Source organism: Trichosurus vulpecula, chromosome 5 (genome assembly GCF_011100635.1).
Source record: "Trichosurus vulpecula isolate mTriVul1 chromosome 5, mTriVul1.pri, whole genome shotgun sequence".
NCBI lineage: Eukaryota > Metazoa > Chordata > Mammalia > Diprotodontia > Phalangeridae > Trichosurus > Trichosurus vulpecula.
This window is the reverse complement of record NC_050577.1, coordinates 1,888,519-1,959,895: the sequence shown is the minus strand read 5'-3', so window position 1 is coordinate 1,959,895 and position 71,377 is coordinate 1,888,519. Positions and strand designations below refer to the sequence as shown.

The 71,377-nt window shown below is 46.6% G+C and overlaps 1 protein-coding gene across 1 annotated transcript; it reads right to left on the bottom strand.

Moving 5' to 3' along the window:
* Nucleotides 1-26,142: 26,142 nt before the first annotated feature.
* On the bottom strand, nt 26,143-35,256 carry TAC1 (tachykinin precursor 1). Its single transcript, XM_036761806.1, has 6 exons — nt 35,134-35,256; nt 33,208-33,304; nt 32,698-32,742; nt 32,167-32,190; nt 29,976-30,029; nt 26,143-26,340 (listed from the first exon to the last, which is right to left on the bottom strand). The coding sequence occupies exons 1-6, from the start codon at nt 35,254-35,256 to the stop codon at nt 26,291-26,293; spliced, it is 393 nt and encodes a 130-aa protein (XP_036617701.1). The 3' UTR covers nt 26,143-26,290.
* Between the last annotated feature and the right edge of the window lie 36,121 nt (nt 35,257-71,377).

Below are 71,377 nucleotides of genomic sequence, written 5' to 3'. Positions count from 1 at the left end.
TGGGAGCTTCATCAGGGCTGCGTCTGGGGTCTCTGCCCATCTTGGGGACCTCTCCACCTCTACCTGGCCCTACTTTCTTGGACTAGAGACTGATTCCATGAACAATTCTAAATGACCCCACACTGAGGGGTACCAAGTGAACACTGAGCTTTTGGCCTATTGTGGGGATGAGTTCAAGACCAGCTCTGGATGTCCCTGAGCTGCAGGTCCAGCTTGGAGTTCCGGGCATGGAGTCTAGGCTCCTAGCCATGTTTTAGAAGGCAGAAGGTCCATTAGTTCAGGAAAATGGATTTTGGCTTTTCAGGTTCACCCTAAATCTGATGGCCTGGTCCAGTGGTGCAGATTATATTATAAATAGTGGTTGCTAACCATCAGTGATGAATTCTTGTCTGAGTGTATCCCAGCATCTCATCTGTAAAGAGACACTTAGGGATGATAATCCATTTAGTTGTTAGCAGGAAAGGCATGAGGCGCTCGAGGACAAGCTGTGACATCACAGGAGCCCCAAGCTGGTCCTCAAAGTTCCATGTGTCTTAGATGGGGCCTTGTCCTCTCTGCTGTCACAGGGGTCCCAGAAGAAACAGATCCACAAGTAAAGGAGGAAAGGGACAGGAGTGAAGTGCCTGGGGAAGGGCTTCCGCTCCTTTTCATTCCTTCCAGGCATGGAGAAAGCACTCATTGGCTCTGACAAGTGGGTTTTCCTTTCCTTCTGGACCCTAACTCTGTTCAGGAAGCTATGGGGGGGGCAAAGGCGAGTGGGAGCCCTTGTCCTCCAGCAGCAGGACCAAAGATGGGGCAGCCACACTCCCTAGTGGCCCCGCTGGAATCCAGCTCTCCCCAGACTCTTCTGGGCCCCCCTGCATAGACCAGAAAACAACTCTTCCAACAGATGTGGAATCCCTGGGGAGGAAACTCACTCTCCCAAAGCAGGCTGGCACCTCTTTTGCAACTTGTCCTCTTGGGACTGCAAATGCCTTGCCCAGGGTCATGAGAGCCAGTAGGTGTCAGAGGTCTGAGGCCAGCTTTCTGCCGAGGGCAGCTTTGGTGGAGTCAGGAAGTCCTAAGCTTAACTTGGGTCTCTGAGACTTACCAGCTGTGTGGTCCTGGATAATAATTGCACCTGCCTCCCAGGGGTGTTATGAGGATCCGATGAGATATGTGTAAAGTGCCTAGTGAGGTGCCTGGCACATAGAAGGTGTGATATAGATTATTGTTATCCACCCGCTGTACTACACAGCCTTTTCTGTAAAGAAGCAAGTGGCAGTCAGGGGCCTATTCTCCGGATGCCCCGCCTCTAACAGCATTTAATGACTGTTTATAGATTTGCTCTGGACCCTTCTCTGCAGAGGAGTGCGCTCCACACTGCCACTCAGATGTGGGCCCCCTGCCTTTGTCAGCAGCTCTTGGGGGGTGGGTGGTGAAGCTGCCGTGGGGGCTCTGGGATCCCAGTCCTTGGAGGCTACATTTATCTCCAGCCCAAAGCAAGCTTGATCCAGGATGGCCTCTCCTATCATCCTTGGTTCAAGTCCCAGAACCAAGGGGACAAATCAAGACTTCCTGCCACTGCCACGCTTCTGACATTTAAATGCAGCTTTCAGGCCCCTGGAAGTCTTCTGTCCTCCAGGATGAGCAAGGCCCTCCTTGGGGTAGGATCCTCATGGAGTGGGAAGCCAAGGCCCTTCCCGGCTTGGTCTCCCTGTTTCTAGGTACTCTTCAGCTGATCCATGCCCTCCCCATGTTGTAGCACCTAGAACAGAGCCTGGTGCTCCAGGGGGGGCTCTGACAGACCCAGGCCTCCAGGCTGCCCTTGTCCTTACCTCTGGGTCTCCCTGAATGCGGCCCTGTTGCCAGCTCCATCACACTGTTGACTAATGCTGAGTTTGGTTCAATGGACCACCCACATTTTTTCTTTTTAGACAAACAGCGTCCCCTCCTGTGTACAGTGATATTTTGAACCCAAACATAACACCTGACATTTTTCCTCATTAAATTTGATTTAGTACATTTGGCCGACTGTTCCATCATTCAATCAAGTAATACGTACTTATTAATATGTGCCAGATACTAGGCTGGGTTGGGACTAGGGAATCAAATGCCCGTGTGAACCAAACTCTTCTCATGAGGAGGAGCATACCTTCTCCTGAGGGGAGAAGAGATAATTATCTGTTCAGATAAAATCCTGGATATGTAAATATATGTGTGTGTGTGTGTGTGTGTGTACATACAGTGATGGGTGGGGACAGGGGACCAACTACTGTGGAAATCAGCAAAGGGCTCTTGAAAGAGGCTGCATTTGAGCTAAATCCAACAGGAAGCCACTAAGGTAAAGAGGGAGGATGTTCTGGGCCTGGGGGCACAGCCTGGACAAAGGAGTGGAGGAGAGAGATGACAGGTTATCTTGGGCAACATCAAAGGGCCACTTTGTCTGGAGTGCAGAGTGAGGGAAGGGGAGGGGAGGGGAGGAGAGGGTTTGGGGTTTTCTTAGCAAAGACACCGGAGGCGTTTGCCATTTCCTTCTCCAACTCATTTTACAGTTGAGAAAACTGAAGCCAAAAGGGTGAAGTGACTTGGCCAGGGTCACACAGCTAGTAAGTTGTCTGAGGTCGAATTTGAACTCAGGTCTTCCTAACTCCAGGCCCAGCGCTCTGTGCACTTTGGCGCCCCCTATCACCCACGGCGTTGATGACACTCAGCAACCCATTGGAGATGAGGGAGATTTGCAGACAGCAGGAAGAGTTGTAAACACAGGGGACTGGAAGGACAGGTTCGCCCTGGACAGAAACAGGGAGGTCAGGGACACGGCGAGCTTGGTGGGCAGGAGGGCTGCGGCCGAAATGTCGAATCTGAGATGACTGCAGGACCTGAAGACCGTGGGGTCAAGGGAAGGGTTCTGGAGGATAGGAAGAGGTCCGGGTGTGTCCGCAGCCGCCCAATGAGCCAGTCCTCGGGGGAGTCTGTGAACTTGGAGAGGGGAAAGTAGGCAGAAGAGGCCGGAGCCAAGGGACCGAGGCCATGTCTGCAGCCTTCTCCCCTGGCTAGAGCCAAGGGGAAAGAGACTGGCCGGAGGCTGAGGCTGCTGGAGGCAGGGATGAGGAGGGAGGGGATGGAGGGTGGGGCTTCTAGTCTTCTCTTGAGAATCAGGGGCTGCGGTCAGAAAGAGCAACCCCCGCCATTACTACCTGGGGTTATTTATCTGCACCTGGAGGAAGCTCCTCGGCCCTTACTTACACCCAGAGGAGGCTTTCGGCTCCCTTAGCTTTTACTTACACCTGGGGGAGGCTCCCCCCTCCCTTTCCCTTTGCTTACACCTGGGGGAGGATCTAAGCTCTCTTATCCAGCCCATCTTTCCTAGCGAGGAGGCTGGACCAGGTGACAGTGGGTGGGGCCAGAGGAGTGCCCAGGTTCCCTTCTAACCTGGGAAGGTGATTTGCAGTATCCCCCTGTATTGGCAATCAAGATGGGCTCTTAGCTCTTATTCAACCAAGTGCCCTTGAAGAGTTTGGCCTTTGTTTCTTTGATTAAATTAGGAGTCCTTGGTGACCTCCTTGCCTCAAGGGAAAGCCTAGTTTACATGGGTTTGAGTGACATGTTTGTGACATCAGAGGCTTTTAGGCCATGTGGATTTAAGTTGCATCTTCGTGACGATTTTAGGTCATGTGGGTGAGTCATATGTATGACTCTCACCATTGACCCTGAACAAGATATATAAACCCAGAGGTTGGCTTTCTCTCTTGGAGCTCTGAGCCACAGCTGTGGCGACTCTGGGCCAGCTGTTGTTATGAGCTCTGCAGCTTTGGAGAAAACTCAGATGTTGATGCTTCTCTGGTAACTGTATATTGTGGTTTTGTCAGATGGAAATCTGTCTGTTGATTCATGTTTATTTGCTGTGTTTGTATTTACTCTGAAGCTCAGGGTGCTGGCTCTTCCCCCTGAGCTGAGTGAACGGTATTTGTATGTTGGATGAAAGTAAGCTTGTTAACTCCTTAACGTTGCTTTCCTTAGTAAAGCAGATCAAAAGGACCTGAGCTTGCAGTGTTCTGTGAGCTGATTGTTGTTGGTTTTATACCCCCACAGCAGCTGCTAGCCGGATTGTTGAAATACCCCACCCCCCACACATACACACACCTTGAAGGGATACAGGCCTCGGAGAGCGAGGTCTTGATTAAAGCATGTCAGACCAGGTGGTGAAGAGGGTAAGGCAATGAGGACGGAGTGCCCACCGGCAGCTGCCAGGTGAAGTAGTCAGGCTGACATGCGCAGCCCTGTGGGTGGGATGGAAAGTTCAGGGCATTTTCTGGGGGGTGAGGTCAAAGAAGAACAATGTTAATCACCCCCTTCCTGTCCAGGGGCTCCTCACTCTCTGGAAGGTCTGAATCACAGGACTGAAAAAAGCTCGGGAGTGCAAGCCTCATAGCCCGTTCGATCCAGAGGAGAACTGAGGGGTGCGTGGCTGTGGTGGAATGCAGCGAGAGGAAGAGGTTTGCAGGGATAGGGGAAGGGAAGAAGCACTCTGCTGTGTGCCAGGCACTGTGCCAAGTGCTTTTTACAGGTATTATCTCATTTGATCCTTGAAACTACCCCGAGAGGTGGGTGAGATTAGTATCCCCATTTTACAGACAAGAAAACCCATGCAGACAGAGGTGACATGGCTTGCTCAGGATCGCCCAGCTACCTGCCGAGCCACCAACTGCCCCCAGGGGAGCAAACAGACTACTGATATTGTCAGAGCAGCAGAGGACAAGGCAGATTGAGGGAAGCTGGGGCGCTGTTGAGGTCAAGAGTTCCTGAAGGGACGGGATCTGGTGATGTCCCAGTTCAAAGAGTGCGGACTCAGCACCCACTGTTAAATGATATCAGTGTGAGCCTGGGCACCTCAGAAATCACCAGGCTTCCGTTTATGGTTCCGTTGATTGTTCCAGGGGTGGGGAACCTGTGGCTTCGAGGCCCTATGTGGCCCTCTGGGTCCTCAAGTGCAGCCCTTTGACCGAACCCAAACTTCACAGAACAAATCTCCTTCATAAGAATCTGCGCTGGAGGACCTAGAGGGCCGCAGGTTCCCCACCCCTGGTAAGGAAGTGATGGGGAAATGTTGATGATAGTGGTTGTAAAATTCCAAAGCTCCCCCAGCATACATTTTGGAGAGCTGGTTGTTAAACACTTACCAGCAGCCCCCCTCCCCCCAGGGGGCAGCCCTGGCAGCTCCCCTATCTGGGGCATGTTCCTCTAGCTGTGTTCATTTTCAGGAGTGTTGCTCTGGTTATGCTTTGGTCCTCAGTGTAAGTCATCCCTACCTCTCCTCGGCCATGAGTGTCCCCTTATCAGTCATGTGAGAAATTGGGGGAGTGCCCCCTCCCCGGTGTGTCTAGAAGGGAACTTTCTTTGTAATTTGTTTGCTATTCTGTTTCCTTCATGTATGTGTGTTGAACTTGTGTATCCTACAGTTTGGCTGGTAAAAGAAACGAGTGGAGCTTGTGAATGAACAGATGTTGACTCCATCCTTCCAGCCAAGGGGAGCTGCCGAGGAAGCCCCGAGATCCGCGGGCCCTCCAGGAGGTGCTACGGGACTGATGAAGGGGAGTTCTCTCTGCACCCAGTGGAGTTCTGGCAGAGCCCCAGTCAGCATGTGCTGGAGCCAAACTGGATGTGCACCTTTGGACGGGCTCTGGAGCAAACCCAGCCCCTCCGAAGCTGACTGGCGTTAGAGAGCAGCTTTAGGAGTAGGACTAATACGGGAATGTGCTTCTCCTAATTGAGGACGTATAACCGAGATCAATTTGCTTACCCTTTCAGGGAGGCTAGAAGTGAGGGAGGGAGAGAGAAAAAAGATATGGAACTCAAAATGAAAAAAAAAAAAGAATGTTAAAAATTGTCTTTACATGTAATTGGGGAAAAAAGAAAAAAAAATATGTATATATATAAAAGAAGTTGCTTAAGGCCTATCACTGGGGAGAGTCCCTTTCTCGGGAGGTGGTCCTGCCTTCCTCAGCTGGCCCTGCTGGAAGCCTGTGGTACCAGGGCAGTGCCAAGCTTGGCTGCCAACCACTGCCCCCAGCTCCCATCCAGATGCCCATCTATTGAGAATTTCCGTTGCTGCCTTGGAGGCCTGAGGAGAGAGCGGATCAATAGTGTTAGCTTGGCTAATATGATTGTGTTTGCTTTGAGGATGGAGCTCCGCCCTGGGCACCCTGCCTCCCTTTGCCCCCAGATGGATGACAGGGACTGGGCCTTCAGTCTTATAATGCAGATGTCTAGGGTATGACCACCTGTGCTTTGGGAGGTTGTCCGAGAGTGGGATAGCCTGGAGCAGGAGCCTGGAGGTCCCAGCCAGCTGCGATTCAGTCCTGAGTAGAAAGACCATGGGCATGGGGTAGGGCTGGCATGTGGGCTGGGCCACCAGGAGGGCAGAGACACATTGTGTCCTAGACAGTATCTTGTTTGTCCTCCTCCAAGGCCTTAGCACACCAAGAGGTGGTCTCTGGCTCCCACACGAGGGCCACTCTGCCAGGCCTCTGTGCCAGCCTGGAGGCAGTCTGTGCCAGTGGAAGATGCCCTCCTGGTGACGGTAAGCAGAAGTCAGGAGGAAAGGGGTGGCTGGGGATGGGATGAGTGGGGGCACAGGAGGCAGAACCTCCCCTCCCCACCTCTTTTTTCTTCTTCAACCCCAAAGTTCTACTGCCAGCAGGTAAAAATACACATATCAGCTAGGCAATGCCAGAGTGCACAGAGCACTGGGCCTGGAGTCAGGAAGACTCATCTCCGAGTGTTCAAATCTGGCCACAGACACTTACTAGCTCTGACCCTGGGCAAGTCATTGAACCCTGCTTGCCTCAGTTGTAAATCTGTAAAATGAGCTGGAGAAAGAAATGGCAATTAACACCAGTATCTCTAACAAGAAAACCCCCAGAGGGGTCAGGGAGAGTCAGACACGGCTGAAATGCAGCGAGACACACACACACACACACAGTCTTCCTGTCTCAACCATGTTAGTGGGCAGATGCTGGGCTGTGCTGGTAAATGTTTAACAATAGGCTCTCCGGGGGCATCCCTTTAAGATTAATGTACCATTTCCTCCACCATTTTCTCAAATTTAGACAATCAACCAAACAAGTCCAGATTTCTAGCAGGCTCTGATTTCTGCGGTGTGAATGCTCACATTGACAATCTAATGGTCATGGCTGGAGAGCTGGTTGGAGCTGGCCCCAGCGTCCCGGACAAATGAGGAAAAGCCACAGATAAAGGCCTGGGTCTCCCTCCCCCACACTCATCTCTCCATGACTGTGCTAGGCTAGGTCGGCGTGTTACTGGAAGCAGGACCACCTGGGAGAGAGACTTACTGACCTGGTGTCCATGAGGCCTGAGTTCTAATCTTTCTGGCTGTATGACCCTGGGTAAGTCATTAACCTCTCTGAGTCTTCAGGCAGCTCTCTACGCCTCTAAGGCCTAGCTAAGGTGTGATCTGCCCATCTAGAGACATCCAGCAACTTGTCTGCATTTTTTGGACTGAATTGGCTGTTTGGGGTTTGTGCCAGTTGTTCAAAATCTCAGCGAAAAATTCAGAGGTTGATGGGTGTTTCAACAATTCAGCTAGCAGCTGCTGTTGGGGTGAAAAACCAACACAAGCCCAACAACAAGAACGCTGCAAGCCCGGGTCCTTTTGATCTGCTTTACTAAGGAAAGCAACGTTAAGGGGTTAACAAGCTTACTTTCATCCAACATACAAATACCGTTCACTCAGCTCAGGGGGAAGAGCCAGCACCCTGAGCTTCAGAGTAAATACAAACAGAGCAAATAAATATGAATCAACAGACAGATTTCCATCTGACAAAATCACAGTACACAGTTACCAGAGAAGCACCAACATCTGAGTTTTCTCCAAAGCCGGGGAGCTCATAACAACAGCTGGCCCAGAGTCGCCACAGTTGTGGCTCAGAGCTCCAAAAGAGAAAGCCAACCTCTGGTTTTATGCATCTTGTTCAGGGTCAATGGTGAGAATCATACATATGACTCACCCACGTGACCTAAAATAGTCACAAAGATGTGACTTAAACCCACGTGGTCTAAAAGCCTCTGATGTCACAAACATGTCACTCAAACCCATGTAAACTAGGCTTTCCCTTGAGGCAAGGAGGTCACCAAGGACTCCTAATTTAATCAAAGAAATAAAGGCCAAACTCTTCAAGGGCACTTGGTTGAACAAGAGCTAAGAGCCCATCTTGACTGCCAATACAATGGGGTGGCTAGATGGAGCAGTGAGTAGAGCACCGGCCCTGGAGTCAGGAGGACCTGAGTTCAAATCTAGCCTCAGACCTCCTTGACACACTTACTAGCTGTGTGACTTTAGGCAAGTCACTTAACCTCAGTTGCCCTGCCTTCCCCCTTCCAAAAAAATAAAAATAAAAAAAATTCAGAAGTTGTGTCAGATGGAGCCAAAAGTGGTTCTGAGTGAAGGCAGTGTGCTAGGGGCTGCAGCTCTAGGCCTGCCATGCTATGGGCATTTAGTCCCACTGGTCACTGTGCTCCACAGCTGATGGACCATTCATGTGGATCTGCCAGGTCACCTCACTGAGACAGAAACAGAGAGAAGAAGAGGAGGCAGCACAGGAAGTCCTTTCTCCCTTCACAGCTCCCCATGATGCTCCTCTTGGGCTAGGCTCTCTGACTGGCTCTGAGGGTCTGTGTCTTTCTAGAGTGCACTGCTGTGCTGCTCTCCGCATTGAGGGGTCCCAGTCCAAGAGCGTGCCTTTCCCTCAATTCCTGGTACCAGCTGGTGATCCTTTCTCCTTTCATGGTGAACTCTGGAGTTCCTCCTGGGGGACTGTCTATGTCTATCTGTGCTCACTGGGTTGGAGCCATGGGCTACGAGGCCGGATCATTGTTGAATCTCATTGCTGGCTTGTTTGGTCAGCAAATCATGTGGAGGGGGTGTGAGCAGCCCGGAGAGTGAGCTGGGGGTCCCCAAGGTACAGCAGCCCCAGCAGCAGGGTCCTCCTGAGGGGGAAAGGCCTCTGGTGGACTGTTGGAGCAGCTGGGAGAGATCTGGAGGGATGCCATCTACTTTGTTCTCAGGAAAAGCCCTGCTTGCTCTAAATCCCTGGTTTTCTGTGGAGCCTTCCTTCTTTTGGTCACTGGCCTCCCGGGGAGCAGGCCCAGTAGTGAGGTCTCTTGACTTACTCCATTCATGGTACCCCCTGTGCCCCCAGCCTCCCCATGCCATGTGTCCATTCTTTCCCTCCCTCTTCAGGTAATCCAGTATTTACTGATGGAGTAAGTGTGGTATCTCAGGAGAAGGGAAGGGTCTATTTTTTGGGTCCTCTGCTCACCATCACCTTGACCCCAGGGGCACAGAGGGAGGCAGGAGAGGGGGAACTCAGATCTGTCATCTCACAGCTCTCAGGAAGGACATTCTTTCTTCCAAAATAGAGCGGTGAGACTTGCCCAGGGTCACACAGCTAGTGAGGGTCAGAGGCCAGGACTGACTCCAGGTGCCCCCCCACTCCCCCCCAACTGACCATCCACGATTACTCTCCTGGGAAGAGTTTCTTAAGAAGTCCCGGGTGAATTCGTGGAGCTAGGGTGCTGTCTTGGGGGTGGGCTGGAGATCTTTGGGAGGGACCAGCTGGGAAGGATTTGGCAGCCAATCCTGGGTAACCTGGCCTTCCTCGTGGGTGTATTACAGAGAGCTCTGAGTAGCAGAATTAATGCTCCAAGGCTGGGTGGGGGTGGAGGGTGGGGGCGGGGAAGATCCAAGGGGCTCATTTCCATCACAATGGTCTCTGCCTCATCTGCCAATCCAATTGTCTTCTCCTGGAAGATAAAGGGAGAGAAAATCATCAGCCTGTTGTCCCAGGTAACTTTGTGGATAAGATTTCAAATACCAGCCAGCCCCTCAGAAGCCTCTTGGTCCTTCTCTGGTATCTATTTGTGGCTCTATTTTTTATCTCTGCCAGGCAGCCTCTGTCCATCGTGACCTGCAGACGGGCTGCCTGCCCTCCTTGGGCTCTGAGTCAGACTGTCGGGGAGTGCTATGGCTCCTTGGAGCTCACCCCGGAGGCATTGTCCCCCATCGTGTTCCACACACTGGTGGCCTGTCTGCTCCAGGGTGTGAGGGAGGCAGTGCCCAGGCCTGCTAGAGGGAGGGTCCCTGGAGTGGACTGCCGCCCTCAGGATTCCATCTGTGGACAAGAGGGGGAGGAGTCTTCTCTTCAGCCTAGGTGCAGCCCCCAGCAGCTGTGGCTGCAGGCTGTGGGCCAAAGCTGGACCTGGCGCTGCCCCCCCTCTCCTCTCCCCAATCTGTCCACTAGGCATTGCCAGAGTATAACCTTGAAAGTCAAAATTTCCCTCTGTCCCTCTCTTGTTTAAGAAACTCCCCTGGCTTTTCTTAAATGAATGCATATGTGAAAAAGCCTTTATGAAGTGCTCACTGTGTGCCAGGCACTGGGCTAAGTGTTGAGGTTATACATAGAGAAAGACAGTCTGTGCCAGGATGGGGGTGGGGAATCTGCGGCCTCAAGGCCACACATGGCCCTCTAGGTCCTCAAGCTCTGCCCGTTGACTGAATCCAAACTTCACAGAACAAATCCCTTCAATAAAAGGGTTTGTTGTGTAAAACTTGGAGCTATCAGAGCTGGCCTTCCAAAGCACACCAGGGGAGCTGCCAGTTCTGTTCTGATCCACAAAGGCAAGGGGGTGGTGAGCAGAGTGAACAAATGATAGACTGGCAAGTGGCTCCTGGAAGGGACCTGAGGCCTGGAGTTCTGTCCCAGAGGTGAAGAGGGAGATGTGGGAAGAGCAGCAGGTCAGGAACATGACCTGGGCACCACCGAAGGGAGGGTCAAGACACCCAACATTTCTCAAGGCTACTTTGTGCCAGGGGCTGTGCCAAGTGTCAGGGGTGCAAAGAAAGGCCAAAGGCGTTTCCTGAGGAGTGACAACATGCAAACCATGCTGTACTGACAGGCACTATTCAAGATCAAACAGAAATAATCAAGAGAAGGAAGGCATTCAAATTAGGGCATGGGGTGGAAAAGCTCTCAAAGAAGGTGGATTTTAGCTGGGACTTAAGGGAAGCTGGGAAAGCAGGAGGCAGAGATGAGGAGGAACAGTGTTCCAGGCAGGGGGCACAGCCAGTGGATAAGCCCAGAGTCGGGAGATGGAGGGAGGGTCTTGTCAGAGGAAGAGCAAAGGGCCCCGTGTCCCTGGGTTGAGGTACTTGAGAAGAAGGGTGCTATGGGGGATAAGAAGACTGGAAAGGCAGGAGAGGACCAGGTTAGGACTTTGGAGGCCAAATAGAACCCTGGGGGGCCAGGGCCAGGGCCAGAGCTGGAGCTCAGGAGGCCAGAATGTAAGTGCCTATGTGCAGCCCAGACCAGCCAGGGGGAGTGGGGGAGTAGGGCAGGGCTAGAAGTGGGCAAGGCTCTCTAGTCAGAAGCTCAGGCACCTGGGGCCAGAGCCGGGTTGCTGCAGCCTGCCTCAATGAGCAGAATCCTCCTTGCTCTCCCTGTCTGCTGCCTTGGCACAGGTGGCCCTTGAAATACTCAGTGACTTCCCTGACTCCCCAGCTGGTTGTCCCTCATGTGTTTACTGTGCTCCCATCCTGCATTTACTTATCTATGAGCACTTGGGAGCCTCTCCATAGAACCTAGGCCCCTTGAAGGCAAGGCCTGGCTAGCTTGTATTTGTAGGGTCTGGCGCAGGGCCCCCACTTGGTGAACTTTTAATTGACTGATCCATCGTCTAGTGGCTCGAGGAGGGCGCCATCTGGTGGACGCCTCTCTCGGTGGATAGTGACTATGGCGACAGGTAGGGATGGCCTAGGCAGGCACAATGGGGATGCTCTGGCTGCCCACTCTGCAAGGCCCCAAGTGCTGCCTAGTGTACGTCCAAAGCATCTCGCCCGGAGGAGGAAGCAAAGACCCAGAGTCATGTGTAGTTGGTGGCTGAGGACCCGGAGCTGCATCCTGAGATGCCTCATTTGTGCCCGAGCAGAGAGGAGCCGGCTGCCATTCCTTCCATGGGTGTCCCAATCACACAGCCAGGAGCTCCACGGGGAACTGTGACACTTCTCACTTGCGTCCCCAGACTCAGCCATGAAGACAGAAAAGTGTGGGAAGCTTGCTGGGCATGCCGGCGCTCTGCCAAGGAAGGATGGATTAGGCCATTACCGTGGGGCTGTGCAGAAAGCCAGGCTTCCTGGCTGCGTCAATAAGCGGGTCTGCAGGGCAACATAATGGATATTAATGATTCATTAATCATCCTCAATGGCTCCAAATTTCCCATGGAAGACTGAGTGAAAATCTGAACTGTAATTCCCCTGCTCCTCCCTTCTGCGCCCTGGTTGTGATGCAGCCGTCCGAAGAGGGTCATTAATCACCCAAAGATGGTGGATTTTCCTCTCCAAAAATTGCTAGAAACCTTTCAAGGAAAGTTTTTGTTCCTCAGCTGTTTTTCTTCCTTCTGACATGTTCTACGTCAGTGGAATGTGTGGGAGCAGCCGGCTGGCACGGCACATAGAACACTGGACTCGAGTCAGAAAGACCCGAGTTCAAATTCAGCCTCAGACACTTGCTAAATGTGACCCTGGGGAAGTCACTTAAGCTGCCAGCCTCAGTTTCCCCGTCAGCAAAATCGCAATAAAATAGCACCACCCTCTCAGGGTTATGTGAGGATCCAATGAGATGATATTTGTAAGGTACTTAGCAAACTGGGCATACAGTAGGAGCTTCATAAATGCTCGTTTCCCATGTCTACACTGCCAAGTACTGTGGATGCCAAGCTTGCCTGCTGCTAGTCAGTTTGGATTCTCCTGTCCTCCCAAATCCTTGGAACAATCCACTTTGCTTCCAAGCTGTCTCCCATTCCCTGGGTAAGGGCATAATACTCCAGTTTCCAACAACCCCCCACCCCCAAGTCCTGACCTTTCTCACCACCTTCCTAGTCTCCTGGCTGATCTCTCTGTCTCAGGTTTTCCTTGCTTCCAATCCGGATATAAAAGCTTCTGCCAGATTAGTCATCCTGGAATACCACCATCACCACATGCTCTTCTGCTCTAGAACCATGGCTCCCTATCCCTCGCCAGGTGGAGCCCTGCGTCTGAAGCTGGGACTTCAAGGGGCTCCACAGTCTGGCCCATCTACTGGCCAAGCTTAGCAAGGGCTTGGTGAACTGTGCTGATTTCCACTCTATTTCCCGTTACTTCTTGAGCGAAGGCAAACGGGCATGTTTCCTGCCTCTCCCATACAGCAGAACCATCTTCTCCGCCGGCACGCCCCTGACCTCCTTGTAGTTCGGCCACAGTGAGAGCCAGCCTGCCTTCCAAGCCCAGGAGAGCTGTAGGGTGGAATGAGAGAGAGAGGAGGAGGGAGGGAGGAGGAGAGTGTGGAGACGGGGATGCTATGAGTAAGTCCCTGAGGACAGAGGTGGGAGAGGACAATGGGCTCTCAGTCTGGGAAGCCCAGTGTGTGCTGCATAGTGGGCATTTTATACATGCTACTACTGTTACTACCACCAGCACCAGCACCACTACCACCATGACTACTACTCCTATTACTACTACTGTCACTACTACATCTCTTCAGTGAATGGCCGGCCAGTTTAAAAGAGCTGGTCATGCCTGGATGGTTGGCACCAAATCACAATGGTCAGGAGGAGCGACCTTGCCGTTTCTTCAGCAGGGGTTGGGAGAGCAGCGTCATAGTCCGGATATGCTCCATGTGAAAATCAGAAATTGATTCAATTCTGCCCAGCCCACACTCACTAAGAACCTGCTTTGCCCCAGCACTTTGTTAGCCACCAGAGGACAAGTTGAATTCAGTTCTGACTGGTACAAATTCCTTGCCCTTGGGCCATTGATGGCCTGGGAAGAAGGATGTGCTAATATACACAATGTTCCAAGGAAACCCTCCTCCAGAGGGGCACAGTAGAGTCCTGGGGACCTTTCAAGACTTCCTCCTTTGCTTCAGACTGCGGGACAGAAGTGGGTGGGGGTTTCCCGGAGGATGTGTTCCTGCCGATTTCACACAAATTGAATTTGGTCAATTGAATCATATTTTGCCATTGACTTACATTAGAATTTCAGAGATGCTTCATTTTAACTTCTGATTGCTTTTAAATGGGAAGTATTAACCCTAAGTTTCTTTCCCATCCTTTCTGTCAAGTACTTAATGATCCGCAAACAAATGCTGACATTCACTAGGGACGGCGAATGCTTACAGTAATCCCATGACTAATGCTTACAGTAACCCAGTGCAGGGTATTTTTGTAATAAATGAAGACTTCCAAACCCCAAAGATTCTCAGAAGTGATGGGACTTTGGCAGCCTTCTGGTCCTGACCCAAGTGAACAAAATGCCTACCAACTGGTCTTCTGGCTTCAGTTAAAGACCTTGGGTGGAGTGGGGAGGGAGCTCGCCAGCTCTGAGGAGGCCTTTCCACCTGGGTTGTTCTCTAAGGAAGTTTTATTTAAACCAGGTCTAAAGCATCCTTTGGGCAGCTTCCATCACTTGCAGAGAACTATGTGCTTTGGGAACAAGCAAAGCTGGCTTGTTCAGCCTTCCAGGCGACCAGCTTTTAAATCCATAAGCTCACCTCTCCCGTGTCCTAATGACAGGTATGGGACCTGCACCCCAAAAGGCACAATCCAGCTCCTGAACCTTCCCACACAGCCCCACCTAGATACTCAATAATCCTTTCCACTGTCCTTCCCTTGTGGCTCTGACCCAGCGCCAGCCTTCAATTCTCTGTTACCTCTGACCCAGTCCAGCCCTTCATTGTCTGTTCCCTTCAGGTCATCCCAGGCTATTGGCCACTCCTTGATCCCATCCAAATCTTCCCACAATCTTTTCCCTATAAAAAACTTTCAGTCTTGTCCCTACCAAGAGTCCAGTTCACTTCTATTGGTGACACAATAAACTTCGTCTCTGACTGAAAGAAGGGCTTGAGCGGTTAAATCCTTTCGAAGCAGATCCATGCTTTTTCCCTCGCATTTCGGGGCTCCCGGCACCCCTAGATTGCAGCACGCTTTGCTTCCAGCTAAACGTCCCCAGCTCCAACTGCTATTTTTCCCTTATTGCATCACAGACACTTGGGAGAGGCCCCAGAGACCCTGAGCAAGGAGCCCCCCTCCATTTCATTGAGCCTCACTAGGTGCTAAGCCCCAGGCCCACACCCCTATTAGGTATAAAACCTATGTGGGTGTGGATTGGCAACTAAGGTGGGGCCCAAGGTGGGGCTCACTAAGGGAGGGCCTAGTTTACACATGAGTTTGAGTGATAGGTTTGGGACATCAGAGGCTCTTAGACCATGTGGGTTTAAGTCACCTCTTTGTGACAATTTTAGGTCACATGGGTGAGTTGCATGTGTGACTCACCCCTGAGCTGAAAAAGGTATAAAACCAGGGGCTGGCTTTCTCTTCTTTGGAGCTCTTACCCGCAGCAGTGGTGGAGCGTGTGACTCTGGGCCAGCCCTTGTTCTGAGCTCCCAGGCTGAACCTAGATGTTGGTAACTATGAACTGTAATGGGTCTGTCTGTTGATGTTTGTAATTTGTTTGTAATTTGCTCTGAAGTTCAGTGTGGTGGTCTTTTCCCCTGAACTAAGTGAATGACACTTGTATGCTGAATTAAAGTAATCTTGTCAACCCCTTAACGTAGCTTTCCTTAGTTAAGCAGATCAAAAGAACCTGTGCTTTTGCAGCGTGCTGGTAGTGTTCTTGTTGTTGGGCTTGGGTTGGTCTTACACCCCCACAACAGCTGCTAGCCAGATTGTTGAAACACACCTTTCCACATAGCATTGGCTTGAGTATCCACAGTGAGAAGGAAGCCACTACCACCAGAGACAACCCAATCCATTCCAGAGCAGCTTTTCAGACTCTCATGCTAGGCCTCAACTTACCTCTTTGGACCTCTGACCCAGGGTTCTGCCATCTTGGGCCAAAACAGAAGTGGACTGTGCCTTCTTTCAGATGGTAGCCCTGCAATGGGGCTACCGTGTGGAACAGATAGATAAAGGACTGGGTGAGCACTTACTACAGGGAGCCCTGAGACAGTCCCCACTGTCCAGCAGCCAACATTTAAATGGGGAAGGAGAAGCTTAAAGGGGAACTGGGGAGGGGGCACAGAGGTAGGACACCCCTGTGGGAAAAGCCACAAGTAAGGAGGCAGAGAAATCTGGAGTGGAGCCAGGAGCCCCATGAAGTTGTCTGGGCTGGGGACTTACAGGTCCAAAGAGAGGAGCACAAGTCTCTATTTTCCTTCTTCAATAAACTTATTGGCAAAACCCTTTCTGCTGGCCTCTCCCCTTTCCTTGCCAGTGAGTTCTTTGAACATTTCAGGACTGAATTGTCCCGACTGCCTGCCACATCTTTATCTCATTCTTCTTCTTCCTTCTCATTTTTAATGAATTCTGATCTTTGCCTTGACAAGTCAATGGCTTGACTCTACCGGGGTGATGATTCTGGAACAATTTCCACATCAAGAGCAGCTCTTTTCCTGTCTGTTAAAATAGAAGCTATTTTTCATTTGTTTGTGTGATGCCTTTTGGGGCTAATCACATCCACACCTGTGAACTCTTTGCTTGGAGAAAGTATTCCTGATAAAAAATGTGGGAGGCTTCTGTGCAATATTCCATCTCTGGCCTCTGTCATTTCTTTCTTCTGAGCTGTGTTTCCCTCCACCCATCTCCCTCCACCATTGCCTTTCCCCGGCTTTGCACTGAAGTCCCCAATGATCAGAGTTTAGGTTGATTTATTCTTGGAGGGCCTTAACTAAATTCCTTGTAGAACCCCTTTGCATCCTTCAACATTGGCTCATTAGCTACAATTCTCTTCAGAGTTACTTTTTGGCAAATATTTATCATCACTGCTGTGAAGTGAGAGGACAAAGAACCCCACAGAATGATGTTTCTTGTTGCCTTTGGAGATAAGAAAAAGCCAACTCCTCCAACTCTTGCTTGGACCTTGTAGTGAGCACCTGGAAGCAATCCCATCATCCAGGGGCTGCTTCCTTCTGTCTTTTTGTTTTGTTTAAGCAAGAATGTCAAGATGACAGGATTCAGCCCCTCTGGCAGTGGCCTTGTTCAGTGGTCATTGGATAAGGATTTCCCAACAATCAAAGTCAAATTTTCAGATGCCTAAAACCAGCAAGCTTCCTAGCCCCTCTGTCCTACCATTCTGCTGCCCACAAGGTCGAAGCAGAAAAGGGTCAGGGCCAAGTGCCATTTTGTCTTTATTTCATAACTTGCCATGACCAAAGGGTCAACCACTGAGTGGCTAGCTTATTGGAGAAGAACATCTCTTGTCTGTCTTTAGCTGGGTGGTTCTTGAGAAGCAGCGTCACTTGGTGGCTTGGATCATCCTTGAAGCCTTTCCAGCATGGTAGATGTTGCCAGGACTCATGCTTTGCTGGTATTTCCATTGAGAACCTGGGATTACTTTTATGTTGCCATGAAGCATTGGAGTACAACACTGACCTGGGATCCACTTTCTGCATGGCTCTCCTATGGCTTCGTGGACGTTTTGTCATGCAGAGAGTGGGATCACGAGACTTCATTTCAGGGAAAAACAATGAGACAAGAATGGGGAGGTCCTGCTCCACACACCCCCACCCATCCCTGCTCTGCACATGTTCAATGCTGATTCTTCACTTTTCTCAGGTTGTCATTTTCAACCTGATAGTGATTGGCTTTCAAGTCACTAAACAACCCCAAAACCCAGTTCTAAAAAGAGGCTCATTATGATTTCAGGGAGTAGGACGAAAGAGAAGTTCCTGTCTTGGTCTCCTTTCTGGGGGCTGAGTTAGGTAGCATAGAGCCCAGGATGAGGGATGGTGGTTACAGCAAAGTCAATAGGAAAGCCAACATGGCAATCTTGAGGTTCACTGGTAGAAATGGAGGGAGAGACACCAGGGGGTAGTAAGATGGGGCCCTAAGGGGAACAAATAGCAATGGCTCACTGTCCCCAAAGCCCTAACTGGTGGTCCTGCATCCTGGGCATTTGCCCACCATATTTTGTTAGGGTAGCCCAACATGGCTCTCAACCAAACAACCTATTGCCAATCACTGGCACCCACTATGTGCCAGGCACTGCTCTGGGTGGGGAAAAAAACGCAACAGTTCCTGCCTCTGGTTTATTAGGAAAACACCCCCACAGATAGAAGTAAGCACAAATTATGTACTAAGCAATTCTGTTTGGAAGGGAAGCATTACAAGCATCTGGGTTCATGAAGATGTGCTTGAGCATTACAAAAACTGGCCCCCAAGAAGTCACGAGAGTAGAATCTTAAGAATCATTAGCTTGACTTTAAAACTGATTTGCACAGGTGAGATGGAGCCCAGTTTTTGGTCTAATGTCAGGGAGTCATGGCCCTAACTCCACACGTCTTTTCCCACTGGTCGTCCATCATTCAGAGGGAGACAGTGCAGTGAGTTAAGAAGGAATAAGAGCCCATGAAAATACCCTGGCATGAATCTTTACATTTCTTTAAATAATCCTTAACACTTGTCATGAGTGACTGAAACAGAACCTTAGAAGCTGCCTCCCTACTCAGAGGCTTTTCCAGAAAATCACTTTTCTTGTTTTCTTGGGTGAGCAAATTAGCCTTTAAAATAATAAATAGATCCCCCAGGGTATATTTTTAGGAGCTGAGAATCAGCCTCACAAGGCTCAGGAAGGAAGGCATTTCTAGCAAGGCAGATGTTTTCTATTGGATCGATCTGTCTTCTATGGAGATGTTTGCTTGGAATCTGCCTGTTTGCTTTTCTGTTTGGATGTGTTTTTTTCTCTTCCCTTTGCCTGTGAAACTCTCTTTCTTGTCTCCCACCCCCACCCCCCACATAAATGCTGCTTATTTGACCATTTAGTTGAAGAGTTAAATGAAAGGAACTCATCTTTTAAGGCATATGGCCAGCCTTATTCGCATAGTTTCTCATAGCGGACAGGCTTAGAACCCTAAATTTGAGTAAGAGTATGGTAACAGAAAGTCATGAGGAAGACTTCTAGGACTGATGAAGGTGGACCTAAGCCCAGGATGACAGCATGGGAAGTGATTCCAGTGATGGAAAGGGAAAGAACCACAATGACAAATTGAATTTGGGGTCAATAGAATGGGCTGAATGTTTGGCCCAAAAGAATTGGGATGAGTCAAGCTTGCCTCCCTCCCTCCCCTCCGCTCACTGTAGAGGTGGGGGATGATGGAGCTGGGGAGTCGTCTTTGAGTTCAGACTTTGAAGGATGTGTTGGCTCAACTACTCTTCCCCTTCCTTCTTCTATGTTATTAGGAGTGCCTCTTTGGGTAGGGGAGGAGGAGGGAGAGCTATATTGGGAAGTGAAGCTGATGTGCAAAACAAAAGATGTCTAGGCACTTTTTAAAAGACTAAGGTCATGGAAGGTTACCATTAAAAGACTGTGTAGTTCATTGGCCAACTGGCTGTTAACTGGAGAGAAAGCTCCAGGGGATGGGTTTTACATGGTTTCCAGGATCCAGGCATTGTTTACAAGAAAGGAAGATGAATCCCCTCCCAAGCACACCTGCCGAAAGGAGAAAATCAGGGCAATGAGTCGGAAATGCGGACACTCCCCCTGCCCCAGGGAAGGGGTTCTCCTTCCGGGGGAGTCTTGTCAGGTGCTCTCAACAGAGAGAAAAGCTTGCTTGGGCAGGAGGTATGGGGGTGGCAGCGGAGGATGGGGCTGTGAGGCGTAGTGAGGTGACACGAAGGCCCCCGATGAACCTAGGTCACAGTTTTTAAAATGGCAGCTGTTGATTTGAGATGAATATCCGAACCATCGCTAACAAAAGATTCCCTTCCCCCCACCCTGTCAGAATTGTACTACATGTTTTTCAGTATTCTAGATCCAGCGAGTAAAGGCAAAGTATGTGTACATTTCATTAAAGAGAATTCTTTATTTATTAATACCAAAGAAGCTAACGATCTTCACTCTTTCTCCACTTTCCACTGAGCCTCCTGATGGGTTCATGAAACCCTGCTCTTTGAGGAGGGGGTGGTGAGTTACTTGGGAAGCAACCTAGCCCTTATAAATGATGTGATTGGATGTCTCAAAACTCAAGAAGTAATGAGGGGCCCAAGCCCGAATGTTGGGAGCGCTCTAGTGAATTGACCCCAAGATCTTCCCTGGCATCAGAAGACTGAGGGGCTTTGGGGCTGCTCCCATCCAGTCTCTCACCCCTTTGGAGGGTTGGAATGGAGAAGGACGGATTGAGATGCCTCAGGGATGGTCCAAAAGAGGCAAAGCCTGCTGTATACTGTAAGGGGTGGCCTGAAGCTGGCCTGGGGGTAGTGAGCGTGTGGAAGGGGAGGCTGAGAAACTCATTCCAGGATGTTTTCCATGGATCTGCTTCCCCTGACTATCCTTATTCAACTCCCACTTTCACTGAATTGGGTTCCCAGAGCTTGGCTGGTCACCCTCTCAGTGGTACCCCCCAGGGCTTCAGGGGGCTAATTCTCTAATGCCATTAATTTGAGCCCCCCCATATGCTTCCCCCTGAGATTATCAATTGAGAATCATTTAGTCAGCCGGCTTTAAATAGCTCTCAGAAAGGACTATTTATCACCAGGTGATTAAATTCCTCCTCCCCATGCTGAGTCTGTGACAGACTTCTGGGCCAAGCAAGGCCATTATATTTACTCTATCTACAGAGGCCCAGGAAGAGTGGGCTGGAGCTTAGAGAGTGGCCAAAGGGTGACCCACGGCTCCTGGTCCCTGGATGTCTTTGTGCCCCTTTGTGGGAGACTCAGGAAGATGCCATTAATTCTGCTCACTCTGTAGCATCTGTCCTTGGCTTCCAAAGCAGACCCTGTGGCCAGCTGAGCTGGGGGTGAGGAAATGGGAAGTCTTAAATCGGATGGGACCCTTCCAGGCTCATAACAGCCCCCTCCAGCAAAAAGCAGAGGGTGGAGACCTGGCTAAAACCTCTCCTCTCCCTCCCCAGATAGCCCCTCTCAGTGGGGGTACAGGAAAGCCCTGCTTGCTGGAGGTGCCTCTTGTCATCCTGCTAATTGATAGATACCCTTTGGGGCACAGCTAAGTGTCCACACCCCACTTTGAGTCTCTAGTCTAAGGCTTACAGGTGATTGAACTGTTTTCACCTATTAGAGTAGCAAACCCTTAGGAGGGTTTGCCCAGGAACGTGCTCAACCCTAGAGTCTGAAAACTGCTTTCTTCTTTTCAAAATCTGGGCCACATTTGCCCTTCTGCAATCTTGTGGCACCTCAGAGATCCTGGACTGTGGCTCAGACATCATGGCTTCTCATGGTTCTCCTAGGATCTGAGGATGGAGTTCTTCTTGTCTCTCCTGCCATCTCACTGGTGTTTATTTTGGTTCTGTTGTGTCCAGCATAAAGAACAAAATAGAAAGGGAGCAGATTTGATTTCATCCCATTGTCAGGGGCCCCACACACCCTAAGCAAGGGTCCTGCCTCTTCTGTGATTCCCCTTCTTCTAAAAGAGCCCCCTTTGCATTCCTAGCTTGTAGCTATTCTGGGCTTCAGCATTCAGGACATCACTTGTTACAAGACCATGACATTCCCTTAGATTCACTTTGTATTCCTTGGCCTTGCTCTCACCTTCTGTACGTGTCTTTCATAATCAGGATTGATTTGTGAGTTTCCTGTGCATCCACACCAGTCTCTTTAGATAGATTGCATTTTCCTCCTGGTTGGAATCGTTTCCTTTCATGTCTTGAGAATCTTGTACCATCTCCTATCTTCCCCAGGCTAATTTCCCTTGAAGCATATTTTTGAATGGGATCCTGCTTATCCTCTGAACCCATCTGCCTTTCCAAAGTGTAGGGTGAAGGCTAGTTCTCTCCTTTACCATAAACCACCCAGTGGAGTGGGCACCTCTCCCCAGTTTCCTATCATTTCTAACCTAGCAGTGAGTCATCTCTGTTAATGACAATAAAATCCAGATTCAAATTTTCCCTTATTGGTTTCTTCACATTTTGAAGAGTGAAATGATGGCACTGATAATTACTTTACAAGTCAAGAAATTATTAGCTGGGAAAGAAGGAAAGGAAGGAAAGAGAAAGAGACAGAGACACAGAGGGAAAGGAGGGGTGAGAGGAAGAGACAGAGAGATGGAGGGTGATACGAGGGGAAGAGGAGAGAGAAAGAGAGACAGACAGACAGAGAGAAACAGAGAGAGACAGAGAGACAGAGACAAAGACAGAGAGGGAATTGGAATAGGTGTTCCATCATGCCTCTGTGCCACACTTGTGATCTGCTTCCCAAATTCCTCATCTCTTCCTCCTTTTGGTCTAGGGGATCTGTAGGTCTCTGGCCAAATCTAGTAAAGGAAATATTAGTGGGTGCCCATGAGTAGTACTGTTGAATGAGTGCTAAGAGAGAAATGCCAGGCAGATAGAGGTACCTTTGAGAAAGTCCATGACTGAGTGAGGCCTGGGGAGGACAGTGTGACTGTGGGCAAATTATTTTTTACACTGCGAGCCTCAGCTTTCTCCTCTGTAAAATAGTGATGGTAACACTTTTCTTCTCCTCTTCCTGAGTTGTTATGAAACTCAGGGAAATGTGGGTAAAGAGCTTTGTAAACCTTGACATGTGCCATCAAAGTGTTAGTGATGATTGTGTGATGCTAGAATGGTAACAGCTTGACCTGCTCTTCTGGCCTTTGTAAGCACTTGGCCAAGGAAAGGGAACCTCTGGTCCATGGGGCTGATCCATCCTTGGGCTTCATTTCTTCTAGTTTTTAGCATAAATGTGAAGAGCTGTTTTATGCCTATAGTTGTGAAAACACAATGTGATTTAAAGTCTTTAAGAGCAGAACCCTAACTGGCCACAAGATGGAAGTGTTACCCTAGGAAAGTAGAACTCTTCCCTTTGCAAAACCACCTGCTTCTCACTTTCCAGAATAGAAAGTTGGGAATTTTGCGGAAAATTCTGACTTTTCTTCTCCCTCCCAAGCCTCCTAACTCTGTCTCTGGGTATCTTGGTGACCTAGAAGAGACAATAGAGGGTGGTGAGCATGTTCATTATTTCCTGGGTTTAATAACTGCACATTTATGTTTCTTGATCTGACCTTGGTCTCGGTTTTAAAGGAGGTTGTCTTATGTTTCTCAAACAGGAAATCACCTCTATTCCTGTGGTCCTTTGTGGGTTGTTTTCTTTCAGTGAGTGACCCATGTCCTGCTCTGCATGGAATGACTCTTAGCTGAGTGTACCAGCCAAGGTGGGTGGGGTACAGGAGAGAGGGGGAGGGAATAAGCATTTATTAAGTACCTACTATGTGCCAGGCACTCTACTAAACATCTCTTTTTTATTAAGACTTTTTATTTTTGGTTTACAACATTCAGTTCCACATGATTTTGAGCTCCAGATTTCCGCCCCCTCCCAAAACAGCATGGAATCCGATATGTCTTCTACATATAACTTTGCATTAAACTTATTTACACAATAGTCAAGTTGTAAAGAAGAATTATGACCAATGGAATGAATCATGAGAAAGAAGAAACAAAACAAAAAAAAAACACAAACAAAAGAGAAAAAAAAAGAAAAAAAGGAGAGCAAACAGTGTGCCTCAATCTGCATTCAGATGCCATGGTTCTCTCTCTGGATGTAGATAGCTCTCTCCATCATGAGTCCTTTGGATTTGTCTTTAAACCTTGTATTACTGCAAGAGCAAAGTCTATCAGGGTTAGTCCTCACAGAATCCATGTATCTGTGGTTGTGTATAATGTTCTCCTAGTTCTGCTCCTCTCAGCATTATATCGTGTAGGTTTTCCCAGGTTATTATGAAGTCCGTATCTCCCTCATTTCTTACAGCACAATAGTATTCCATCACCTTCATATATCACAGCTTGTTCAGTCATTCCCCAATTGATGGACATCCCCTTGATTTCCAATTCTTTGCTACCACAAAAAGAGCCGCTATAAATATTTTTGTACATATGGGTCCCTTTCCCCCTTGTGTGATCTCTTTGGGATACAGTCATAGAAGTGGTATTGGTGGGTCACAGGGTATGCACATTTTTATAGCCCTTTGGGCATAGTTCCAAATTGCTCTCCAAAATGGCTGGATCAGCTCACAACTCCACCAGCAATGTAACAATGTTCCAATTTTCCTACATTCTCTCCAGCATTTATCGTTTTCCTGTTTTGTCATTTTAGCCAATCTGACAGGAGAGATGTGGTACCTAAGAGTTGTTTTGATTTGCATTTCTCTAATCAGTAGTGATTTCGAGCATTTTTTTATATGCCTATAGATATCTTTAATTTCTTCCTCTGAAAACTGCTCGTTCATATCCTTTGACCATTTCTCAATTGGGGAATGACTTGTATTCCTATAAATTTGCCTCAGTTCCCTGTATATTTTAGAGATGAGGCCTTTATCAGAGACACTGGTTGTAAAGATTTTCTCCCAATTTTCTGTTTCCCTCCTAATCTTTGTTGCATTGGCTTTATTTATACAAAAAACCTTTTCAATTTCACATAATCTAAATTATCCATTTTGTATTTTGTAATGTTCTCTATCTCTGGTTGAGTCATGAATTCTTCCCTTTCCCATAAATCTGATAGGTAAACTATTTCTTGTTCTCCCAAATTGCTTATAGTATCAGCCTTTATTCCTAAATCATGAACCCATTTTGACTTTGTTTTGGTATATGGTGTAAAATATTGGTCTATGCCCAGTTTCTGCCCTGCCATTTTCCAATTTTCCCAGCAGTTTCTACTAAGCGTGTTGCAAACATCATCTGCCTTGGTCCTCACAAACCCTGTGAGGTACCTCTGGTGATTACTCTCATTTTACAGTTGAGGAAATTGAAACACAAGTTAAGGGATTTGTCCAGTCACATGCCTAGCTGAGGTCAGATTGGAACTCAGGTCTTCCTGAATCCAGGCCCTGAGATCTTCCATTGCACCACACAGAGGATTGTTGACAGCTGAGTATCCACCAATCACTAATCCTATACAACTGTGTCTTTTAATCTGTTGGGTTCCTCTGCCTCCAACCTTAACCTCCAGGGCCATTCATGGTGATGCACCCAGGAGCCAAGCTATTTCCTACCAAGTCTCTGCATTTGGGGTGTGGGAGGGTCCTCTCTTGAGTGCTAGAGCCAGGGCTGAAGGGAGGATTTTTGAGGACACAGAACGTTTTAGGTTCACCCGCTCAAGGGAGTAAAGATTATCACTTTGTCTTAAACAACTTCAGGGAATTTTTCAAAGTTTCATGGAGTGCTTTAATAATCAATGCTGAACAACCATCTTGTTGGTTTGAGGAGTCATGACTCAACGAAGGCCCAGCTGGTCCAGTCTGGAATGAGCACCTGAGTCTGCAATGTGCCTTGAGAACTGGCTCCTAATTTACCTGCAAACGAGACTCCTGGCCATATTTAGAATGCTCTGGAGGCTCCATTACACCTGCTCCATCTCCAGGGCAAAGCGCCTTTGACTGGAGTCTGAGAGTGAGAGATCAAGTGGCTCTGCTGCTTCCTGCCTGTGTGTTCACCAGGAAGGCCCTTTTGCCTCTGGGCCTCCTCAGTCTCCTTCTCTTGTAAATTGTCATTTCCCCAGGAAATGATGGACAGGGGCTTGATCAGCCCCAGCAGCTGCTGAGAGAGCCTAACGCCAGCACACCCTTCTCGGTGGTAGAATCTGGTTTAAAGTGATTATATTACTGCCCTGTGCAAAAAGGAGGCAAAACATCCAGAGTGCTGCCAGGTGGTATTTTAATGGAAAACATTGGACAACAATAATACTTCCTACCATGAAATGAAGCTCTAGGGATGCCCTCCAAGCCCTGCATGCCAGTGAGTGCTTTCTTTCCTTCTCTCTGTCCCCCTCCTTCCAGCTGCCTTCCCCACCCTCTCTCTTTCTGTCTCATATATTGAGTCATAAAACATGAGACACGCTGCAGTGATACAAATATATTTCGATCCCCCAATTACAGAACATCTTAACCATGGAGATGCAGTGGAAAGGGTTTGCGCTACATTAGTGGCAAAGCGGACGTTACTGCATTAACCAAAACATTTACTTTTCTGGGTGAACAAGTCATCACCAGAAGCACAAGTTCATAGCCAATAATGTGCTTGGTTGTGAAATATCAGGGCTTCCATTTCCAAAGGATGCAGCTTAGAGCTAGAAAACACTTATCCAATGGGGGTCATTGTCACAATATGAAAAATAATTGTCTGATTGGATTTACAACTCAAAACCACAAGTGTTATTAAATAAATAATCATTTTGTCTAGTGAGGATCTTCAAGGACACCCCATCATTGTGGGCCATGGGAGCCCATGACATTGATGGAAGGCTGCTAGGTGGTGCTTCATTTGCGCCTTCTCTCATAGTTCTGTGCTGTGCTCCATTCCGAGGACCCTGAAAGGAGAGAAGGGAGCTCATGTGGTCTGTGGAGTGCTTGATGAGCAAATCAAATGAAGGGCTAAGAAATACTGGCCCTCACCTCAACCAATGAAGAAACATTAGCTATTTCTAAAATCTTTGATATCAACTTTCTCTCTCCTCCCAACTTCTTCCTCCTATATGTGACTTAAACACTATTCCTTCAGTTTCTGGTCACTCACCTGGTAAGCATGGACTTCTTTTCTTAGTATGAGATGAGATTGCTTCTCATGTCTGAGCTGGGGCCCAGCCATGGCTGGTGCCAGAAGGACCACAGCGACAAGGCAGTAATGATGAGGCAGCTGGGGCTAGAAGGCTAGGCTTGCTAGCTACCCTGTAACTCAAAGTGCATCTTCTCCTCTGATAAGAGGACAGCTTTATACAAGACACTATCTTGTAACCAAATAGCTTCAGGCTTGGTGGAGGGATTCATTGTGTCCTCTACCTCCTGGAAGGGCCACCAACCCCCCCCCCCCCCCCCCCCCCGCCCAGAGTCACCTCCATGATGTTTTGATGGCTTCCAAGAGCTAATGGTGCTCCCACAGAGCTCTGCAGAGAGCCAGTAAGCACCTGGGTTTCCTCCCTCCCTCCCTCCTTCCTTCTTCTGTCTCTCCATTTCCTTCCTTTCTTCCTTTGTCCCTCCATTTCCTTCCTGCTCTCCTCCCTTTCTTTCCTTCCTTCTTTCCCTCTTCCTTTTTAAATGTTCACCTCTCTCCTCAGATGTTATTGTCCTACAGTTAAAAATGATGTAAAAACAATAGATATCAATAAAAATCTATGTTAAAAAAGGGAATGAACAGAATGTGCCACCTGCTCCCCTCGGGCAATTGCTTTGTAAGTAAAAGGAAACCCTTGGTGGTTGCATGTTCCTCCTTCTCTAACCAGCTTTAGAGAATGTTGGGCTGTTTTCCATCAAAAAATGTATTAGAATAAGTGCCGGCATGACTTGAGCCAGCGTGGTCTCCTGACTGTGACTCCTCCACCCTGGGGGAGCTGGCCTGGGGCTCTGGTCTTAGCTGCCAGGAAGGTTCCAGCGACTGTTTCTCTTGGGAGCCTGGCCACTAAGGCCTCAGCCACAGGACCAAGGGCTGTGACGGCAGAATTATAAGTGTTGGGAGGAGGGGCTTCTCAGTAGTTATTTGTAGAAAACTTGCCCCTAAACCTATGATCAATCAAGAAATTCTGATGTAACACACACATGCACACACATATCCCATTGGGAACTGAGGAAATTATTTGAACAAATCTGAACTGTCACATAAAAATATACAGATAAATAAACCTTGAGAGGTTGGGGGGGAGGGGTTGGGATTAGCTAGATAATTGACTTATTCGCTATTTGATTTTAGATGGGTAGATATAAGCCAACCCCGTTACTGAACAATTTGGGAAAAATATGCTAGATAGCCATGAAAAATATTCTCCAAGGGTGGGCGGGGCATCCAAGATTTTAAAACAAAAAAACAAAAGGGCCCAATCTTTGTGTGAATTAAGAGCAAATTTGCTTCATTTACTCTTTTTTCTAATTAAATTTTAGTTTCACTTTTGAGTTCTTTCGGCCTTCCTCTCTGTCTTCCCTCCCTCACCCCTTGAGTAAGCAAGAGAAACAAAATCCATTACAAATATATACAGTTGTGCAAAATAAATTCCAGAGAGACAGAGAGACAGAGACAGAGAGAGAAGCAAACATGCTTCAGTCTGCTCTAGGAGGACATCAGCTCTCCATCTGGAGGTGGATAGCATGTTTCATCATAGGAACGTGATGGCATACTATTGTGCTGCTATCATTTACAATTTAAAACAAACTCATTTGAATTTAACTCATCTTAGGATGGACAAAGGTATGATCCTCTCATGTGTTCCTTCAGTTAAAAGCCCTGTCTAGTTACTTAAAAGATTTAAAGTGAACAAGACATTTGTGAATTAATTTCCTTAGTGTTGGGAGGCTGGTGCCGGTGACTCCATTTTCTGAAGCCAAAGCAATTCCGTTTCTGTCTCTGGGCCACTGAGCCCCAGGCCATTAAAGAGGGCAGGAAAGGTAGCCGCAGGCTCCTGTCTCTTGACTTCCAGAGACAAGTTCTCTGGATCATGGTTAGGAAAGCTGCACAAAAGCCCATTCATTTGATTCCTAATCTAAATCTAGGATTGAAAGTTTGTGATTGTTTCCTAAATCTACCTAAAAATATGGCCACCGCTTACAGTGTGACCTCGGGCCCTATCTGTTGGCCTTGGCATCCTGGAATGTAGTTCCAAAAGGAAGACAAATTAGAAAAGCAATCAAGAGTAGCCTGGCTAATTGGGACTGGGTCACCACAGATAATTTTTGTGGGCATGAAAGCATCTTTCCAGTGACTGGGTCTTTCTTGTTGCCCCTGGAACATGGAGATTAGTTATCTGCAGCTAAATTGAAGCCACGTTCATTAACTATGTTAATTGACTAGTTACTTCATGACACAAAAAATACAATAAAAATAAAAGCAGAAACCCTAAACCAAACCAAACCAAACCCACAAACCCCAACTCCTAAAACATTTCTCCCTTAATTGACTGTTTCATTTACTCTGCCTACAAAATCTCAGTCCCCAAGGTTGTCTCGGTGTTCAGGGCATTGAAACAGTTCGCCCTGACTATCCCGAGAGCTCTCAGTCACCTAAGACTTTCCATTTTGCACTGCAGAGATTGCCTTTAAAGAGAGACACCTGACTTCACATATCCTTCTGTCATTAGGAGCAACTTAAGAAATTCAAGTACAATTTGGGAAGGATTTATATCCCCTATGGAGAAAAGAAGAAGTTTCTTAATCTAGATAGGATGAGCCTGACATGAAAGTCAACAATGAAACTCTCCAAACATGTAAGGGGTTTCACAAAGTCAGATGGCCAGGCTTCCTTAGCCCTTCCTGAACACAGAAGAAGAAAGGGGTTTGGGCTACAATGGACCTCCGAAAGTTGTCCAGTGTGAGAGCAGACTTCCAAATGTTGTTGGACCTCTTGGGATCCTGAAAACTGGGCACTATTCTCCTTGGTCTGATGGTGCCTGAAGGTGTAGAAATGCACAAGCTGACCACTTCTCAAGGTCCTTTTTAACGCTGGATAAATTTGGACATCTGTGACTAGGAGGATTGATTGGTCATTCTCACTCTTCTCATGTCATCATCCTAGTCAATATCACCAGGAGTATTGGTGAGAGGCATAAGGAGGAAGCGTCCAGCTAGGTATCATCTTGGGAGGCTTTCTATTTGATAGCAAATGAAACTCAAGCTGGAGTTTTGATCTTTAAGTCCTTGAAGGATTTTTCCCATGCAACAGTGAGATTCCCTGGAACTTAGCTTCCAGTTAAAGAAAAAGGAGGAACAGACAGCAGAAAGACACATATCAGGATGGTTCTAACATTGACCAGGCTGCCTTTGAAAAGCAAGGGTCCTTTTCACTCTCTGCTCTGCTTGGGTCACTATACATGAGCAGCCCACAGTTACACTTAGTTTTAGGTCCATATAAACAACTCTGTAGTCTCTTATTCCATTTCAATACTTGGAGAAAAGGGTTGTGGGCAGTAAAAGCACTTACAGATTTAAGATGCTATCTCTAGTTTTAGTTGAGAGTTATACATACCAGAAGTTAAAGATCTTTTGCCCATGAGTCCAACAAAGGAATCTGTTTTATGCCCTGAAAAAATATATGTTGGGGTGTTGAAATACACAAAGAATTTTTGTGATTAGAAAAAGTAAGAAAAGACAGTCTCTTTCCTGATCAAACTTGTCTTCATTGGGACAGTCACTGAAGTGGGAACCTGACTCTTTCCTTGTAGGGTAAGCCCATGGGCAGGTAAACAGAGAAGCCCACATACATTCCAAAGTCTGTCTAAGGATCACTGAGTACTTTTTATTTGGGTGCAGAATTAATTTTTTCTTATAGAAATTTTAAATGGCTCCTAAGCAAACCAGCTTAGAGAGGTTTTCTGTCTAGGTTAGGGTGATGGGAGAGAATCCAGCTATTTCTTGCTTTCCCTAATGGAACACTTGCAAAGACCAGGTCCTGCTGCCTCTGTTCAGGCTGGCCCCTGTAATAAGCCTAGAGAAGGTGGGTAGCTGCAGGCTGGAAGCTCTGTCTGTCTAGGAGACAGGCAGGAGAAGAGCCACATTCCAAGGGCTGAGCAGAACCTCCTCCTGGCTCACAGGAAGAGGTCAATATTGCCTTAGCTGACAGAGTCTCAACCTTGCTCCCCAGCCTAGTAGGGTGGTGTGGTGGAGGGGGGAAGGGTTGTATGTCTACAGTTATTTCCAAACCTCTTTGCTTTAGGCTTGGCTGGTGTTCATTCTTAACGCTCACCAAGGAGCTTTTGGGAATGTGGCTGTCCATGAGACAACAGTGGAGTGAAGGCCAGTGAACCCCTGAAAGGGACAGTTTATAAATGAAGCAGGAGCTGCCAGGAGTTAATCTATTGGATGTGCTAAATCATGCTAGGAAGGCCTCAGATACCTTTTGGAGAAGGAGCCCAGATGTTAGACCGACAAAGCTCTTTTCCAACTAATCTAAGTCTCCATCAACTGCCCCTTGGAAGACCAAATCCTTAGAAAAGATAATTTTGTACCTCCCTGGGCTTCAGAAACAAGAGTACTTCACTTTCATTTTGGTGAACCTTCTCATTGCTGACATTGGCTTAGTCTGTCAATGCTCATGCAGGCAGAAAATGCCTAATTCTGACTCCCAGACAGGTGAATATAGATCTTCCCTTGTTGAAACATAAGCCTTTGGAACTGAATGAGCAGGCTTCACATCCTAGCTCTGCCACCTACTCGTTAGGGGACCTTGAGCAAGTCTCACCTCTCTGGGCCTTGGTTTCCTCATCTGTAGAGTGGGGATGCTTGTCTGATTGACCTCAAAGGCCCCTTCCAGATTAAAAGCCTGGTTTTATCTTGAGCTCAGACATTCCATATCAACAAAACACCACAAGCTAAGGTATGTAGACCTATCTCAACTCCCTGATGCCAGAGGTTTCTAGATGCTCAGCTACATTTGGGGGTTTCAAAAGACTTTTGGTTGGGAATCCCCTTGAAATGCAGGGGGGACTGACCAACTGATGGAGACTGTGGCCCTTTGAGGAGTGGGGCCTGGGAAGGAAGGTTTCAACATCTGCTCTCTCCCCTGGACCTGGAGATATTTCCCTGTGTCCTGGGTGGGGCTTCCCACAGAGGCAGGGTTAGCCAAACTTCATCCCTTCTGAATAACTGGGAGTGAGCATTTTAATTCACCAATTTCTGACCATGTTTGTTGAGCCAAGGGGCTGGTCAGAAGCTGCCAGGATTCCATTTCTAAAATGATATCTTGGACCTTCATCAGAGTTTGTTGAAGTCTCTGAGGAATTCCCCTTCCTCCCTGGGGTTTAAATGCTCAGATAACAAGATTGCACAAACCTAAATGTGTCTGTACCCAGAGCATAGTGTCAGGGGCTGGAGGAGGAGAGACACAGTTTAGGTATCTGCCCTCCTAGAACTTAGAATCCCCCATGGGGCATGACCCACTAATAAGCATGCTGAGGTTTTCCTAGAGTGCTGTTCTCAGGGTCTCCACAGATGTTCATCTCTCTGATCACTAAAAAGCATCAGAAAACCTGGCCTAAAGGTTCCCAGCCACTGCCTTTATAGAAAGCTCATTCTGGGTGAAGTCACACGCAGACTATTTCCCTTCCAAAGCAGCAGGATCATGAGTAGGTACATGCACCCAAACAAGAGAAGCTGATACATGAGTATGATACAAACTGGCTCATAATCATGACAAATATTAAAATAATATTGAAACTTACTTTTATGAGATATTTGGCCGTGCCCTAGGGGAAAGAATGGAAAGAGATTAGTGAGCATGAATAGGCTCAGAGGGTCCAAAGAACAAGCCACTCTGACTTGTTGGTAGCTGTCCAGGTAGCTACCTGATCAGCTACCTGGACAGCCACGTGGGCCACCTGGACAGCTACCTGGTTAGTTGCCTGGATAGCTACCTGGTCAGACACCTGGTCAGCTACCTGCACAGCTTGGCACAATGTCAGAAAATAGGCTCATGGAAGATGACAACAATTAGATCAGCCCTATGAGGCGGGAGAATGGATCACAATGGGGATATCCAGCCAACCCAAAAGTTAATAGTGAAAGCTAAACAATTAAGATTTTAACCTCAAGAAATTCCCCCCTCACCACCCTCCCCAAGAAAAATAAATGAATGGCTACAGGAAGATTCAGTAGCCAGGGTCTGATTTTCACTCATCAGCTAATGTGCACACAGAAGTGAGTGCCCAAGAGTATAATGCTGGGAGTTGGGTAGGGGGTGGGGAGATGTTTACCATAGAGAGCCTTTAACATGCCCACTTGTTTTTCAACTGAGGTATCTGACAAAAAATGAATTGACATTAACCAGGTAGAAATAGGAAGGATAGCATGAATTTCATCAAGGAAATGGAGGCTGGAGCTTTGATGTGGTCCAACGGGCAGCCAAGCCTTATTGTTCATGACTGGTGGCCAATCTGCACACCAAAGATAGTTTCTGTGATGGGTGCTGCCCTTGAGTGCTCTGCCCTACCCCCCTCCTCCCTCCCAGGGATCTGGAGGCCACTCACAAGATAAAATGTCTCCTATCCCGGGAATTTCAGGCACTTGGGTGTTGGAAGAGTGCATGTAAGAGGCAGGCGGAGAGGGGCTGGCTCCTGTGTGTCTCTTTTTAGAATCAAGTAAGAAATGGGGAGAAGATCAGGACAGAGCACCACCCCTCCCCCCAGCCTAAGGGAGGAGGGAAGGGCTGAGGGGTTCCAGGTTTCCCTTTGGAGCAGCTAGAGGAGAGGGGCTTGGGTACTTACCAGCATCCCGTTTGCCCATCAACCCAAAGAACTGTTGAGACTTGGGTCTCCTGGCAATTCTCTGCAGGAAATGCTCAAAAGGCTCGGAGAGCTCTTCCTGGGGGGGGGGGGGGGATGAGTGTGTGGGGGTGTGTGGGGGAGGGCAGAAGAACAGACAGACAGAGAAAGAGACAGAGAGACAGAGACAGCTGGTGGATCATTGGAGCAATGTGGAAGGTGGGGTGGGCTTTTCACCCTCCTTAATCCTTGAGACCAGAACTACAGAGTTCACTGGGAAGAGGGCCCTGGCCTGGGTTGGATCTAGGGAGCAGAGGACAGAAAGGGGGTAGGGGAAGATGAGGAAAGAAGAAAGGAGAGATGAGGGAACAGGAGAGAAATGCAGAAGAGGGGAGGGAAGCAGAAAGGAGAGAGCAGAGGAGAAGCAAAGAGAGGAAAGGAGAGGAGGGGAGGGGAGAGGAGGAGGAAAGGGCTGGGTTTTTTCCTAGCTGCCCCAAGTCCAAGCTGGGTCAACAGATCCTTTGCTGTAGGACTCAGGGGAGAAGGGGCTACAGCTGCACTTTCATGCCAAGGGGAACAGGATCCGGTCTTGGTACCTCCTCCCAGAGGGCTCTGCCCTGGACTATGTGACCAGCTCAGGTCGGTCTGGTTAGGGTCCCTCACTGCCCGGAACCCCTTTCCTGTCATTTGTCTCCAGGAGCCCCCTCCCCAGACCTGGGAAAAAGGAATCTACCCTTTTCTTCTTTTTGAGTGGGAGGTGAGGGAGAGGAACATCTATGTCGGCCCCAGAAGAGCCTCTGTTCTAGGGACTTACATAGAAGCTGGACTGGCCACAGAGTGACCCCAAGGCACTGGACCTGAGGCCTGAGCCCCTGCCCCACCCCCGAATGTTGCGTCTTTAGTGCTTCCCCGATCACTGAGGGAGGGATCCGCAGAGGTGAGGGAACCACAGAGGGAGCCAGGGCTCGACAGACCCCGAGGACATGCTTGTCAGCCCACGAGCTCTCCCTTAGATTCTACCCGGACTTCTAAGAGGGCAGAGACTAAGGTCTTGCACCCAACTGCATACTTTGAACGTTGCTGCAAGTTACCCCTCTCCTGGCAGCAGCTCGTCTGCCGAGTACACGCAGTCTCTGTCTCTCTGACTCCCTCCCTCCATTTCCTTCTCTCTCTCTCTCTCTCTCTCTCTCTCTCTCTCTCTCTCTCTCTCTCTCTCTCTCTCTCTCCCTTTCCCTCCCCTTCCCTCTCTCCCCACCCCCTCTCCCACGCCCGTCTCTCTCTCTCCCTCCTCCCCTCCTCCTCCGCCCTCTCTCTCCCCCTTCCCCTCCCCCTCCACCCCCCTCACACACACACACACACACACACACACACACACACACACACACACACACCTGTGCAGCACTCCATCACATACTCAGGTGCACATACATTCACATATGCTCGCAGAAAAGTGCTCTACATTTGCCTGAGCCCACTGACAACAGCCAGGGTCTCCTTCGAGCCGTGCTCTCCGCTTCCTTCTCTCTATCAAGCCTCCCCCTTTCCCCAAATTCCTCCCCCGCCCCCCGGAGCGCTCTAATTTAGCTGGGACGTAGCTGCACAGCCGCAGCTCCCCCGTCGTCCATTCTCTTATTCACCTCGCTCCCCTCTCCCCTGGGGCCCGTGAGGAGTACTGACCACTGGGGAAGAGGGGGATGGCGCACCTATTGGACGGGCTAAGAAGTGGGAATCTCTAACCTTGGGCCAGCGTCTGCCGTCCGCCCAGACCCTAGATTGCCCGTATAGGCTGGAGGTATGAGGATACTCCCGCATATTCGGCGGGACGCCAGCCTAGCCTGTGCTCTGCGCGCTTCCGTCGGGGCAGAAGCCAAGCGCTGTCTCCAGCACCCCAGCCTGGCTGGACAGAGCCCAGAGGGCACCGCTGCTTACCTTGATCTGGTCGCTGTCCGACCAGTCGGCCCAGTAGTTCAGATCGTCGTTGGCGCCCATTTCTTCTGCAAAAGCCTGAGCGGACGCGAGGAAGAGCACCGCCAGAGCCACGAGGATTTTCATGTTGGGAATGTGGGAGCTGGAGCGAGCTCTATCTGTCAAATGGAGAAGGTCCTGGCCCACGGCAGGACACCGAGGCGGTGTCTTGCGGTGACTGGAACCCAAAGGGCAGAACTGGTGCCTCCCTCAAGCAGAAGGGAGTTCTCAGAGGAACACACGCGCACACCAGAATCACCAACTCCAAGGCTGAAAGACACCTTATACGTTCCCTAGTTCAATTTCCCACTATGCATGAAGGAAACTGAGGCAGCATGGAGAAGAGCAGGGCTATTCTAACCCAGGTCCCCTGACGCCTAGATCATCCAGGATTTCCGCCTCCCCCTCGGTGTCTAGAAACCTCCCCCATCCTATCCTGTCCGTCCGTCCGCCCCTCTATAGCGTCGCTGAGACTTTGCCCGGAGAACCTCCCTAAGGTCTCTGACAGGCAGCTGGGAACCGAGGGACTCTTACCTCCTCCGGGCAGCGGCGATCTTTCTCTGCCTCCCTCTCTTCCACCCGGCTCGCTGGTGGAGCCCAGTCTCCGCCTCAGAGCCCGTACCAACGGACGGTAGCCGGCGTACGCAGGTACTGGGGAGCTCGGGGGGATTCAGCGCCCGCCCAACCCCTATTTATCTTGGCCTCGGAGTCACGTGACACTCTCCCCACTGCACTTTCTGATCCATATTCAATGAGTCCCCGCCTAGCTGCTGCTGCAACCCCCCTCCCCCCCGCCCCCCCCCAGCCTTCCCTGTCCCGCCCCCGGCCCAGCGAGTGTCGGTCAAACCCCGAGCCAATTGCGCTTCTAGTGACGCGATGTCGGGGGAGTAGGAGCCCCGAGGGCCAATCCTCGGCTTAGTTGTCGTCCGTGGGACGGTCAGGGGGAATAAGAGCGCCCCTTCCTTCTGCTCCTCGCCCCCGTAGGCCCCCAGGTCTTCTGTTCCCCTCGGATCCTGGTCTTTACGTATCTAAACCCACCCAACCCATGACTCAGGGAACTTGGCCTGGCTTCCGAAGCAGCCAGACGGGGCTGGTACCTCTTGACCAACCCCACCTCGCCCTGGGAGCGGAGTGGAGGGCCAGGCTCCCTGGCTTGAGGGTGTCGGGGAAATCTGTCAACGTCTCCGGGTCCCCTAGAAGCTAGCCTGAGGCTATGCTCCGTTCTTGGGCAGTCTCTGCGAAATCTCCGCAGCCTTCGCCCTCCCCTCCCCCAAGAGGCAGCTGCTCCCCGACAGCACCGGCCTTGATTCTCTTCCCTTCCCGGCACAGAGGGAGAGGGGAGGACTCGAGACGGACTACCAGCACCCTTGCGAACAGGGGGTGCTTAAAGTCGCTTTGTTACCTCAGGGCGTCATCTTCCCTACAGCCCCGGGTCTGTATAAAGAGTGAGAGGGTGGGGAATGCCTCTTGTGTATTTCTGGGTTCGCCTAGTTACTCAGGAAGCCCTCTACCTTTTACTCTCTCTCTCTCTTTTCCTTCCTTCCTTCCTTCCTTTCTCGTTGACTAAGCACCCACTCAGTGCTTGGGCACCGCATTAAGTCCTGAGACAGAACCAAACAATCACCACCTCCACACACTCCTTGGGGTCAAGACCTAGATTTAATTGGTGAAAGGAGAGAGCTCTAAGTGAAGAAACTACCTCCACTAATGCAGTCTGGCCTCTGGTCTAACCCAAGAGTGTAGCCTTTGAACTCTTGGAGTGGGGAGATGTGATAAGACTCACCGGCAGAGTAAGGCCACGGAAGCATCCTATCAGCTAAGGAAGAGAAGGGAGGGGTCAGTAAAAGCTTTCAAGTAAGAAGCAAGTGTCCCCCAAACACCTGGGCCGCTGATGAGAGCCTCTCCCTTATTCTCAGTTAGCAAAGCTCAGAGAATCAACTCTCCTGTTTCCTCCTCCTACTCCTCCTGCTCCTTTTCTTCCTCTCCCCTCCCCTCCTCTCCCTAACCTTCTCCTGCTCTTCTTCCTCTTCTCCTTCCTCTCCCTTCCCCCAATTCCAGCTTCCCTAGGTGTCCTTGTACTGTGTTGAGTGCTCTGGACAGTCATGTCTGGAACCAGCCTCCCTGCTAGCCTGTGACAGAATGAGGGATGGAATATTACTGTGCTGTAAGAAATGATGCATATGATGAATACAGAGAAGCCTGGAAAGAGCTATATGAGCTGATGTAGAGTGGAGTCTGCAGAACCAAGAAAACAATATGCCCAGTAACTAGAACAATGCAAATGGGAAACAAGTTCGCACTCAAAAATCCAAAGCGAATGTCATGAAATTCTAAAGATCCAGCAGGACGTGAATAAAAAGAGATGAGAGGATGCCCTGCCCCCACCTCCACAGCCCTTGGTGGAGGAGGAGGCCCACAGGTGTCACACATGACTTTCTCGATGTATCCAGCAGTTGTACTGATTTTTTCTCTCTCTAAAAACAAAACAAACACTTTGTCATACAGGATGGCTCTTGGTGAATGGGAGGGAGAGGGATGCATGGGATGCTATGAAGATATAAGAAATAGAAAACATCAATAAAAATTATTTAAAAGGAAAAAAATCCCACAACCTTCCAGAAATTATCATTCCTCCTGCACTCCTTTCACTGATCCTGTCTCCACTTTTAACCCCAGGCTACGCACACACATTTTTGTGTGCCTAGACACGTGGACCTGGGCTGCTTGTCGCCTTCCAGGCTTCTCTGTATCCATCATATGCATCATTTCTTACAGCACAATAATATTCCATTACATTCATGGACCACAATTTGTTTAGCCATTCCCCAAAGATGGGCAGCAACTTTGTTTCCAATTCTTAGCCATCACAAAAAGTACTGTTATAAATATTTTGGTGTATATGGGGACTTTTTTTTTTTCTTATGGATGGTTTCCTTGAGGTATAAGCCCTTTCTGGAAGAGTTTTTTTTTTCTCCCAAATCTCTTTCTTTGTTTTTCAGTTGAATGCAATGGAACTACCTGCAATGGTTTTTGCTTCTAGGAGCCATTTGTCATATTTGGGACCTTCTTCCCTGATGGCGCTCCCAGGGCATCTGTCCCACAGTTACTTCTGGTCCAGCCTCAGGAAATGAGCCAGCCACATACTCAACAATGAACTTCCAGCAGTTTAGGGAGATGAGGGGGGCATCACTTAGGCTGAAACCCATGGAAGCTTTGGCTAAGATCAAGGCTTCTATCCTCTAGCTTTGGCTCCTCCCTCCTCCATATGGTTGACTCACGGTGGGTCATGTTAGAGTCCTCATTGGCAGGCATGCCCTCAGGTCTAGACAGCACTCAACAGACTTCACTTTTTAAAATACCAATTTTCTTGAAGCTCAGAGGTAATTCACTCACTTGTTTGCCTCATCTTTGGCCAGGCAATGACATAGGGTTTGAACACTGACCTCTATCACTTATATGCTTTTCCACTTGTTCCAATTCAGGAGGATGGCATAACTTTTTTAAAATAAAAATTCACCTGGACACAGAAAACATTAAGACTTTTAGGGCTCAGTGATTTCTTAATTTTTTTTTTTTTTTAAGATTTGAAGCATCCATCTTTTCTCAGCCTGTCACCTACAGGCCCAGGGGCTGAGAGCTAGAGGAAGAAGCTTGACTTTTACAGAATAAGCCTGAGGCTGGGCTGGTATTTAATGGGAGCCTACTCACTCAGAGTTAGATATTCTTTCTCTGCTTCTCCCTCACCCCAAGAATCCACTGGCACTATGGAAATGGGGAGGGAGGTTTGCTGAATGGAAATGCTTGGAAGACTCACTACCTTCATGCCTCTTTCTGTTTGACTTTAACCCTATGTTACTAGGCTGCCTTTGAGCAATGAGCCTGGGCTTAAAAGCAGTGCTCCCCTGGGTTCTCTCTGGGACTTTGCCATTCCTCCATGAGGGCAGCTTATACAATACCCTGGAACTCTACTCTGCCCAGCAGAGATGCTGATGGATCAGACAAACCCTGACTCTCTTTGATGCCAGAACATAAAGGCTGAGTTGGTGATGGTTCTCAAGTCAAAAAACCAGCAGCTTTTGGGATCACCTTTTTAAGGTGTTACACACTTGGGCAAATAGTAAAATATACCATTAATTACATAACAAAAACCAACCTGCTTTTCTGTTGCTTTAGGCTGCAATTAGTTACTCTACCCTGAAAGAACACTCCAGTCAGAACTAGGAAGATAATTCCCTCAGGCAGGAATTAGGATCTGCTCCTAGAGCCAAATCACACACTTCTAATGCCCTCACCTAGCACCAAGGCTGTGAAAGCAAACATCTTAAAGACCTGGAGATCAATACACTTCCAGTACAGACACCAGGTGTCTTTCCAAAATAAAGACTTGCCCAAGAAGCAAGAGTTAACAGGGGTGGCAACAAATCTTTTATGAATGGGACTAACCAGGCCAGTGGCCAGAGTTTGATTTAATGCTTGCCCAAAGCAGCTAGGTCACACAGCTCGAGGCAATGGCATCGAATGGAGTGAGCACAGTAGCATCTGCTGTGAAGCACGCCCAATGCTGGCCAGACTCTGGCCTCCAGGACTCAAGAGCTAAGTATTTCAAAGTTCAGGCAAGTGACTGATCCATTGGCAAGTGGCTTCTCCCTCCCCTGGGCTTCTGTGTGCTTCCCACAGGCACCCAATTGATAGGGACAAGCAACAAGCCATCTCTTCTGGTACAAAGGGTCACACCTTGCCATCTAGGCATGATTAATTAAAGAGCAAAACTTCTGATCAATAAGAGAGGTCAGCAGGCAGCTGCCCAGTGAGACACGGACAATGTTATGCAAATGCATTTGGCTAGAAGATAATCTCATTAAGCAGCCCACATGCAGTGATGAAAACTCATGTAAATTAGTAACACCCACCCATATCCAAGTACTAATGATGAGCTCCCTGCTGGGGGAAACACAAAGTTTAGGATATTAGCTCCTAGAGGACAGGCTTTGTTTCCTCTTTGTCTACATACCACCTCCACTCATGACTGGTACAGAGTAAGTGTGCAATGAATGCTTCTTGATAGATGGACAAAAAAGACAAGTTCCCTGTCCTCTGAGTTTTAAAGTGGAGTAGTGGGAAAAGGCAGCTTCTAGTGCCTCCAGATACTGCTGGAGAATATGACAGAAGGAGGAAGAAGGGGGAATGAACAAGCATTTTTGTAGTGCCCACTATGTGCCAGGCACCTACTAAGTGCTTTTTACAAATATTATCTTGTGGGATCCTCACAATAACCCTTCATCATTCTTATTTCATGGTTGAGTGAAGTGAGGCAAACAGAGGTTAAGTGACTTGTCCAGGGTCACCAAGCTAGTAAATGTCAGAAGCCAGATTCCAAAGGACAGCAGTCTATCTACTGGCCTGTCTACCTTTGTCAGTGCCAATTTCTGTTGTCCCCAGTAGGCTACTCTGCTGTTAACGGAACTGGGGAGGGACTTGCCCCTGTTCTGAAAGGGTGTTTCAAGAGAAGACAGCAACTGTTTGTCATGGATATAGCCAATAGGTGGTTTTTTGTTCAGGTATGGCTTTGTTCAGATGGCTTCAAGGGTCATCTCCAACTCGAAGACTCTGTGACACCGTTTCTGTAGGGGAATAGTCTCACATGTAGGGGAGCACAAGGTAAAAGAATGAGAAGCTATTAATAAGTGTGGATGGTGCTCCTGGAGCACCTTTTAGTAAAAATGTTTCAAATTAATCTGGGGGTGTTTCTGAGAAAGTACTTGGAGTCCTGGCATTGGATAAAGGGACTTGTAGATGGTCCTTCTCAGTTCCAATGAGGCTCGGGAGGTGGCTGTGCTGGGCTGGACATTCTGGCTCAGCCTGGTGGCCTTGGTGATCCCAAAGATGTGGTGATCACTGTGTTGATTCTCACCCGGCATGCTAAGGTCATTGTGAGCCTTTGGGCTAAAGACAATCCCCACCACTGGAGGGTTTTGGGCTGGTGCCTTGGCTGCCTTCACAGGGTACCATAGCACGGCCAGTGGTGACTGATGAAAAGCAAAAAGGGCTGAGGCATATGCAACAGGCATCAGTGGAGAGACTACTAGGTTTGGCAGTTGGAAGACCTGAATTCAAATCTAGTCATAGATACTGACTAGCTGTATGACCCTGGGTAAGTTATTTAACTTTCTCAGCCCATTTCCTCACTTGCAAAATGGGGATAGTAATAGGACCTACTTTAGAGAGATATTGTTCAGATCAAGTCAGATAAGATGATGTGGACCCTACAGCGCTGTGTAAATGGAGCCTGTTGTCATCATTCCTTCACCGCAGAGATTGCTTCTGCTGTTTGAGACCACGGAGGCTTGAGCTGACCTCCTCACAAGACAGGAGCTTAGGGGACAGGAGATATGTATTCGAGGACTAAGAGGGGCTAGGCTTTGGTTTAGGAAGACAGGAGGGGGAGGGGTGCTCTGGGTGACAGGGAACAGCGTGGACAGAGACGAACGAGCCAGCTGCATGGAGGGGCCACTAGGCGGCGCAGTGCATGGAGGGCCAGGCCTGGAGTCAGAAGGACCGCAGTTCAAATCCAGCCTCAGACATTTAGTGGCAGTCTCCCTATCTGTCAAATAGGGATGATAATAGAACCTACGTGACCGAGATGTGGGGAACAAATGAGATTATATATGTGTATATACACATATACATTGCTTTTGAGAACCTAAAAACACTGTATGGATATACTAGCTTTATTAATAATAATAAATGACATTTATATTGTACTTACTATGGGCCAGGCACTTTACAGTTATAATATCGTTTATTATTTATCTCAACTACTGTCTATCATTGTTATCATTATTTCTGTGGGGGTGAGAAGTTTTTTGGAATGTTGGACAGAAGTTGCACAGGTAACCTGAAGCTGCTATGCTAGAAGACATGAAAAGGAAGAAGAATTTGCCTAGATCCTGAATTTGACAATGATATAAGCTCTAAAAGACATAATTTTCTTTGCATAAATGTGATCTGAAGATTGCTTTTCCTGGATTTGGGATGGCAAATGCCTAGGAAATTTGATGCTTATCAAATGTAAAGCCTACCTGAAAGATGAATTGAGTGGAAGCAAGGGCCTCAAGGACAACCTGCCCACCTGGAGCTTCTTCTTGGGTTGTTCGTGAGGGTTTCTCTGCTGTTTTGTGTCTGTTTCATCAGTTTTCTTGCTGGGTCTCGGTTAATCTCCCAAGTCAAGGACATGGAAGGTGCTCCTTTCCTGGTTTCCAGCATGCCTGGGGTAAAGGTAATCAAAGAATACTCCCTGTGAGGCCCGCAGCCATGGTGCCTCTTCGGCTGGTTTACACAGAGCTGTTTGAGAAAGAGGTAGGTGATGCATCTACACAGTACAGTTTTCAGCCCAAGGAACTCATATTTTCCAGCCTGCCTACTTTCTTCTATCGTATTTCAACTTGAAAGCAATTTCTAAGAGATACTTATAGAGGAAGTTCTCATTCTCATGAATAGTGGGAGCTCAGTCTGCCAGAACAGCAATTTGGCATGCTCTAGCAAGTACTCGGCTTCCTCAGTCCATTTTGGATTCAGATGAAAAAGCACTGGCTTCTTGAACTGCTCTATTGAAAGAGAACTGAAAAAAAAGGCCTTGGTCTGGAGGGGCTGCCAGATAGAATATAATTCCCTAAGCTCTCCTTGGGTTCTGGGGCCCTTGAGAACTGCTAGCTTTATCTGTTGCCCACTTGACCTCTCACCTTTCCCTCCTTCCCTTTCTTTCCCACAGGACAAATACCTGGAATCACCATTATCAATACTCCCATTGAACCCCATGCACTCATGCTTTTTAGGAACGCAACCAGACTAGTAATCCAAGTCCATTAATTGGACATTAGACAAGGAACTGTCCTTGGAACTAGAATGGAAAGACAGGATGAAAAACTCTCCTGCCATCACAGAGTTTATGTTCTATTGTGCACAGATAGGCACAAATCAGTGTGAGAGAAACCAGTCAGGAGGTGAGAGGGCCCAGTCAGGAGGTGAGAGAACCCATTCAGGAGGCAAGAAAACCCAGTCAGGAGGTGAGAGAGCCCAGTCAGGAGTCTACTGCAACAGTTCAGATGAGAAGTCATGAGACTGAAGAGGGCAGTGACCTGAGTGATGGGAAGGGGTCAGAGATGAGAGAAGACATAAAATGACATTAATGATGTTTGGTAACTGATTGGATTTGGTGAAGATGAGGAAGGAGGAAGAATCCAATATGACTTAGAAGGTTTGAAGCTGAGGGACTGACTAGTGAATAGTTGGTTGTTGCCTCTCTCCATGCTTCTCCCAAAGGAGTCAGGGTAGCCTTGCCCTGTGCACCTGCCAAAAAGGACCAGGGCCCAAGCTCACCACCATGATTGACTCCAAGCTAGAGAAGAATTAAATGCTGTCAGAAGGTTCCAGGCTGAGCAGGAGAGATAAGGAGATCAGCTCCCAAAACACATGGGTACTGGTTCTGGGGAATAATTTGGTTCAAGGTACTCTGATGTTTTTCATTCTTTTTTTGTTTGTCTGACTGGGCCAAACAGTGGGTTCACAGATCATCCCTCCTTCCTTCTAGTGAGCAGATTATGCTATAGATACTGAAGAATTTCCCAGAAAACCATTTTCTGAGTGGATTTTTGAATCTTAGTCACACCTGCTAACCTGTAGTAGATGGTCTGCCTGATAGCTTTCTTCGGTTCTTACCACATCTTTTCCTGATACAACATGGCATTCAATTCAATTAAAAACATTTATTAATAAATTATTATTAAACAACTAGTATGTGCTAGGTCTTATGCTGAGTGCTGGATATACAACAAGAGGCAAAAGGAGTTTCCACTCTTATGAATAGCATGATTCACTAGTGCAAGCTCACTAGCTCTTCTGTTTCCAGCAACTGATCAGTGCGATAGGACATCTCCCTCATATGAGAGTTTTTCTTTCCAGAGAATCACATGTTCTTTTCCAAGAGTCCATTGGAGAATCTCTTCCTGAGAGAGCCCTAGGACAGTAATACTGCTCTACTTCTTCCTCGAAACCACCTGCTTAAGAAGCTCTGACACATTCCAACTTCCCCCTGTCACTTCCTTCCAGGCCATGGGTTCTAAGGTCTGGCTGAATGAATAAGAAAACCTTTATTAAGTGCTTACTAAGTGCCAGTTTGGGATACAGATACAAGTAAACAAGGCAGTCCCCCTCCCCCCACCCTCAAGGAGTTTATGTTCTAATGGGGAATGACAACAGAAAGGGGATTTAGGAAGAAGTTTTAGGGGAAGGAGAGGGTACCCATGAAAGATCAAATCTGCTGGCAAGGAGCTAAGGAGGCAGCCTGGGGAGGGATCAAGTCAGGAATGTAGAGAGCATGAATGATGATCTGGAGTTTGGACCTCAGGATGAAAGATAGAAAAAACAAGTAAGCAAACCAGTCCCTGCCCTCAAGCACCACGAAGGTGAGCAGGAAAGGGGTTGGTATGTGTGGAGATGGCCCAGAAGTATAATGTTGGGCCTGGGGATGGGAATGACAAGGGCAATGCTCAGCGATCAGAGCCCAGGGTCTCAGGTTACAGAGCTTCAGGTTCTTTTGGAGGAAGAGACAGGAGAGCAGGTGTGCCGGCATGGGGGTAAGTGGGAAGTGGCCTAATGCCCTTTCCACAAGACAGCCCTTCAGGCATTTTAATGTTGCATTTATATATGGGCTCAACCTTTTCCTTTCCAGGCCAAATGTCTCCATTTCCTCCATCCATTCCTCATATGACATGAATTGGAATCCTCTCACTATTGTTTTTCTTAGGACTAATCTTGTCCCTTAATCTACCCTTCCTTTAATTCCCCCTCCTCTTCTTTCCCTCTTCTTTCCCTGTTTAGTGAAATGCATTTCCGTACCCAATTGTGTGTGTAGATTCTTCCTTTCTTTGACTTTGAGAGTAAAGTTCATGTGTCATTTTCTCCCCCCATCCCTTCCCCCTCGTGTGTATAGACTTACACTTGTATACCCTGATTATGTGAGATAATTTGTTTCTTTTTTTAAAGGTTATTTTCAGTTCTGAATTCTTCTTCTCCCCTCCCATAACCATTGAGAAGGCAAGAAATATGATACCCTTTATACAGATCATGTCTTACAAGACATATTTTCTATATGAGATAATTTCCCCTGACCTTTTCCTTCCTCCTCCAGTGTATTCCTCTTCTCCTCCCTTCCCATTCTTCTTTTAAGACCTTTAAGAATAAAAAAGCCACCCCTAGTCTAATTAGACTCCCTTCAGGACTCTAGATGATGAGCGGATTTAGAAAGGATACAATGGGCCAGCCTCCCATATTAAATTGTAAATAGTTTCTCTTTATTTCATTCCTTGGGAATATGTGTGTTCATATTTACATTTTTATGTTTCATTTGACTCCTGTGTTTGTACTTCAAAGTTTCTATGCGGTTCTAATTTTTTCAGCAGGAATACTTGAATTCTTTAATTAAAAGTCCATTGGGGGGCGGGGCAGAGGGGTTGTTGCTTTTTGTCCTATGGGATTATGCTCAGTTTTGCGGACTAAGTTATTCTTGGTTGTAACCCTATGCACTTTGCTTTCAGGAACATTACATTATAAGCTCTCTATGTCTTCATTTAATTTATCATCATGGAGGCTGATGAATCAGGTGTGATCCTGAATCTGGTTCCTAAATACTTGAATTCTCTCTGGCTGCTTGCACTGTTTTTTCTCTGGGATCTGGGTTTTGACTATAATGCTCCTGGCAGTCTTCATTTCAGGGTTTTTTTTTCAGGAGGTGGATTCATTCAATCATACTTTGGTCTCTGGTTCTAAGAGATCTGGTCAATTTTTAAAATGATTTCTTGAAATATCATGTTTAGACTTTTGGGGGGGGTAATAGCTTTCAGTTAATAATGTTCTTAAATTTTATTTTCTCTGATTTCCAGGTCAGTCATCTTTTTGCTAAGAGATGGTATAAGTTTTCTTCTATTTTTCAGTCTTTTGTCTTTGTTTTAATATTTTTGATTTTCTCATAGAGCCATTAAATTTTATTTGTTCTGTCCTAATTTTTAGGGTATTTGTTGCTTGGGCAAGGTTTTGTGCCTCTTGCCAAACTGCTAATTCCCTTTCCAATTCTTTCTTCCACTGCTGTCATTTCTTTTCCTGGCCCTTAGCACCAGAGACCTGTATCCTTCAGGTGCCCTTTGAGGGGGAATTCTTCATGTGTATTGTGTCCTGGTTCCCTTTGGTGGCAAACTATTGAAGCTTATGGACCCCTTCTCAGAATCATGCTGTTAAATGCATGCAATAAAGACACTGGCTTACAAAAGAAACCAACTATATTGAAACAAAAATGTAATTTCTCCCCATCCAAGTTCATGAACCATTTGGAATATATCCAAAAATTCACTGAGCTCAGGATCCTAGGTTAAGAACTGCCACTGCAAAGAATGTCTCGTCAGTGCCAGCAAACTTGCAGCTTATTTATTTGTTCTCCTTGGCTCTCCTGGAGGAGGTATTCCTCAGGCTTCTTGCTGTTTTTGTGAAATCTTGTGCTGAGTGAAGGAACTGATTGTTGGACAGTTGGTCTGGTTTCCTTTCTGGATGCTGGCAGGAGTATTGGAGAGATGAGCTTCCCTATGACCTTTGATGCTGCTAGCCTAACTAGAAGTCCCTTCCACTGAAGTTTCCTGAGCATTGACATCTTCGGGCCTGTGCTTTAAGATCATTCATTTGGCAGACTGTAGGGGGTAGACTGGAAAAAGAAGAGACTAGATGTAGGAGGTATTGCAATGGTACAAGCAGAAGGCCAGATCTTGGGTGGTTGTGGTAGAGAGAAGGGAACAAATTGAGGAATGATTAGGGTAGAAAAGTGACAAGGATGGCCATGAGCTGGAAGGGCCTGAGCCTTGATGGTCTTTTCCCAGCATTCCTGCCTCACCCATCTGCTGCACTGGATACTATTGACCACCTATGCTCCTGTACATCCTCCTTTCTGGGTTTTTTTTTAAAATTTAGATCTGAGTTTATTTGTCTTTATGTTCATATAGTTCCTGTGTCTCTTCTGGTTGGTATAATAATGCTTGTGAAACATAGTGTGGTTTCTCTATTTTTCACTTTTGATTAAATCTAATTTAATTTTAACTTTTTCTGAGATCAGGATTACTAACCTTGCTTTTTTACATACTAAGTTCTACTCCTGCCTTTTATTTTACCTTTGCATGTATCCCTCATTTTTTGATTTTTTATTTGATACTTTTTATTTTTCAGCATTCATTTCCACAAGATTTTGAGTTACAAAATTTTCCCCCATTTCTACCCTCCCCCCGCCACTCCAAGATGGCATATATTCTGATTGCCCTGTTCCACACTCAGCCCTTTCTTCTGTCATCCCCCTCCCCCTCCCCCATCCCTTTCCCCCTTACTTTCTTGTAGGGCAAGATAGATTTCTATGCCCCATTGCCTTTATATCTTATTTCCCAGTTGCATGCGAAACAGCTTTTTTTGAGCATCTGCTTTTAAAACTTTGAGTTCCAAACTCTCTCCCCTCTTCCCTCCCCACCCACTGTCCTTAAGAAGGCCACACATGTATCATCATGCAAAACACTCACATAAATAGTCATGTTGTGAAAGACTAACTATGTTTCCCTCCATCCTGTCCTGTCCCCCTTTATTCAATTTTCTCCCTTGACCCTGTCCCTTTTCGAAAGTGTTTGCTTTTGATTACTTCTTCCCCCCTCTGCCCTCCCTTCTATCCTCTCCCCTTTTTTCCCCTTCCCCCTACTTTCATGTGGGGTAAGATACCCAATTGAATGTGTATGTTATTCCCTCCTCAAGGCAAATCCGATGAAAGCAAGATTCATTCATTCTCCCTCACCTGCCCGCTCTTCCCTTCCAATGAACTGCTTTTTCTTGCCACTTTTATGTGAGATAATTTACCCCATTCTATCTCTCCCTTTCTGCCTCTCTCAATATATTCCTGTCTTACTCCTTAAATTTATTTCATTTTTTTAGATATCATCAACTACCCTAATACTAAGAAAGGTCTCATGAATTACACACATCATCTTGCCATGTAGGAATGTAAGCAAAACAGTTCAACTTTAGTAAGTCCCTTATGATTTCTCTTTCTTGTTTACCTTTTCATGCTTCTCTTGATTCTTGTGGTTTGAAAGTCAAATTTTCTATTAAGCTCTGGTCTTTTCACTGAGAAAGCTTGAAAGTCCTCTATTTTATTGAAAATCCATTTTTGCCTTGGAGCATTATAACTCCTTTGACCTCCAGAATATCATATTCCAAGCCTTTCAATCCCTTAATGTGGAAGCTGCTAGATCTTGTGTTACCCTGATTGTGTTTCCACAATACTCAAATTGTTTCTTTCTGGCTACTTGCAGTATTTTTTCCTTGACCTGGGAATTCTGGAATTTGGTGACAATATTCTAGGAGTTTTCTTTTGGGGATCTTTTTCAAGAGGTGATCGGTGGATTCTTTCAATTTCTATTTTACCCTCTGGCTCTAGAATATCAGGGAAATTTTTCTTGATAATTTCTTGAAAGATGATGGCTAGGCTCGTTTTTTGATCATGTCTTTCAGGTAGTCCAATAATTTTTAAATTATCTCTCCTGGATCTATTTTCCAGGTCAGTGGTTTTTCCAATGAGATATTTCACATTGTCTTCCATTTTTCATTCCTTTGGTTCTGTTTTATAATATCTTGATTTCTCATCAAGTCACTAGCTTCCACTTGCTCCAATCTAATTTTTAAGGTAGTATTTTCTTCAGTGGTCTTTTGGACCTCCTTTTCCATTTGGCTAATTCTGCTTTTCAAGTCATTCTTCTCCTCATTGGCTTTTTGGAACTCTTTTGCCAATTACGTTAGTCTAGTTTTTAAGGTGTTATTTTCTTCAGTATATTTTGGGTCTTCTTTAGCAAATCATTGACTTGTTTTGCATGGTTTTCTTGCATCACTCTCATTTCTCGTCCCAATTTTTTCTCTACTTCTCTTACTTGCTTTTCCAAATCCATGGCCTGAGACCAATTCATATTTTTCTTGGTGGCTTTTGATATAGGTTCTTTGACTTTGTTGACTTCTTCTGGCTGTATGTTTTGATCTTCTTTGTCACCAGAAAAAGATTCCAAAGTCTCAGTCTGAATCTGAGTCCATTTTCACTGCCTGTTCATGTTCCCAGGCATCTACTTGACCCTCGAGCTTTTTGTCAAGGTATGACTGCTTGTAGAGTAGAGAGTTTTGTTCCAAGCTTTAGGGGCTGCACTGCTGTTTTCAGAGCTACTTCTACACAACAAGCTCTACCACACCAATGCTCCTCCTCCCCCAAGAACCTCCAACCAGGGCCGCAACCCAGATCCAAGCAGACTCTGCACTCCTGCTCTGATCTGCTGCTTAATTCCTCCCACTGAGTGAGCCTGGAGCCAGAAGCAACCACAGCTGGAGCTCTGGAAGCAGCCCCAGAGCCGCACCACTTCTGTGCCCCGGTGCTGGGGCTAACCACACACTCCTTTTACTCCAATCGTAGTTTTCCCCACTAATCTGCTCTGTTGTCTTTGACATTTGAGGGTTGAGAAGTCTGGTAACTGCCACAGATCAATGATTCAAGTCCCTACCACCTGTTCCATCTGGCTCCCAGTCTGGTTGGTCCTGGCGTATCCCACGCTGGGCTGTGCTCTGCTCTGCTCCCAGCTCTGTGTGATAGACCCTTCCCAGCGACCATTCAGGCTTTCCTGGCCTGGAGCCCTGCTTCCCTCTGTTATTTTGTGGGTTCTGCAGCTCTAGAATTTGTTAAGAGCCATTTTTTACAAGTGTTTGGAGGGTCCTGGGGGAGAGCTTAAGCAAGTCCCTGCTTTCCAGCCACCATTTTGGCCCACATAAACATTTTTTTTAATGAGTAAGATTGGACCTCTCTGGGTGTTTATGACACTACTCTGTCTTGTCTGTACTCCTACCTGTCTGGCCACTCATTGTCAGTCTCCCTTGCTGGCTCATCATTTGCATCATGACCCTGAACTATGAAGGCTCACTGAGGCTCTATGCTAGACTCTTTCTCTTCTCTTTTTACACTCTTCCTCTTGGCACCTTTATCAGCTTCTATGGGTTTAATTATTATTGCTATAAATCTCACACATATGTATATGTATGTATATATGTATGAGTGCATGTGTCCATCCCCAGTCACTCGCTTGAGCTTCAATCCTGCATTAACAATTTCTTATGAGCTATTTCAAACTAGCTGTCTTGGAGACATAGAGCTTCAAATGTTCACAACTGAATTCATTATCTTTCCTCTCAAACTCTCCCTTCTTCCCAGCATTCTTCTTACTGCCAAGGGCACTGCCATCCTTCCCATCACTCAGGCCTGAAACACAGATGTCATACTCAATTCCTCACTCACACTCACTCCACAATCCAATCTACTGTCAAGTCTCATCATTTTTACTTTCATAATATCATTGTGTATTCCTTCTCCTCTGTTCCAGGAGCCTGAACCACCACAGGTCCTCATCACCACTTGCTTAGACTATTGCAAAAACCTTCTAAGTCTTCTCCCTGCTTCAGGCATCTCTCTACTCTGGTCTGTCCTCTGCTCAGCTGTGAAAATGATCTTCCTAAAGTGTAGGTTTGCCCATGTTCCTGTCCTCTGCACCACCATACCACATAAACCCCAGTGACTCCCTACCACCTCCAGGATCAAATAGAAAATCCTGTTCAGCATTCAAAGTCCTTCCCAACTTGTGTGCTTCCTACCTTTCAGGTCTTTGTAGGTTCTACTATGCAGCATATGCTCTATAATCCATCCATAACACCTTCCTGCTTTACCCTGACTGTTCCTCATATTTGTAACATTCTCCCAGTTCACTTCTATCTCTTACATTCCCTGGCTTAATTCAAGACTCAGTAAAATTTCATATTCTTCAGAGGTCTTTCTAGGTTTTCTCCCCCCCACCCCACACCGTACCAGCTGCATGTGCCTTTCTTCTAAGATTTCTTTCCATTGACTCTATATTGCCTGCATGGATGTAGTTATTTGCATGTGGGCTCTCCCAGAATTTTAGTTCCTTCAGGGCTCAGTATTTTTGTTATTTTTTGTCTCCCTTGCACTTAGCACAGTGCCTACACACAGTAGGTGCTTCATAAATGCTTGCTGACTGATTCACTGACAAATCCCTCCTTCCCATATAAACTTGGAGTCTTACATGAACTTGCACAGCCCTGTGCCTTATGAACACATTCACACAAATGAATACTTGGTATCTTAGAAGTAAATAGCACATATATGTACACACAATGTGTGTTGGTACACATACTCTTGTCTTCTTTTTTAGATGGGACTTCAATTCTGAAATGCTTTACCTATATTCTGCAGTGAAATCAAGTAAAGCCTAAAAGTATCCTTGGACACTTCTAGAACCCATGATATCATCAGTATGTTCCTCCCCCACCCCCCACTGACCCAACTACTCTTCCTTGGAGTAGATGGTCTCGGGGAGTTGCTGTATTTTCAGAAGATATTCCCCTGTGGCCAAGGTGGTGATGAACCCCTAACTAGTCCAGAATAACCTCAACATTTTCCATGTCTTATTCCCTGAAAAAGAATTTAATAAAGGCCTGGCAAATATGAACATGTCAATAACATTTCTGATGTAATGAGTCCTCTCTTGAGAAGTCATTTAGGTCTATCTTTAGAGGTACATTAGAGGGAAAGTATAGAGAGGGGGGAATCTCCCTTAGGAATTTTAAAAAGAAACGTGGGTTAATGGGCCTCTTTCCAGTCATTTTCTGATGATTATTATAGCACAGGCCTGTCAAAAGTTTGGATTGTGGTGAATATTTATAACAAAAGCACATCAAGTCTCCACTTCCATGTGTCAGAGGAACTTCAGGACCAAGGAGAGCTCCAAGAGTGCCTTTCATGGACTTCAGTGCTTAAATGCGTGAGAGAGAGGCTCAGACAAGAGGATGCCTAGAAATAAATGCCCTTCTACTTTTGGGGGGCATCTGATTTCTTAATCTTTGTAAGTGAACAATATGTTTTAAAGTGTGTGCTTACTGACTGTATTTGACCGGTACCATCTGGGCCCATATTTACTCCCTCCTAATTCTCTATGTGAGGTCCCTCTTCTTAATGAGTCACCAGGACTTCTCCTCTTGAGAGAAGGGTGAATTTTATTTTTTGTCTTCAACATATGGTGTGAGCTATGCACAGAACTCTCACCCGACTCTGCCAAATAGACTTGAGTAGTACCTGCATCTTGGTCTTGGACTATCTACTTGGGTTTTTAAAGGCAGATTTCCCTGTGTAGCTACTAGGAATTCAGTCCCTAGGAGCCCCCCTACCCCAGGACTGCTAGAAACAGAAGGGATGTGTTACCAGGAAAGCAGCATTAGGACAGACTAGCAATTTGGAAGCCTGAGTGCAGCCATCCACGAAACCTGGCTAGGGGATAGACACACTTCCTAAATTAAAAGAGCTCTTTTGTGGACTTGGAAGTAACGACAGTCATTTACAGGAGCATCAATATGTCAGAGGCAGAAATAGTGATCTCCTTAGAAGGGCTGAGGCCTTGCCATCCTGTGTCAGGTCATTAATATTTATAGTTCCATACCCAGAAATGTGATGAATGCTTTGTGTGCTGAGTAGGGCTGGTACATCAGGCTGCATTTATGAGGGGCCTTTGGGGAGCAGAAAATGCTTTTGTAAAAGCACAGTAAGGGAGAAGCTCTGTTCTTTGTTTCATGACTTTTCTTGTGGCCATGTGAAGCTACCAAAATATGCATGTATCCAGAAATGAATGGTATGAAAAGGCTGCGTTATCTACCCCAAATCATCTTGTAACACCCCTTGCTCACAGAGTTCTGTCATAAGCAGAGTCCATTGCTCTTATGGGGATGTATCTCCAAAACCTGACACAGTGCCTAGCACACAATTGGTTCTGGAATAATGCTGGTTATTTGATTGATGAGATCACAGAGCCATTGGCATATCAGTCAGCATGTTATTCTAAGGGAGCTAGAATGGCTATTTTCCATTACCACACAAGCTCACTTTGCTCATTCCCTAAATTACTATCAAGACTGAAATAAAAACAACTACATGTCTGCTGGAGATCTGAATGAGGATGCAGGGGTATAGAAATCCTTTTCAGTGGACTAGAAACTCCTTAGCATTGTCCTGTGAGTGGTAAGGGTCTAAGATCCCAACTTGCATCCATTAGGCATTTGAGGAATGCCACTCAAGGAACCCTAGAAAGCTCCAATCTTGAAGAGAGGCATCTTTGAGTAGGGACTTCATGCAATCACCACACTGGGTTTGGACCTCTCCTAAAGAATAAAGCTTTGTATCTATTGATGGTTGATGTCCCTTGACTGGAAAAATCTGGGAGCATTGTTTTAGTAGTTTGACCAAGGGTAAGCAGGCATGAACATTTTCATTGTCCATGAAGGAGGGCCTTGGAGTAATCTGACCTGTGAACTCCAAACTTAATGAACCCCACAGTTTCATGAACCCTGTTATAAAGTTGCTTATGCAGCCATCCTCAACAATAACTTTATCATCTGACACAAAGTTACCTTCCACGAGGCGCGCGTGTGTGTGTGTGTGTGTGTGTGTGTGTGTGTGTGTGTGGGTGTATGTGTGTGTGTGTGTGTGTGTGTGTGTGTTAGAGGGGAGAGAATAACCTGCCTACCCCTCATGCAAGCTCCAATCAGGACACTAAGAAACATTTAGTTTCCAGGACACTAAGGAAAGAGTGGTTACTAATGAGCCATGGATTAAGAGGAAACAGTTTTCTGTTTTCTAACAGGGTAGGACTCTCCAGTACATTGTATGGACTGGACGAAGGAGGAGACTTTCTACCTCTTAATGGGCCAGGATATCCTCAATCCAAAACTTACTTGTCCTTTAGGAGAAGGAGGAGGCACCCTGTGACCTCCAGAGATGGCCAAGCTTGGAGTATAGGAGACAAGATATCATATCAGTCTCTCAAGAGGGAGGAGCTGAGCATTCTGGGCATTAGCAAGAAAGAATTTACCTGAAAATTCGGCATCTGACTGAAAGTAGTAGTATGTAGGGCTTCAAGATCTACATCTCCTTTTCATTTCTGTTTGAAAGAAGGAAAGCAGAATCTGGGTTCTACTCTGCCTCTGTTTCTTTGCCTCTCTCTGTCTCTCTTTGGGTCTGTTTCTGTCTGTCTGTCTATCTCTCTGTCTGTCTGTCTCTGTCTCTTTGTCTCTCTCTCTCTTTTCTTCCTTTCTTTCTCCTCTCTCTTTTCTCCTCTCCTCTACTTCTCCTCCTCCTCCTTCTTCTTCTCCTTCTCCTTCTCCTTCTCCTTCTTCTCCTTCTCCTCTCTCTCTCTCTCTCTCTCTCTCTCTCTCTCTCTCTCTCTCACACACACACACACACACACACACACACACACACACACAAAGGCAGTCTCCTTGGCTTTTTTCCTTCCTTCTCAGGACCTTTCCTGCCTATATTCAGCACTGATAGGAGTATTCCTGTCTTCATTTCTGGAATGATTATGTCTCATGTCTATAGAAATATTGCTTAGAGTTCTGTTTTAATTATCTAGAAGTCATTTTTGATGAACATGAATGTTTGTATTGACTTTCTTGGGCTTGAGACCAGTTCACATTCCCTTTTGAGGTATCAGATGTGGGTATAGTGTCAATGCTGTCCTCTTCCAAATTGGTATTTTGATCTTCCCTGTCTCCATAAAAAGAATCAATGGTCCTTGGTTTTTTCATGTTCTTCTTCATGTTGGTTAGCTTTTTCCTGGCTTTACAATGGATTTCTGCTTTTGGGGCTCAGGGAGCTCTGTCCCAGAGTTCTTGTTCTGGGAATTGTGAGCCTAGTTACTGGCTTTGTGTGTTGTGCCCTTTGGTTTCCTGAGGTGTGGGGGAAAGGTCGTCTGGCTTCCTGAAGTCTCCTCTTCCCCTGGGGCTGCTCTCCAGCACTGTTGCTCTCCAGCAGTGATCTCGGCCATTGTGGTGGTGTCTGCCACTTCCCCTGGCTGTGCAAAGGCATGTCTGGGTTCCTTGCTGGCTCCCCACTTCTGGGACTAAGGAATTCCCACTGTTTGAATATGGAAACCCCACTTCTGTCTCCTCTATTTGAGGGTTTTTCCTGAGGTATTCTCTCTGGGTCAGGGAGGGAGGGATGAGAGCTGTTTACCTGGCCATTAAGTCTCCCTGAAGTTCAAGAAAGCATGTTTCAAACCTTTGGGCTGTAAGCCTCGGGAGTGGATGTCTTGAGGCCACAGGCCCTGTGCTTCTGCCTCCCATTGCTTCAGCAAACTCTCATCCTGTGTTGGGAGGCCTGGGGATGTCCACCAGCTTTCTCCCAGCCTGGATCGCTGGCTGGTTTCCACAGCTCCTTCTACTTTGGTGTGATCTGGTGCAGCTCCACACACTGGGTGCTCTCCCAGCCTACAGATCCATCCTGTTGACCTTACAGACTCTCCTGGCTTGGAAATTTGCCCCACTCAGTCTTCTAGTGGCTTCTAACTCTCTCAAATCTGCTCAGATTCACTTTTTTAGAGGTATCTGACAGAACTTGTGAGAGAGCTCCAGTAAGACACTGTTTTCACCTGGCCATCTTGGCTCCACCCCTGTATTGAGTTTCTTGTGAGTAAAAACATGTCTTTGTTTTGGGGGGCTATTTTTCAGGTGCCTTATTGGCCAGCACCCAATACATACCAAGAGCTCCAGCCCTGTCCAGATCTGGGGGGCTGAAGTTACAGTAATGGCCTGACTCAAACTGAACCTGAAAGAAATCTTTCAGTAAATCATGAACCAACCCAAAGGTTGCATGAAAGTACACAGAGAAACTTCTTGGATTGGAACCAAACTCATATTATTTTCTGAAACCATTGAACTGGAACCAAGCTGGGACATCAACATTTCCTCTAAAGTAAGCAATATCTCTTGATTCAAGTTTCTGCCCCTGAACTCCACTTTTGGGCTCTAGGAGAAAAAAAAAGTAAAAAGAAGGAAAAAGAGGAAAAACAAAAAGTAAAGAGAAAGGAAGTTCAAGAGAAAGAGAAGGACCTGTGGCAGTGTGTGGTGGATTCCACCAAGTAGCAGCTGATCCCCAGGTGACTGCTGGCCTCCTGGTTTAGGGTGAACACTCATTAATGCTATATAAGAACCTTGTCTCTGGTCCCTCTTCTCATGCCTATAGTTTTAAGAAATATCCTTTCTAAGATGGGATCCCTTCATCATGCTACATCCCAGCTTGATAGATCTTGACTGAGCACACAGCTTTAGGTGTTGCTTCTTCCTCACTCATCACAGCACAATTTAAATTCTGGGTTGTTTCCCAGGGTCCCCAGAAATACCCTTGTCATGCGTTGCTCCTTTATGGGTCCCCAGCATCATGGAAGTTAGCAAACTCTGCTCTGTTCCAAGGGATACAAGGAGCCATGTCTGAGTGGTCTTAGTCACTTCAAATGTCTACCCACCGGCCTGCCACGTCTGATGATTTCCACCACTCTACAAGTGCTCACAAGGCCCCTCCTCTGAGCAGGCACTATGCTAGTTTCTGAGGCTAAAGAGATGAAAAGCAAGGCTATCCTTGTCCCCAGGAAGCTTCCATCTAATAGGGAACATGAGACAAGTTCTCAAATGAACATGATACAAAACTGAACATGATGAACAGAGCAGAGGTCTTCTGGACCAAGGGATGAGAGGAAGATGAGCCCAAATGCAAACATCGGTGCTTGGGAGAGGAGGAGGGAGCCCCTTCTCCCATGAGCATCTCATTAGCTCTGGGGCTCAGCAGAGGACAGAGCTTGAGCAATGCCTCCTTCTGCTCTGACTTCCTGGAGAAGAATTTGATCCCCAGACTGTATGAATGCCAGGAGTCATTGTGGAAGGAAGCCAGACAGAGAACAGCCCGAGGGGCTGGAGGGAAAGCAAAGTGTGTGGGAAGCAGAAGGACACAGTGCACAGGTGAATGGAAAGGGGAAGGGCCTCAGGGCCCCGAAAGCTGCCAGGCAGCAGCACAAGTTGCTTCCCCAGAGGGAGAAACCAGATTCTTTGAGGAGCTAACCTTTACATGAACAGAACAGTGCAGTCTGAGGCTCTGGTTCTTTTTCTTACCCCTGTGTGAAGCCATGCCTAGTGGGGCTGGAGAGAGGGCAGCCGTCTCCAGGCCTGATGCAGCTACAATAGCATGGGGGGCTGACAGAGAGGTCCCCACTCCCCACCAAGGGGAGTCTGCCAGCCAGCTCCCCCAGATTCACATGGCAACAGCTGCAATGAGCCAAAGAAGGCTGCAGGGTCTCCTCCCTTCGCAATCCCTTCTGAAACTGCTCTCTCCAAAGTTCTCAATGAACTCTTTGTTGCTAAATCAGTTAGTTAATAAGCATTTATTAAGCACCCACTGTGTGCCAGGCACTGTGCTAAGCTTGATAAAGTCCCAGCCTGAAGGAACTCACAGTCTAGTGGGAGAAAGAGCAAATGAAGAATTCTAGGCAAATAAGCTCCATACAGGATAACTGGGACATAATAGGAGAGGAAAGACTCTACAATGGAGGGCTTGGGAAAAGCTTCCTGCAGAAGATGGAATTTCAGCTGGGACTTGAAGGAAGCCAGGGAAGCCCACAGGCAGAGAGGGGGAAGGGGGAGTGTTCCAGGCATGGAGGACAGCCAGAGAGAATGCCCATAGCGAGAGATGGAGGGGCTTGTTCATGGAACAGCTGACAGGGTGGGGCACTGGACTGAAAAGGATGCAGTAGGGAGTGAGGGGTGAGAAGACTGGAAAGGGAGGAGGGGACAGGGCTTTGAAGGCCAACAGAGTATTTTGTGTTTGATCCTGGAGGCAATAGGGAGCCCCTAGAGGTTATTGAGGGGGAGGAATGACATGATCAGATCTACACTTTAGGAAAACCCCCCTGACAGCCAAATGGAGGAGGAATTTGAGTGAGGAGAGACTAGAAGCAGGTAGAGTCACCAGCGGCTGTTGCCACAGTCCAGGTGTGAGATGAGGAAAACCTTCATGGGGTGGGGGGTGGGGCAGGGGCAGAGGAGAGAAGGGGGCCTATTGGAGAGATGCTGCAAAGGTGCAATGGCCAGGCCTGGAAGCACATTGAATCAGGGGGATGAGTGATAAGGAAGAATAGAGCATAACTCTGAGGTTGTGAGCTTGGAGGAGTGGGAGGACATTGGTGTCCTAGACTGTAATAAGAAAGTTGGGAAGGGGGGGGAGGGTGTAGGGGGAAAGATAATGAGTTCTGTTTTGGTTATGTTGGATTTAAGAAGTCTATTGGATGCCTGGTTCTAGAAGTCTGAAAGGCAATTGGAGACAGGAGACTGGAGGTCAGCGGAGGGGTTAAGCTAAGATAGGAGAATTTGGGAAGCATCAGCACAGAGATGATTATTAAATCACGGGAGCTGATGAGATCACCAAGAGAAATAATATAGAGGGAGAAGAGAAGAGGACCCAGGACAGAACCTGAGAGATGCCTTGGTTAGTGGGTGTGACCTGGAGGAGGGTCCAGCAAAGGAGACCGAGGAAGAGAGAGAAGATTGGGGTTTTCCATCCTCATCCTTCCTGATTTCTCTGCAGCATTTTGTCTGATTGGGTACCCCCTCCCCCAGTATCCTCTCCCCTCTCTGGGTTTTTGTGACTGCTTGCCCTTGGCTCTCCTCCAGCCTTTCTGAGGGTTCCTTCTCTGTCTCTGCTCTATCATCATCCATATCACATGTGTCTAACCAAGAATGTGCCCCAAGGTTTTCTCTTGGGCTCCTCTCTCTCCCTCCTTCCCTCTCTCTGTCTGTCTCTGTCTCTGTCTTCCCCCTCCCCGGCCCCAACCCAGCCTGTCTTTCTCTGTCTGCCTGCTGTCTCTCTGTCTCTGTCTCTCCTCCACAACAGCTCCCATGAAAGAAATGATCGTGTCTATGTAGATGGTACCCATGGGCACATCTATCATTCTTGAGCTTGAGCCCCTTACCTAGTGGACATTCTCAGCTTCATGTCTGCTGGGCATCACCACCTCAGCCTAAACAGGACAGAATTAACTTTCTTTCTCTCCAAACTCTTCCTCTAGGGCACTTCCTTGTTTCTGCTGAAGGCACAATTAACTTTCTAGTCTCTCAGGTTTTCAGCTTCGGTGTGTCCTGTCAGCTGCCAAGTTCTAGTGATTCTCCCTCCACAGCACACTTCTTATCTGTCTTTTCTCTACTCATGTAGCCATCTTCCTGTTTTGGATCTTTATTCCATCTTGTGCTACTGCTATAGTCCTCTAATTGGTCTCCTGGTCTCTCGAGTACATCCTCCACACAGCTACTGAAGGGATTTTCCAAAAGTACAGGTGCCACTCCCTCCCCAAGAACCCCCAGTGGCTCCCTATGGCCTCTAGGATCAAATACCAAATCCTTCCTTTTGGACTTACAGGCTTTCACCACCACCTCCAGCCTTGCTGTTCATGCCCCCCTTTCATTCACTTTGCAGTCGATCTCAACCGGCTTTTTTGCTGCTCCTTGCCCACAACATTGGGTCTCCTGCCTCCATGGCTTTGCAGTCTCTCCCTCATGTCTGGGAAGCAACCTTGTCTCACCTCAGCCTCTTAGCAACTCCACTTTCAGAGTGCAGCAAAATATTCCACATGAACCATGAGACCCTCCCGATCTTCCCCCAGTTTCTAGTGTCCTGAATCCTCAAATTACACTGATTTATTTTGTATATGCTTTTGTGTTATTATTATTAATTGTATACTTATATGAGCACGTGTTGTTTATCCAGATAAAATGGAAGTGCCTTGAGGGTAAGGGCTGCTTCATTTCTGTATTTGTATCCCCTGGGCTTAGCACGGAGCCTGGCTCATAGTAGGCGCTTAATAACGGCTTGTTGATTGATTACTGCCTCTGACTTCCACGGCAAGATCCAGCAACAGTGGAAGTGGGGCTCTTCAGCAAGCATCTTTGTTTCTTCTTCTAGATGAAGCTTGTGAGCTTCTTTCTTCTTCTTCTTCTTCTTCTTCTTCTTCTTCTTCTTCTTCTTCTTCTTCTTCTTCTTCTTCTTCTTCTTCTTCTTTTGGAGGGGGGAAGGCAGGGCAGTTGGAGTTAAGTGACTTGCTCAAGGTCTGAGTCTGAATTTGAACTCAGGTCCTCCTGACTCCAGGGCTTGTGGTCTACTCACTGAGCCACCCAGCTGCCCCATAAGTTTCTAATAGAAAGATAGTTATAGGCAATGGCTGCAGAGACAGTGTTCAAACACGGCATTTTTTTGATTGTACCTTGGCTTATCATCCCAGGGTAATGGGCTCCTGGCAAAGGAAGGAGGGCACCTCATCAGGTCTGGGAAAAGCTGGCTTGGAAAGCAAGTTGCCATTGAATCAATAAGGCTTCAGTGGAAATTGATGGAGAAGAACTGACAAATAGGAAGATGTATAGTATGGCTTTACACACACACACACACACACACACACACACTTTTGTCTAATGGTAGCCATCTCTAGGGTGGGGGAGGGGTAAAAAGTGCACAGCAGAGAATGAAAGAAAATGTAGAAGGAAGCATAGAAAGCAAAGTAACTTTGAAAATGGCAAGTACTAATTATATGTTTTTTTAAAATAATGTGAAATGTAAATTCATGGTTTTGTAATGAATCCTTTTAGATTAAATTTTTTTCTTAAATAAAAAAAGAAAATTGATAGGGAGTGTGGAAGGAAATAAACATTTATTAAGCACCTACTATGTACCAGGCACCATTCCTTAAACAAATATTATTTTACAAAAATTATTTTGTTTAAGGGAAAACAATTTTTGTAGGAAAATGTAAAAGTGGACACTATGGAGGAAAATTCTGGAGGAAAGCAGATCCAAAGCAGAGCAGGGACAGATATTGTCAGCAGACTGCTTTAGAAGAGCACCAAGAGTAGTGTCTCCACTGTGTGTTGGACTGTGCCAATACCCAAACTTGGAACTATTGGGAACTCCAGACCATCTCTGCTGCTTCTCCTTCTGAAATGGAGGCAGGCCAGAATTACTGATGCTGGAGACTACAGGGCACTGCTGGGAACGGGATCACCAGATGGATGGACTCCTACCCTGTGAGGCATTAGGTACCTGACTTTCAAATAACCAAAGGAAATTCGTATTTATAACTACCTCTGTTTCAAAAAAATGGATTTCAATAAAACCAAATGACTGCAACAGCCTGTCTGTTCCTTCCTCATCCTTTCCTCCCTCTCTCCCTTCCTTCCTCCTTCACTCCCTCCCTCCCTTTCCTTCCTTCCTTTCTTCCTTCCTTCCTTCCTTCCTTCCTTCCTTCCTTCCTTCCTTCCTTCCTTCCCTTTGCTATTCACCTTCAAATTGTATGAACAGCCTTCCTCTTATAGTGAAATGCCCAATGTTCCTGTTCTTCTGGTTCTGTTTTTCTTGCTTTTTGTCCTTTCATGTATCTTCCTAGGTTTCTTTATATTCCTCATACTTATCATTTCATGGGTGTTCAAACTCTTTACAGAGGTCTCAACAAGGAGAGGAGATGACCCTTGACTTGTGAAGGCTGAGTTAGTAAAACACCAGTTGGACCAGACCCCACCAAGCTGGGGAAACTCTGGCTCCAGTTCTGTTGTGGTGTGGTGTCCAGGGGCTGGGCTAGCCAAGCATGGAGGAATAAGCTTCTTTTTGGCTGCAGAGGAAAACAGTTTTTCAGCCCTAGCAACTCTTCAGGACTGTAGCATCGTAGAGTTATCTGTTTGGAGATTTAAGGGAGCTCAGAAAGGTTAAATAATATGCCCAGAATTATACTTGGAGGAAATATAGGATCTAAACTCAGGCTGGACAACTAGGTGGTACAGTGGAGAGCACCAGGTCTGAAGTCAGGAGGACTCACCTCCATGTGTTCAAATCTGGCTTTAGGCACTCACTAGCTGTGTGACCCTAGGCAGGTCATTTAACCCCATTTGCCTCAGTTTCCTCATCTGTGAAATGAGCTGGGGAAGAAAATAGCAAAGGAAATGGTATCTTAGCCACAAAAACCCCAAATGGGGTCACAGAAAGTTGGACCTGACTGAAATGACTGAACAAATCCCAGGTCCTCTAACACCAAACCCAGGGTTCAGGATTGTTTTTCATTTTTTGTCTTTGTATTCCTGGAGCCTGACACAGTCCCTTTCATGTAGTAAGTGCTTAATAAATGCCCATTGACTTGAATTCCCACCACATATCCAGTTAGAGAAGGATGGCAATCTGCACTGTAAGAGGGAGTACCCACACCAACCAGATTGAAGGCTCTTGAAATATCAAAGCAAGATTCCTAAGTACATCTGAGGGTGGACTGAAGTTGGTCTATCTGCTGTGTTTAGAAGCTGCAATGTTGGGTGTCACCCAAAGTCCATGTGAGGTTGTATTGGCAACCAAAAATGGGCTCCTTAGCACTTAGTCAACAAGTGCCCTTGACTAGTTTGGCTTTTTCCCCTGAACTGAATGCTGTTTGTATGTTGGACTGGAGTAAGCTTGTCGGCCCCTTCACCTTGCTTCCCTTGCTTAAGCTGATGGAAAGAACCTGTGCTTTCCCGGTCAACCCCTTCACCTTGCTTAAGCAGATTGAAAGAACCTGTGCTTTCCCTGGCGTACCTTACACCCCCGCAGAAGCTGGATGGTTAAAAGCAGCTCCCGTTGGAGCCAGAGGCTGCTACAGCCACAGCCACAGCTGAAGCAGGAGCTGCCAGTAGCAGAGCTGACCTACGGGAGGAAGCTGAACAAAGACTTCAGGCCAGTGGGTAATCTTTTTACCATAGAGGGGGAAGCATGATTTTGCTTTACACAATCATGCTTCTCTGTAGCCTCCTGGTTACTCTTTCAAGGCGTACTTATTGGGCCTGGAAGCTTTTGATCAATATATCAAAATGGGGTTGCTGGTTCATGGGTTGGTTACTGTGGAGCCTAAATATATGTTTTGATTCTTCTACCTTCTACTTTGAGAGTTTCTTATATCCGGCGGTTCCGAACCTTTCAGACATGTTTATGATCCTCTTTGAGATTATAAACTCTGCCCTCCTAATACATTTGGCGACGAGGATGGGATCGCTAGGTATAAGATCTCTATTTAGAAGCAGAACAATTCCAGAGGAAGAGATAAATATCCCAGGATGGGAGGATCCATTTTATTCCTCCCTAGCAAAAGAATTGGCTAAAAAAGCTGGACCCTGTGAAAACTGGGAACCAAGGCTACGGAGAGGAGATCCTAGGGATTTAGGAAAGTGTTTACAAGAAGTTGGGATTCAGTCAGGGGCATCACTATCTAGGCAAAGCTGGATAGTGTTATCAGCCTACCGGCTAGTATACGAAAGATTGAGATTAAGTGAAAGACATGGGGGCACTCCTACCCCACAGCAAGAAGGGGAATCTCAGATAGCAGGAGACCAAACTGACTCAAATGAGAACTTTTCTATTAATGTGGCTAAGAGCAACAGGAGACCAAAAAAGCCCAGAGTGCATTTCAACCCAGCCCAGAAAGAGCCTGACTGCCTGCTTCGTCCTAGCCATGGTGGCAGAGGAAGTGAGTGGGGGGAAAATGAGACAACGTTAGGGGCCGAGGCACAAAACACTACTGGGGTTCAGGATGTCCCTCACACAGAGAATAGGAGATGGTTAAATGATCAGACAAGGGCTCGACCCATACAAAGGAGGAAGACAGAAACCCGAGGTGAAGATTCAGTTACAAGGGAAATTCAGGAAGATTTCTCACCGCAAGAGGTCACAGATATTTTGAGTAGATTCAGCCAAAGAATAGGAGAACCATTGATATCTTGGATGGTAAGACTCAGTGATCAAGGGGCCAGTGGAATATCAGTAGATAGGACAGACTGCATGAGATTCATAGGTATCAGCCATGATCCTCTAGTTCAACAAGCTTTTAGGGAACATCATCAGCAAGGAGATGGTGATAGCAGGACTACTCTGTTGGCATTAGCCGCTGTGGGATGCAATAAGAGATATGCTACTGATTCTATGTGGCCCACTGAGCACAGACCCTGGTATTCACTTAGAGATTGTATCATGAGACTAAAGGAGGAGGTGATGAAGTCTGCCATTATGATAGGAACCGCAGACAAATATTACAATGATCCAATGGGACTGCCTCATAGGAATTTAATAATTAGGACAGCTCCCCCTGCTTATAAACAACTAATTTTGAATTTATTACTTGGAGAAGTAGGGAGCCGTCTTACAACAGTGATAAATAAGATTTTACAGTTACATGACTTAGCTGACTGGGGAAGGGATAGATCTCCTCGAGAGAGAAGGGTGAATAACCAGCAAACTTGGCGCCAAAGGAGAGTAACAAGGAAAGAAATGTTTACTGCTCTACTGAGAGCAGGGGTAGGTTTTCAAATGATAGATGGAATTCCAACCAATGAATTATATAGAATGTATAGAGATAAAGGCCTTGATAACAGGAGAGATAGGGAAATAAGAACTGCTCCTGCAAATACTACAGATGTTGAACCTTCAAACCCAAGTGAATCACATGAAAGGGAATACTAGGGAACAGGCCGAGCCCCAGTCCAAATTAAGGAAATACACAGGCTGGATTGCAGACCTCACATTAACTTGACCATATATTGGAAAAATGGGTCAAGTATGGTAACTGAGGCATTAATAGATACTGGGGCCGAGGCCACCCTTATTTATGGAAATCCAGACAAGTTCAGCCATGGAACTCCTATTACCATTACAGGACTAGGAGGGACTGAAATATCAGCCAGGCAAGTTAAATTAATGATGAAAATTGGACAGTTGCCCAAGAAAGAATATAGTGTGGTTATTGTGCCTATTCTCGAATACATCATTGGAATAGACATATTGAAGGGTATGACCTTAAATTTACCCGAAGGGAAATACCAATTTGCTGTGAGGAAAATGGGCATTAATGCAGTCTTAGTGGGGAAAATCAAGATGGATCCAATCACTTTGCCCGAACCTTCTAAAATAATTACTTTGAGGCAATATCGTGTGCCAGGTGGGCAAGATGAAATTGCCAACACTATAAGAGAATGTGTTGAGGCAGGAGTGTTAGTCCCTACAACTACTCAATGGAACAACCCTGTCTGGCCAGTCCGAAAGTCAGATGGGACATGGAGGATGACAGTAGATTATAGACAGCTGAACAAAGTGACTCCTCCCTTGTATGCTGCTGTTCCAGACACGGTTACTTTAATAGAGAGAATACAAAAACATGAAGGGACTTGGTATGCAGTTATTGATTTGGCCAATGCCTTCTTTACAATCCCAATAGACCCCAAGCAATGGAACCAGTTTGCTTTTACTTGGCAAGGCCGACAGTATACATTTACACGCCTGCCGCAAGGATATATTCATAGCCCAACTATTTGCCACAGGATTGTAGCTGAACATCTGGATGAATTAAAGTTACCTGGTGTACAGCTTACACATTACATAGATGACATCATGATACAGGGAAAGAATATAAAAGAGGTGGAGGAGAGTTTAGCATTATTAATTGACCATATGAAAAGCAAAGGATGGGAAATCAACCCCGCAAAGGTTCAAGGGCCAGCTCAAACTGTAAAATTCTTGGGGATACAGTGGAATAGAGGACTGCGAGAAATTCTCCCACAAGCTCGACAAAAAATCCAGGATTTTCCCACCCCTACCAATAAGAAAGAGGCCCAAAAGTTCATAGGGCTATTTGGTTATTGGAGACACCACATCCCACATTTGGGACAGATTTTAAAACCCTTGTATAAAGTCACCAGAAAGAAATATGAATTTGACTGGGGACTTGAACAAAGTAGAGCTTTTGAGGAAGCAAAGGCTGCTATCCAATTAGCTCTAGACTTATGGCCTATGCAAAATGGGCCAGTGGAGTTACAAGTGACTGTACAAGATGACTATGCAAATTGGAGTCTGTGGCAAAAACAACAAAGCCGAAGTGTACCTTTAGGCTTTTGGTCAAGGAAACTGCCCTCATCTGGCGTGCAATATACACCTTTTGAGAAGCAGCTGTTAGCTGCATATTGGGCTTTAGTAGAAACTGAGCAACTAACTCTGGGTCATGAAGTGGTATTAAGGCCTGGAATTCCAATTATGACTTGGGTAATGAGTACCCCAGCTTCTCACAGAATTGGACATGCACAAGAGGCAAGCATAATCAAATGGAAGTGGTATATTCAGAATAGGTCCAGAGCAGGCAAAAATGGAGTTTCTGCTCTACATGAATCTGTGGCGAACATTGATACTGAGAGCAATGAAAAGCCCCTTGAATCTAAGCAACAGATGGTACCATCCTTAGTGAAATGGAATAATGGATATGACGGACTAAATGAAGAACAGAAGAAACATGCTTGGTTTACTGATGGGACAGCAAAATATTTAGGACAGAAGAGACATTGGAAAGCAGTAGCCTATAACCCCTGTACAAGGAGAACTCTGGAAAGTTCTGGGATAGGTGGAAGTAGCCAATATGCTGAACTGATGGCAGTGCATCAGGCCATCAGAGCAGAGAAAGGAGGACAGTGTCATATATTTACTGACTCGTGGGCGGTAGCTAATGGATTAGCTATGTGGATGCCTATATGGAGGAATCAGAATTGGGAGATTCATGGCAAACAAGTTTGGGGTAAAGAGTTATGGGAAAATATATGGGACATGTCTTTGGTTACAGATCTGTCAGTTTTTCATGTTGATGCTCATGCAACCCTGACCACACCAGAACGTGAGTACAATGCACATGCGGATCGACTAGCAAAGATTGCTACTGAATGTATTGTCCCTACTCCGACTCCAACTGATGACCCAGCCTTAGCAAGATGGGTCCACCAGACTGCTGGCCATTTAGGGGTCCAGGCCACCCATCGATGGGCACAGGATCGAGGTATCAGTATTTCTCATGCGTTGTTAAAACAAATAACAGAGGAGTGTTGTATATGCCAATTAGAAAAAGAACGAACTCTTCCTAGGATAGTTACTGGAGAAATAGCAAGGGGAAAAGTTCCAGCCCAAATTTGGCAGACAGATTATATTGGCCCACTACCCCAGGATAAAGGATGTAAATATGTATGTACGTGTGTTGACACCTATTCAGGTGTACTAGTGGCTTGTCCTTATAAAGACGCAACTCAGAAAAACACCTGTAAAACTCTAGATATTGTAAGTTTATATTATGGAACCCCAATGCAGATTCAAAGTGACAATGGGTCACATTTCAAGGGCAAAGAAGTGAAAAGATATTGTGTGTTGAATAATATAGAATGGATATATCATATTCCATATTACCCACAAGCATCTGGGCTAATTGAAAGAATGAATGGATTGTTGAAAGAACAGCTGAGAAAATTAAGCTCAAATAATTCACATCGACATTGGAAGGATAATTTGTCTATTGCCTTATGTAATTTGAATAATAGGCCCTTAGGGGGGAGTACACCTCTAGCCAGAATGATGACCCCAAATCTGCAGATCAGAGAACAGCAAACATGTGAGATCCAAAACATTGAATTTTGGACTGTGAGGGAAGATGTCCCACTACCAAGTCCAGGAACACCTGGTTCAGCAGGATATGATTTACATTGTATAGAGAATTTTAGGTTAAATAGGAAAGAGATAAGAAAAACCCCTACTGGAGTATGTATGAGAATCCCCAAGAATCATCTTGGATGGATATTACCTAAACCAGGATTAGCAGCTCAAGGAGTACATGTATTGGCTGGAGTGATAGATTCTAATTATCAAAAAGAAATTGTTGTGACACTCCAGAATATGGGTAAAAAACCTGTACAATTTTGTAGAAATGATAGGATGGTTCAAGTGATTATTATCCCCTGTGAAAAAATACCCTTTGTGAAAACTGACCCTCCTCCCAAAATAACTACTAGAGGGGCAAAAGGGTCTTGCTCCATTGATAGAATAAAGTCAGGAGCTAAGGTATGGGTAAAACGGAAGCCAGATGATATTCCAAAGGCTGCAGAAGTTATAGCCCATGGGAAGGACAACACTGTAACAGTTGTCTATTCAGGGGAAAATAATTACCAAATCGTACCCCTGAACCATATATTTTACCGTGAATAGGTTATAATAATAGATTCACAGACTCCACAGGTATGGCTGATGCTGGTAAATGCCATAAGCCACTCAGAGGAAAGGTGACCTTGTGTGATTAACGGATGAAAACTTGTACATTTGGGGAAAGGCTGGGAGGACAATCCTAGTCTCTATCTAGGATGGGATCCTCTTAGTTTAATTTTCCCATTGTGTTTCCTTGTACATCTGGGGAAAGGCTGAGAGGACAATCTTAGTCTCTATCTAGGGTGGGATCCTCTTGGCTTTCTCATTATGTTCCTTTTGAAAAGAAACATTTCCCACCTGAGTTTGGCTCTGATGTTGGATCTTTGCATAACTGAAATCTCAACCAAACTTGAGATGATTTTATTTGAAGAATAATAGTCCATACTTGTCTACTCTTTTTGTCCTTTGTTTTGGCTAACCTTGTTGCTAGTTTTGTTTCCTTTAGGCTTAAGCACCCTGCACTTTCTGGTGACTGCCTAAGCACATAGCATTCTTGGAATTCCTGCCAGCTCATTAAAGAACTGACCTCTGGAATGGGACTTTTTGGGGGCAGGGCCATCTCTACATCCAATTTCAGCATGAAGAAGCTATGGAAAATGAGATCTTCACCCCTTGCCCCAAGATTTTGAGCCCCAATCGTTCAAGGGGGGTGGGAATGATGAGAGTGTTCTGTTTACTTATTTTGTGTTATCCTTGCTGTGTTGTTTTATTGTTATGATATTATTGATCCTATGTAATGGATACAAGGATCTAGGGGTGGACATTTGAATTATTAATAATTATTTTTGGGATGACTGATTGAAGAGATTATCTTGCTGGGACCTAGGGGTGGATCACATTTGAATCATAAACCAATATTTAGGAATGTCACCAAATGATATGTTTTGCTTTATAATGAATGATATGTTTTAGTTTCCTTTGTAATTGGATCACGATGTATGTTCTAGGATACATGGCTGATTAGATTATGTATCCTATAACAAGGGGTGGAGTGTATTGGCAACCAAAAATGGGCTCCTTAGCACTTAGTCAACAAGTGCCCTTGACTAGTTTGGCTTTTTCCCCTGAACTGAATGCTGTTTGTATGTTGGACTGGAGTAAGCTTGTCGGCCCCTTCACCTTGCTTCCCTTGCTTAAGCTGATGGAAAGAACCTGTGCTTTCCCGGTCAACCCCTTCACCTTGCTTAAGCAGATTGAAAGAACCTGTGCTTTCCCTGGCGTACCTTACACCCCTGCAGAAGCTGGATGGTTAAAAGCAGCTCCCGTTGGAGCCAGAGGCTGCTACAGCCACAGCCACAGCTGAAGCAGGAGCTGCCAGTAGCAGAGCTGACCTACGGGAGGAAGCTGAACAAAGACTTCAGGCCAGTGGGTAATCTTTTTACCATAGAGGGGGAAGCATGATTTTGCTTTACACAATCATGCTTCTCTGTAGCCTCCTGGTTACTCTTTCAAGGCGTACTTATTGGGCCTGGAAGCTTTTGATCAATATATCAAAATGGGGTTGCTGGTTCATGGGTTGGTTACTGTGGAGCCTAAATATATGTTTTGATTCTTCTACCTTCTACTTTGAGAGTTTCTTATATCCGGCGGTTCCGAACCTTTCAGACATGTTTATGATCCTCTTTGAGATTATAAACTCTGCCCTCCTAATACAGAGGTAAGGGCTGATCTGTGTGGATTTGTATTTGTCAGCCTATGTGAGTTGGTCTATGTTATCAAGGAACAAATGAAAAGGCTGAAGATCACATCCAGACCTGTGGCTTCTCCCTCCACTGAGGCCACCAAGAAGCTCCAGCCTGATTAGGAAGAGGACATTCTCCTGAGGCTGAGCCATCACTGAGCACTGGACCAAGAAATTATAGCTATGCATGGAGCCAGACCAAGGCCAGATATTCACCAGGTAAAAAAGACCATGAAATTAATTTTCACTACATTGAGGGTCAGACATCTTCTGATTTGCAAAGAGCCCAACTTGGTACATTCCATTAAAAAAATATCATCTTGGGCTCAATAAGAGCTATTCCCCACCCTTCCCCCAATATTCACAAACTAATAGTAACTGAGCTGACTTAAGATTCTACCTGTGGTCTAAATAACATCGTCTGCAGAGGGGGTGGAGGAGATGTGTCTTTGTAAGTTAGTTAGTCCTGATGAAATATTGTAACTAAGAGTTCCTTAACAATTCATTAGCCTTTGAAAATCAGAATTTGTGCCCCTGGGTACTTTGGCTGCCTTGCTCTCTCCTCTGGGCTCACATTCTAGATTAAGGGAGTGGGCATTTGTGTTTGGCAAGGAGGAAGCTGATGGATGGGCAGACTGGGAAATGGACCATGAGAAGCTCCAAGAGTTGGGAAGCTGCTGCTTCCTTAGGGCACATGCAGCAGCTTCTTTACCTTTGTAATGGCTGATGAGGAGAACCTTTGAGCAATTTGATGAGTCCACCAATATACTTGGAGAGATTATAGGGTGTAGACTTTTGCCAGAAGAGGGAATCACTGCTGGAACTAGACATGTGCTACATGGAACCTTTGCTGGGAGGAGAGGGCAAATTTCTCTGATTGTTCCCCAAACATCATTCATGATTGAAATTCATGGAGGATGGACTCTTGTCAATGGAACTTTCCCTTCTGTGACTATTCTTTACTTTTGGAAGCCTTGCCTCCCTTAGTATTTTAGGAAGAGTGGGAGGAGAAGGGATTTATTTCTCTGCCATCCCCTCCTCCTCCCACTATCCAAACTTTTGGGGCTTCTCACAGTCCATTTCCCAGTCTGCCCATCCATCAGCTTCCTTCTTGCAGAACAAAAATGCACACTCTCTTAATCTAAAACATGAGCCCAGAGGAGAGAGCAAGATAGTCAAAGGACCTTGGAGCACAAACTCTGATTTTTAAAGGCTGATGAACTTGCAGGGACATTTCGTCAGGACTAGCTTACTTACAAAGACACATCTCCTCCACCCCCTCTGCAGACACTGTTATTTGTCAGCCATGATGATGTGGTAGAAACACATGGCAGTGGGGACATACGCTTACCCAAGGTAGCCAAAGACCAGAGTCTCTAGACTTACCAATTCTTGGCTGACTTCTTTTGCCTTCCTGTGTCATTTTCAAAGTATGTCGATGACTATTCATCTTGAAGAAAATAATGTGTTTAGTCTTGGGCATTACC

What these genes read in the sequence shown, in the direction of transcription:
- TAC1 (XM_036761806.1), bottom strand. Translation starts at nt 35,256, where the DNA reads ATGAAAATCCTCGTGGCTCTGGCGGTGCTCTTCCTCGCGTCCGCTCAG. An exon ending in CATGTTAAAGGCTCTCTATG is followed by an intron (nt 32,191 to 32,697) that starts GTAAACATCTCC and finishes TCTTTCCCCTAG; the next exon opens with GGCACGGCCAAATATCTCAT. An exon ending in CAAAAGATCTTTAACTTCTG is followed by an intron (nt 26,341 to 29,975) that starts GTATGTATAACT and finishes CTCTCCTTTCAG; the next exon opens with GGTCCTCGGAATGGAGCACA.